Genomic DNA, 72089 nt, shown 5'->3' with positions numbered 1-72089 from the left:
GATCAAGGTTGTTAATTTGCCTGAAATGACCTTGTGGATTGCTTTCTTTCAAGTTATGCGTCTTTGACATATAACCTGGCCAATGACCTGTTGTGCAGTATGTTATGGTGGTACTTAAAGGATCAGTGCCAATGGCATTTGGTGGAACTGAGCAGCCTGCAGCATATGGTGAACTTGTCTCCATTGGTGGCCTTAATCCTGATACCAACAAGAAATTGAGTGCTGCCATTGCCTCAATCCTCGAGACCAAGTTGTCTGTTCCCAAGGATCGTTTCTTCCTCAAATTCTATGACACCAAGGCAAGTTGTCTTAATTGTCTTGTTCATCTTAGTGGACTGACCATCATGCACTCATATCTTATTACTGCATTGTTCCTGCTGTTTAGGACCATCCAATTCAAGAACATGCACAGTGTTTGCATGCTTTACACCAGTGCTAGCCAATAGAACATGTAAACATTTCACCATCTAAAGTTATCTTAAGAGCTCTAAGCTCACATTTCCCTTATTTTTGTTCCTCCACTTTTCATATTGCTATTTCCCAAAATTTCATGTTTCATAGTTAAGAGGCAGGGGAGCAAAGAATTTGCAGTCTGAAGTACTGCCTTACTTCACTAACTAATACTTCGTATATCATCATATTGCATATTTATTGAATGCACTTTTTTCCCTAACTTTTGCAGGGTTCCTTTTTTGGCTGGAATGGTTCGACCTTCTAAATGCATGTATGGTTGAAGGATATTGCCTACATCTACAACTCCCCTTCCATTTGAAGCCGTATCATGGAATTATTTCTGTATCTACCTGTTAGAAGGATACTATCTAGCCCTGTGGCTTAGTTAATGAAGACAATGTAATTAACCTTACCTTTGTATCAGAACATCTATTATGGAGTTGCGTATGCTACTCTGTAGTATTTTAACTCTTTTAAGTCCTATAACGATGGAGGCGTACTCATTTCTCTTCTTCCCAGGAACCATGCTGTAAAACTGTTTACTCCAATTTCCAAGGACTAGTACTACTAGTCGATGACATAAACACGATGTTTTTTAGATAGTGTGCTGGCTAAACAAAATAGGCAAAAGCTAATGAGCGCTCCCGGGGCGTTAGATAGGAGAATTAAAGTGCAAATATTAGAGTAAAATTAACATTAATTACACTGAACGGCGCGTGATTTTGTCATAAATTCCTAACTTAATACCATTTCAACCAATATAATTTATCCTTATCTAATGCCCCGAAGCTTTCGTTAGTAAGATCCAACAAATTATATGAGTTGAATTTTACATTTAAATGATCTTGCACAGCAGCTTAAAGAAAACCAGTCCTAGATAAGTGTCACTGACGATTTTGTGTGTTGGCCTTTAGAGATTTTGGTGCTAAAGAAGGGCTGTAGACTGTAGGTGGGAGGTGCCTCATGTAGAGCATGTAGTGTGTGCTTTAGGGCTGGCTAGGCCTGTGTCATGGCCCAATCCGCTGGCTGGTTATGGGTCATGCATAAATAACTGCATATTTGCAGCTGGTCTAAATTACACTTGCCATCAGGTTTTTTTTTTTAAAAAAAAAAAAATTACACTTGTCATAAGCTAAAGTTATACTTCCTCTGTTTTTTTTTTTTTTTTTCAGTTGACATGTTTTTAACGACTAATATCTCTAATTATCAAAATTGTAAAATTATAAAAAGTGGATATTGATTCATTGAAATGATTCAACCAAGATCCCACATAAATATGTTTTATCGTACCCATAAACCATAAAAACGAGTCAAAGTGTGTTATGTGAATAGTGTAAAAGTCAAAAGGTGTCAACTAAAAAAACGGAGGAAGTATTTATTATTTTGGACATGTTTTTTCAACTTATTTCAGGTAATTATTACTTATTCGTTAATAAATTCACATCAGAACTTTTCACTACGAAGTATCAATTACTAATTGCTAAATATCATTAATTGCGTATTACAAAAAATTATGAAAATTATATATTTGAAAAGTTTATAATGAAACGAATCTAACATGATTATTTTGATAATGTTTTTTTTTTTTTTAAGATAAGTATTAAAATGCGGTCTAAATGTAGTCAATTTATTAAATCAAATCAGGTATAAAATTTCAAATCAGACATGTTCAGACCTTTGAAACTTAGACAAGATCTCCTTGTTTCAGTTGAAGAGAACAAACCCTTGAAGAAGAAAAAGCTAAAGTTTACTTGTTTTAGCAAACTTTGTCTGTTTTGAGTTGTGGTGTGTTGTTCTTCCGTGATTTGTCATGCATTTCTAAACTAATACAATTAGTACTAATTTAGAAAATATAATTAATGCTTATTTGTAAGCCTTAGGTCTACATATAACATTATCCTTAATTTTAATCAATTATTTTAAAAAAAAATTTCGATTGTATAATAAAAATTGTATTAAACCTAATATGATTGGAGGAACTACAAAAACAATACTAATTTTTTTTTTTTTAGGAACAATACTAAAATAATCTAAAGAAATAAATGAAAATTACTCTTTTTTTTTTTTTTTTTTTTTTTTTTGAGGTCAATGAAAATTACTCTTAATTAAACCCAAACTCTAAAACGCGTATATCAAATTTTCGTCGGTGCATCGGTAATCCATCCATTCATCAACTGCCATCTCAACATCAAACCTCCACCCTTAACCTCCAAGTTTCCTTTCCTCTCCCTTTTCCCCCAGATCTCTCTCCCACCCTCCACGAAATTACCAATTCACCCACCAAAATATAACCCCAAATCAACCCCACTTTCATCCATTTACTTTCTCTCTATTCCCCCACAATTTTCTCTCTCTTAAAAAAACTCAACGAACAATGGCAACCTCAGCACCACCAATCCTCCCAATCTCCACCCCACAATCCACCCCCGCCACCATCTCCACCACCAACACGGCCGTGCAATCCTCCGACCCACCCATCGCCACCCCCGCATTCCGCTCCTTCATCACCCGCCTCTCCGACCAAGTCAAAGACGGCTACTCCCAAGGTCGCCCTTGGACCGAACTCGTCGACCGCTCCGCCTTCTCCAAACCCGAGTCCCTCGCCGAAGCCACCACCCGAATCCGCAAAAACTACTCCTACTTCCGCGTCAACTACCTCGCCTTCCTCGCTCTCATCGTCGGCTTCTCCCTCGTTACTCACCCTTTCTCTCTCCTCACCCTCGGTTTCCTCCTCGCCGCTTGGTCCTTCGCTTACCTCTTCAAGCCCGCCGATCGTCCCCTCGTCATCCTCGGTCGCACCTACTCTGATCGTGAGACGCTTGGGATTCTTGTGATTATGAGTATTGTGTTGATCTTCTTGACGAATGTTGGATCTGTGTTGATGTATGCGTTTGTTCTTGGTGCGGCGGTTGTTTGTGTTCATGGTGCTTTTAGGGCGCCGGAAGATTTGTTCCTTGATGATCAAGATTCTGGTGCTGAAACTACTGGGTTTTTGTCTTTCCTTGGTGCGACTACTAGGAATGCTGCGTTTGCCGCTGCTCCTGCTGTTGCCGCTTCCCGTGTTTGATCTGGGTTCTAATCGGATTGAATTTGGGTAATTTCTTGATCGTCTTTGGGAATTTCAGATCAGATCAATTTTATCTTTTATGTTTTTTTGTTTGTTTTTATAATTGAGATCTTAGAATAGGGAAATTTTCCTTAATTTGTATCAATCAAATTACGGATCTGTTATAGTAGTACATATGAATTTTTTTGTTGGATGTTCATATTACCTGGTTGAGTAATTTGTTGAATGATATTCTTACTTTTAGTTGTTTACTAATTTTGATTTTATTCATTTCATAAAATTATTGATTTCCATTGCAATGATTACATGTGTGAATTGTTAATTGTGAAGAATATAGAAACATATTCGAGATTTCGAGTTAGAGGAGAGAATTGGGATAAATTGCACTAGGAATTTGGAATCTCAAGTTTGTATTTTTATTAATCAAATTGAAGGTGCAGTTTTCTCCTCTGCAGTGAATGAAACATATGAAAGTGAGCAATGAGATTGGACAATGTAGGATCAGAATGCCTCTATCTAGTTCTTGATCATGTCCTCGTCTCAGGGTGCTTTAGAGAGGCATAGAGCCAATAGAGGTAGTGATAATGCTGTTTGTAGAAAGGTAGTTTGCCTTGGTTTTGGGTGTAGGATGCATTGCGGTGTTATAGTGTCGGTTGGATGATTTCCGGCTGCTATTGGGTGTTTTTATGAGGCATAGGGATGTTTGTGTGAGGCATAGGGGTGTTGTAATGTTGATGTCTTTTGATAGAGGGTTGTTGAGCGCAGTTTGTAAGACAATGCTATGATATTGGTTGGATGAATTCTGGCTGCTATTGGGGTGCTTTCGTAAGGAATAGGGGTTTAATATTGATGTTGTTTGATAAAAGGATGTTGCCTTGTTGAGCCTAGGTTGTAGTATGATATTCTAATGTTGGTTGGATGATTTCTGGACATTCTGGCTTCTATTGCGGCCCTTTATTAAGGCAAAAGGGGTAACGCTGATGTTAGTTTAAGGTTGATGCTTTGTTGGGTACTCAGGGTCTCAGGGTGTAGTAGGATGTTATGATGTGGGTTGGATCATTTTTCTGGCTGCTATTTAGGTGCTTTAGTGAGGAGGCATTGGTTGGATCATTTCTAGTTGCAACTGATGCTAGGTTCTAATGTTCTATATGCTAGGTAGCTTGCTTTACATTAAGTCTTTCCTTCCTGCTTCAGGTTTCTGTGCTCTTTAACCTTACATCCAGGTCTTATCAAGTAGCATTTTCTTGGCAAGTCGTTAGCTAGAGTTGTATAGTCAAAACAGGTCATGTTAGTAACATGTTGAAGCCAACTGAACTGATGTGGGTGAGTGCTACTGGTAATTGGAATTTGCCGCTTGGTATGTATCAATGGTTAGTACAGAATTGTAAATATTGTAGTAGATAACTTAGCAGGTAAGATCTTTGTTGATGTACCTAAAGCCAGCCGTTTGAATTCTATTTACAACACTATTCTTATTGTGATTTGTGAATCTCATTTGAACATTAAGAATCTCATTTGAGGAGTGATTTCGGTTATTTCTTTGACGAATTCTGATGCGTGTCATGTAATTGGGTACTTTTCTGACCAATTATGGTACCAGCGTCGTCTTCCATGAGATTGGGAACCATCCGACGAATTTGGGAAGGTACTTTTCCGACCATGTAATTGGGAACCAGCGTCGTCTTCCATGAGATTGTGGTGCTTAGTGAAGATTTTGCGGTGAGAAATTGTGCGGAGAACAGTAGCGGTGTTCCAGGAACCTCGAAGACGTTTCGTCTTCAGAACTGACTTCAGCTATGGTGCCTTTCTTGAAGATATCTTCGTATTCAGATTCGGGTTCCGCCATTGATGAAGGCTTCAAGTTATGAGAGAAAATAAGAGTGATGATTCAGGGGTTACTTGCCACCGTCACTAACGGGCAATTTCCATCCGTAAATATAATCCGTACAAATTTCGTCAATGAGGCTGATTGCCTCGTCTGGCTCATACTCTCTCAGTCTCTATTTTTTTTTTAGTGCATTAGTTTGACTTTTTACATACTAGTATTTTATTTTCACCAATGTACTAATACTTAATGTTAATATAAATCAATGTTTTGCATTGGCTAACATACCTAGTCAAATTGAGCATTTCAAGAATATAAAGCAAAGAGAGTACAACTTCTCAAACAACTAACTCGTAATGAAACATTGAACCAATTTCAAGGAACAGAGATTGTAGCAATAGTTAAGCTACATCAATATGTTAATTTTTTAGCCTACTTGTGCATTAGATTAAGATAAGTAATCACATTAGTTTTTTAAAGCACCAATACAATGTTACCACCAATCAATTTAATAAAAGGTACTATATGTGTAATTTCAAATACATTGCACAAATGGTTTAGGTGCCCCATTTTTTACTTTTAAAATTAGGTTACTACCAAAATATGTGCAACAATTAAAGTTATAAAATAATTAGTTGAAGGCTTAAAGCCAATTGAAGCAGTAAAATCTACCGTTAATTGTATCGAGGCAAGCGCCATTAAGCCTTGACTAGATTCTTATAATTTGAATATTAGCATCTATCCAAAAAGTTGGTCATGAGTGCATGTTTTAAGCAGATTTTACTGAAATTACTTTTGTTTCTCATATGTTTTTACTACAAGTACATCTTAGGCGTCGTGTTTACTTTTAAAAATAGCATCCCTTTTTGTTCCTTTTTGCTAGTGCTGGCCATTATTCCATTAAGCTAGATACTCCTATAGTCCTATTCTTAGGAATAATGGTTCGTTTTATCGAGGTCATTTATCTCATGAAGTTTGATGATAATCTGATATGATATCCATATGCCTTGTTTTAGCTCCAAGGAGCCTAGTAAAGTTTCTTAGACTGTAAATTTTTTAAATATAACCTTGTATTCTTCTGCAGTATGTTTTATAATAAAAAAAAAGTGTCTCAAATTCCTAATTTTTTATTTATTTTATTTTATTTTATGAGTAGACGCAATTATTGATAAGGGGAGATAAAAAAAATTAAAAAATTAAAAATAAAAAAATAATAAAAAAAAAAAGCAAATGAGGTTGCAAGTGAAAAATAATCAATTAAGGCATGCGAAAGTCTTTTAGAGACGTTAATACTCCGTAAATTTTATTTATAAACATTAAATATACTTCTTAAATATAGAATAGTATAAATTTAGGAATTCATGACAAAAAATACACGTAAATTAGTGTAATTAATTCTAAAGCTTTCTAAAGGAATGCATTTAGCATTTTTTTTTCTTTTCTTAGTATACGGAACAATTTTTTTAGTGATGGAGGGAGTAGCTAATATGCCAAATTCCTAAACATATTCAACAATTCTTTTATGGTTATTTTGAGATTCGTCATCAATAATTGGTTATTTTCACATTTTCTTTTATAGATATATTTCATAATTTACGCTTCTTTGTTATTGTTATAATTAAGTTGCGTATTTAATACATTTAAGAAGTAAAAATTTAACAAATAATGACGTTAAGAGAAGTATTGGTACAAACTTTCTCAAAAAAGGAAAATTATTACTCCGTACTTAGCTTTTAAGACACATTTGAAATGGATAATACTGTAATAGACTAAGGAAATTTCCATCCTCAAATCGTCTCTAAAAATTCTAATATGTGGATAAATAAATCCAACACAATCTGATAATTTTAAAAGAATAGCTAGACCTTTCAACAATTTCAGAAACTTTTAAAAAATGATTATAAAAAAAAGTAAAAAAAAAATTAAAAAAAAAATCAAATTACTGAATTGGTATAACTCAATAATTAATCGGCCTCAAGTTGTTAATTATAGTCCTGACTCCTGACCCATTCACAAAGAGCCGTTATCAAGTGATACCATTCTCCCGTGACCTCCCAAACTTAACCCCACGACAAATTTTCAACGCATCAACCCGTTAAAAACTGTCTCTCCTGAACCCCCCTAACATTTCATCATTTTTTATATTTCTTTCTACAATTCTTAAAAAAAAAAAAAACCCCAACAAAACTAGCCGTTGTAATCTACTCAAAATCCTCCATATCACTCCCCCTTCATACTCCTCACTTCTCCCATGAAACCTTTCTACTGTCTCTTTCTCTGTCTTTCCCTCTCTTCTCTTCTCTTCTAACAACTTAAAGAGAAGACAACAAAACAATTCGATCTTATTAGTCACTTTTTATTCATATATATTCATACATTCATCTTTTTAAAACAAAATTGTTTTCATATAAAACTGCATTTTTGTTGCATTTTGATTAATGGGTGATTTTTATTTTATACGAAAACATAAGGGGGTAGCCTTAAATTTTCTTAAACTCTCATTACTATACTCAATTTTTCATCTACTATGCATTTCACCCAATTTTGTAACAGGACAACAAAATGATGGTGTAACTATCACACTTTCTGATTTTCAAGCACTACAAGCGTTTAAGCGTGAGCTCATCGATCTTCGCGGTGCGCTTAAGAGCTGGAATGGTACTAGAAATGGAGCCTGCTCCGGTAGCTGGGCCGGCATCAAGTGTGTCAAGGGACAAGTGGTAGCAATACAACTTCCATTCAAGGTTTTAGGAGGAAGAATTTCTAACAAAATTGGTCAATTTAAAGAGCTTAGAAAGCTTAGTCTTCATGATAATCTTATTGGGGGTACTATCCCTTCATCTATTGGGTCTCTTCCTAATCTTAGAGGTCTTTATTTGTTCAACAATCGATTTTCTGGGGTAATCCCACCTTCAATTGGGAACTCTCCTCAAATTCAAGCTATTGATCTTAGTAATAATTTGCTTGTTGGGTCTATTCCTGTTAATCTTGTTAATTCTCCTAGGATTCATAGGGTTAATTTGAGTTTTAATTCGATTTCGGGTTCGATTCCTCGAGGTTTTGCTCTTTCTTCTTCTTTGGTTTATCTTGCCCTTCAGAGTAATAATCTTTCTGGGTCAATCCCAATTTCTTGGAGTACCCAAAATTTAAGGTCACTAACCCTTGATCATAATTCTTTCAATGGGAGTATCCCACATTCTTTGGGTAAGTTGAGTAGTCTTGAGGAATTATCTTTGAGTTATAACAAGTTTAATGGTAGTTTTCCTAAGGAATTGGTTGGTTTGAAGAATTTGTCATCTCTTAATCTCAAGAAAAACCATCTTACAGGAGATATTCCTCTTGCAATTGGTAATCTTTCTAGGATTAGTCTTCTTGATTTGTCAGAGAACAACTTCACAGGAGAAATTCCTGCATCACTAGAAAATCTTTCCAATTTGACCTCTTTTAATGTCTCTTACAACTCTTTCTCCGGCCAAGTTCCAGACCGCCTTTCGAAACGATTTAATTCATCTTCATTTGTAGGGAACATTCAGTTGTGTGGGTTTAGTCCTTCAACTCCATGTATTGCAGCAACACCAGCTGAAACCCCATCAATGAGCCCATTATCTAGTGAAAAACCAAAGCACCATCATAGAAGATTGAGCACAAAGGATATAATCTTAATTATTGTTGGAGCACTTCTTGCAATATTGTTTGTACTTTGCTGTGTTTTGCTGTTTTGTTTGTTCAGGAAAAGAGCAGGTGCTAAAGCTAGGAATGGCAAGTCTGCTGGAGTTGAGAAGGGTTTTGCTGCAGGTGCTGCAGGAGCAAGTGCTGAAACCGGACCGAATGGCGGTAAATTGGTGTTGTTTGATGGACCATTTGTGTTTACAGCTGATGATTTGTTGTGTGCAACTGCGGAAATCATGGGGAAGAGTCCTTACGGAACCGTGTACAAGGCCACACTCGAGGATGGTAATCAAGTCGCGGTTAAGAGGCTTAGGGAGAAGCTTGCAAAGACTCCGAAAGAGTTTGAGATTGAGGTTGCTGCACTTGGAAGGATTCGCCACCCGAATCTTCTTCCCCTTAGGGCCTATTACTTGGGACCTAAAGGAGAGAAGTTGCTAGTTTTTGACTACATGTCTAAGGGTAGTCTGTCTTCCTTTCTTCATGGTAAGCAGCAAGTCTAATACTTGTATATATTTTTCATGCCTTCTGATTTGAAGTATGTTATAATGCTAGGAAATCTTGTAAGTTGTAACTAAAGATTATTTTTTATATGATTAAGTTGATAGTATATAAGGTTAATTTATCATAGGCTAATACTTCAGTGTGAACTTTACTTTTCATGTTAAAACTTAATTTTGGTGATCAAGCTCCCTAGATTAAGGTGATGGTATATAAGGTTGATCTTTTTTAGTCTAACACTTGGTGAACTTTACTTTTTATGTTGAAACTTAATTTTGGTGATCAAGTTTCGTAGATTGTGATCTTGAACATAAAATTTGGGATTTTTTTGCAGCTCGAGGACCTGAAACAACAATCGATTGGCCAACGAGGATGAAGATCGCGATAGGAGTAACACGTGGACTGAACTATATTCATAGCCAAGAGAGCTTAGTTCATGGAAGCCTCACAGCAACTGATGTATACCTAGATGAGCAAAACAACCCCAGAATATCTGATTATGGGATTCACAGGCTGATGACAGACTCTGCAAACACCAATGTGATTGCCACAGCCGGTTCAGCAGGCTACCGTGCACCTGAGCTTCCGAAGACTAAGAAGGCGACTACAAAAACCGACATCTACAGTCTAGGGGTGATCATATTAGAGCTCTTGACAGGAAAGTCTCCTAATGAGTCAGTGGACGGTTTAGATTTGCCGCAGTGGGTAGCATCAACTGTCAAGGAAGAGTGGACTAATGAGGTTTTTGATTTGGAGCTGATGAGGGATGTTTCAACTACAGGGGATGAAATGCTTAACACATTGAAATTAGCCTTGCACTTGGTTGATCCTTCACCTGATGCGAGGCCGGATGTTCAGCAGGTTCTTCAGCAGTTAGAGGAGATTAATCCTAAGCTCATTGCTGAAACTCCTGAGGAATCTGCAGAGAAAAGCCATCACTGATCTGAATTCTGAAAGTTGGGTTTTTTGAACTATATAAATACTTGTGATATATTGTATACATTTTCTGTTTAGTATATAGGCCTTCTGTTTTAGGATTAATAGTTGTATTTGTTATAGATATGGCATTTTTTATTCTTTGAACATGGGTAATAAGGTCGAAACACACTGCAAGATATGCTGTAAGATATTTAGTATACACAAAATCAATGAATTTGAGGTATTTCAGGTAAATATTCTCTATGTTTTAGTAGTTCCTGTTTTAGTACTTGTATTATTATGATTATGTAAAAAGACAATCAATGAAGAGGTACTTAAAATGAATTGTTCAACTTATATGCTGGCAACATTGCAAATTTATTCGCTAAAACCAGTGCTTATGCGAGCAGTGTTAGCACAGGCAGTATCTGGAAAAGGTTTGAAGATACAATCAATCAATGAATTGCTTACTGTAAACACTGTAAAAAGTTGAAAATGTGCTAATTTACTATTATTCCGTATTAGGAACAAAAATTTCACTTGCTGGTGAACTTTGGTAGTTTGGTGAGGGAATGGTCGCAAACGCACATACCTGTAGAAGTTTATAGGTACTACGCAGCGGAAAAACATGAATCATATTCAATCTAGTACCAATCCCAAGAATCACATGCATAACACACAAGACACATAATCATACCTTTGACGCGTGAATTCCACGAAGCTATTCGACAGGCAAATCAGAGAGAGAATAGAGCCCCAAGCGTTGCTCCTCTACTTAGTCCACGAGATTCGAACGAGCCGTCCACCAATACTAGATTGGTCGAGTGATTGAGGAGAACCACGATCACCACCTTTATGGACAACCGACCACCGCACGAACCACCACCACCGCGACACACCACCGGCGCCTAGGAGGAGGAGACAGCCGTGTGAGAGAGATGACTTTGAGAGGTTTGGGTTTCGTGTTTGCTAATTAGGGTTTGATCACACTGATCAGTTAATTGCTTACTTGCTGCAAACCTAGGCACCTAGTCTATTTATAATCTCATTATAATTAGACTAGGGCACGAAGCCCAAAACTCCCTTGTCCACTCCATATGGCCGGCCACCTAGAGTGATGAGGCCCATGATGGGTCTCGTCCTCTATTGCTCGATCTAGCCCCTTTGTGCGTGTGACCTTATAGGATCCGTCCAATTGGGCTTTGGGCTATTTTACTAGTCCAAAGATCGTTAGTACCTCTAACTATGGCAAAACGACGACCCAAATGTACGAACTTAATTATCTCCATAATTTGATCAATTTATATATCTAGCAATTGCACACGACGAAGACATAACTCCTTCAATCTCCCACTTGTCTGAGACAAGGGTGCAATATTCAAATTCCTTAAGTCAATATATGTGTCGATTTGATAATATGATTGCATCACATGTCGAGATCATATTAATCTACAAATCGTTTCTTGAAATCTGAGTTAGAATTACAAAACCAAATGATTACTGTGTAATACATTTGAACGCGGCCACGTATTTTCTGAATTCTCCCTCTTCAAGCGGCCATGACACATTTCCTAATTTAATAGGTAGACTCTATCCAATCTTGTGGTAACATGACTCCCACTCAACTTTTGAAATAACCGGGAAACACCCTTTATAATCTCCAGTTACGGCTAGACGTTTGAGTGTACCACAGTCACAACATCCATTGAATGAAATCAATGTTCCACTCATGTCAAAGGAATCCACTAATATATACGGAAGCTCTATACTTGAACTTCAAAGTAGGTCAATAGTTCGATCATGCATCATTCATGCATATCCAAGTGATTGACCGAGCATCACTATGCCCTTATAGCCCATGAAACTGCGCTATCCAATCAATCTTACATGCTAGTCCATTTATTGAAATCATTTATGTCCACTTTAATGATCTCGAACTAGGAACTTTAAATAATATATGAATTTTGTTCACCTGTGGGGTTTCAATTCACCAGGTCATCAACCTGATGAGCCCATCAATTCATAATTATTTTGGACATTTTATTTAATTTCCAAAACCATAATTAAATAAGAGAAATAATAATTTCTATTTTAAACATAATTCTGCAAATTGATGCATTTCTTATGTAATATGTTTTCTCAAAACATATACAACTTAAATTACATAACTTGCTTCAATCCTAAGACTTTAATATGACTCTCATATCTTAGTCCATGGAAGGGGTTTAGTGATTTCTCACTCATAATAAAACTTTGCAGAACACGACCTTCCGCTGGTCAATGATCTCATAATTGAGGTGATATCTCATATCCTTTTGGATTTGTGATGTGACTCTGGCTCCTTTGTTTTGGGAAAAGGTGACTTGTTAGTCACATGACATTTTAATCCAAACTTCCTCTGTAACTATACACATATTCTGACAATGAGTATGCAACAGTGCTCTGCTTTGAACTCTTCAAGCTCACTGTCCTTTTCATCCAGACACAAATATGCATTTAGATCACCATCTAGAATCATCTTGCCTGTTTGGAAACTTGCATTCGTGTAACCTTTTGACAACTTGCTTAAATTACCATTTAACATAATAGCTAGAAGAATTCCTTTTAGTGCTTCTCAAGCACTCAAGGACTTTTCTTGGTAATTCTCCGTATGCTTATTCTGAATTTGCTTGAATTCTGCTACACATGCACAAGTCATATGCAACATCTTGCTTTGTACATTTCATGGCATGTATAATGAACTTTTTGCAAAAGCATAAGGTACACTAACCATACAACTCAACTCTATTAGCTTTTGAAGGCACTGAGTCTTACTGAGTGTATTACCATGAAACATGGGAAGATATCCTATCTTAGAGTCTTGCTTCATGAACTTGTCAAGATCCTTATCAACATAAGTCTCTCGATTCATTCCATTCGTCAAGATTCACTTCATGGATATTAATTCCCAATATGTACTCAACATCTCCTAAGTCTATCATATTGAAACAATCTTTCTAATCATTGCTTGACTCATTCAAGCATTGATATATCATTTCATATGAACTGTATGTCAACTACATACTAGACTAAAAAACCAATTGCTCCCACTAAACTTCTTGTCTCTACAAGAATTCTTTCGTTCTACTAAGGAAATCAAACTGTTTGATTGCCTAATCAAAACGAATGTTCCAACTCCCTGATGCTTACTTCCATCCATAAATGAATTTCTGAAGTTTGCAAAACTTTCTAGGAATTTCTGGATTTCAAAATTCTTAGGATGTATCATATACATTCTCACCATCAAGAACATTTCATGAAAGTGATTTTGATATCCATAACTAGAATAATCCGAATAGGCTTATCCAACTAATAGGTTTGACCCTATTTGTAAGACTATTATGGACTAACACATCTTTACAAACATAGAGTCCATACTGGATTTCATGGCTTTAAGCCATTTCCTGAGTTGGCATTTATCCAAAGTTTGCTTGTAGGCCATGAATTCTAACCGTTCTAATAAGAAAGTTTTAGAATCCACCTTTTCTCAGAATTTCAACAAACTGTTTGTTGTGATCCCAAGTAACCTACGATAGGTATGAGCGACAATAGAATTATTCTCTTCAACTCTTTGAAGTCTTTCATTCTAGTGGGACGATAGAAGCCTCGCTAGTTGAATTAGCTTGCTTCGACACATGTTTTATCAAATTAGCTGATTTCATATGCCTTCGTCTCTGATGTAGTGTTATCCACATCCATTTGTTGCTCGTCTCGAATCTCATCGAGATCTAACTTTACTCCCACTTGGCTTTGTAGGAAGACATTCTTTCTATAAAGACACTATCGCGAGCAACAAACACTTTGTTTCCGCGCGATTGTAGGAATAATACCTCTTAGTTTCCATGAGAAAACCCATGAAGAACTACTTTTCTGATTTAGGGTGTATTATGTTATCTTTGTAAACATTTTACATTGATTTCATAACCCTTAATCCTTTTTAGAAAAGATAACTTTTGGAACATTTCCAAATCATAACTCTTATGACATCTTTTCTTCTGCTTTGGTTAAGTTTCTTGTTTAGTATATTCGCAATTGTTGTTGTAATAATGCATATCCTCAAAACGATATTTGTAAATCATTAAATCTTAGATCGAACAATGGAAAGCAAAGTTTGATTCCTTCTTCATAAACACATAATGTAATTGAAATGTTTCTGGATTGTGAATTAATTCAACAATTCCCTTTAGATGATCATTCCTTTTGAGTTAAACATTTATCACAACAATCATATTGTGGTGTTAAATTGTATATCTCAAACTGATTTTACATTTCATTTTTGGAATTTTTGAACTTTTCAATGTTTCCAAGCTTTACTTCATTAAGTAATTATCAACATATTTACTTAAATCGTCAGTAAAAGTGATGAAATAGTTAAATCTCTTTGCTAATTTTAAACTTATTGGTTTACATACATAATATGTATGAGTACCAAAAGGTCATTTTAGCTTCTTTTACCCTTTCTACTAAAAGGCAACTTGGTCATTTTAACTTTTGTCAAGCATGACTTCTAATTCTCAAGTGATTCATAATCATATAAGAATGAGAGTCCATCCAAAACTTTGGATGTGCAAATGGTTTATGTGACCCAACCTTACTTTGTTATAAGTAAGTGTACCTTGAATCATCTAAATTTACTTTTGTGATCTACTTATATCAATGTCATAAAACAAGATTAACTCATATCTAGCAAAATGAAAACAATTTATTACCTTGGTCATGGATCAACACTTGTCCAAGCCAAGTAAACCAAATTCAGTATTCAAAACAAGAAAACCGAAATATTGTCTCATCAAAACTGGAAATTGTTCTAAAATCATGATAACTAATCAAAATTTAAAACTATGAAGCTATCTCTGGTCACTCAAATACTTCTAGTGCACCTTCAAGCTCCATTTCCATGCTAGCTTCACTTGTTTGCAGTTCCTGCGCAACATCATTATGTTAAGCACTGCAACTTGGTATCTCATACCTAAGTGAAATTTAAAATGTTTATAACATTATACCTGAGGTTGATGCTCCATTCTTCTTGAGGAAGTCATGGTATTTCTGGCAATTTCGCTTCCAATGCCCCTTCTTCTTGCAGTAAAAGCATTCACTTTCACTTGCAGCCTTGGGCTTTGGAGTCGTCTTAGGCTTTTCAGGAGCCTTGGCAACTTGCTTGCCCTTGCTCTTGGCACTAGCCTTTTGCCCCTTCTTCTTGAACCCCTTTCCCTTTTGAATCATAAGAACTTCCTTCTTAGGTTCCTTAGGGATTTATTTCTCAGCACTAACCAGCATTGCATGCAATTGATTCATAGTCTTTGCAGTCGCAGTCATGTTAAAATTCATGATAAACTGGTTGAAACTTTCTGGTAGTGAATGGAGAATGATGTCTGTTGCCAAATCATCACTGTATGGATGCCCCAGTTTTTCCATACTTTGAATTAGGCCGATCATTTTGAAAACATGATCATGAACTGTGGCTCCCTTCTCCATCCTACAATCCAGAATCTCACGATGAAGCTCATACCTTTCAACTCTAGCTTGTTTCTTAAACAAAGTTTTGAGTTCTTGCATGATTGAGTAGGCATCCTGGTCCTCAAAACGCTTTTGAAGACTAGGCTCCATGGTAGCAATCATTAAGCAAGTGATAGGTATAGCTCTGTCATGAGCTTCCTTGTGCTTCTTGATCTCTGCCGCAGTTGGATTTTCTGGCAGAGGTCCTGGTAATGGGGTATCAATGATATCCTCTTTACCCTCATATTTCAGAACAAGTCTTAGCATTCTTTCCCAAGTGGAAAAGTTCTCCCCTGTCAACCTATCTTTCTCAAGGAATGGTCAAAGGTTGTAAACGTTGTTGTCATTGTGGTTACGGCTACCCATCTATGTCAAAATAAGGCAAAGTTTAACAATTATGTTTAATTTAAAATTAAAGTACCATAAACGCATTCATTTGGTAACTTTAAAACACTTTATTCAATAATTAATTGATCCCAATTGAATTTTAAGTGATTCCAAGATCCTTTATTTGTGCAATAATTGACCGGACTGAGGCCCTACCATCAATCATTACATTTTCAAGGTGAGTAAACTCTTTACTGATTACAACTCTTGTAACTCTTGGTTGAATAATTAATCATCACATGCTTAATTATTACCCTTAGCTTCAAGGTTCTAAACTCTTTAGGTAACCTTGTTGAGTATAACCAATTGAAAGTGTAAAACGTGATTTACCCCCAATCCCCTAAGATATAATATGACACCCAGCTGAGGCATGACCCATCATAAAATATCAAAGGTTTCATCGGGTTTTTAATTGGAAAAGCTATCTCAATATTATTGGGACCTAGATTTATTATGTTGTGATTATTTAGTGAACTCTAGCGCATCATCAATCAACATAAATAAAATCTAACATGCATAATCTACTAATGCAATAAATCATGACATAGTATGGCCCCTTAGTCCTAATAAAACTAGAAATGAAAAGGCTTCCACTTGAATCATCATGGATCTCCATCCACCTTGCTCCTTTGGGCCTTCACTTCATAGGCTTCTTTGGACTAACACTATTTAAATAACTATTCTATTTACTTTAAATAAAAGTTACAAAAATACTTAACGGTACGCAGACCGTATTTAGATTACAAAAATACATCACGATGCGCAAATCGTATTTAAGAATCTATGGGCCATACTAGTCTATATATAGCAACATAATATCATATATTATAAAAGTGCCATATAATAAATCACTCAACATGCTTGTCTAAACTACAACATCGAATGTTCATAATAAAGTCAACGCATTTCCTAAAATATCTCATATTTTAATCATAATTAGATAATATCATATATTATTCATGACCGTTTATAAATATCATATATTTAATTTAGTCATGAGATAGAATCAAATCATATTTTAATCTAGAAAGATAAATCATATTTAATCTTTCATGATTATCCTAACAAATTTAGCAGATTCTATCCTAATTATTGGCCAATCAAATAATTTTAAAATCAATTATATCCTAATCTAATTATGGGATAATCACATTATTTAAATCAATTATTATCCTTTTGGAATATGCTCAGAATATCCTAGTCAATCTTATCCAAAATTAACCACATTAATTAGGATAATTACCAATTTAACAACTTTAAATATGGATAATATCAAATATAACAACTCTTGAATATTTGATTTTATCCTAAAATAAAAGATTTTATCCAAATAAAACCTATTTTATCTTTTAAAATAAAAGATCATATTTTCAAAATATTTTATCTTATCCAAAATAAAACTGATTTTATCCCAAAATAATTCATAATTATCTTGAAATAATTTTTAAAATAAGATAAATTTTTTTTTTTTTTTTTTTGAAAAACCCGTGACTGACGGTTGCTGGCCACCGTGGTTGGCTAGCCGGGGCTAGCCACCGTGGCTGGCTGCTTTGCAGCAGCCACTGCCGCAAGGCAGCAACAACCGGCAGCAGCGTGCAACGCTTGCACAGCTGCTGCCTCAGCCACCAAGACCGCCGCCCTCCCCTTCCCCTCCCTCTTGAACCGCCACCTGGTCGGCAGCCGCCGTGGCTGCGCCACCCAGCCGCGGCTGCCGGCCACCTAAAACAGTTTTTTTTTTTTTTTTTTTTGTGTGTTTTAATTTAATTAAAATAACACTTATTAAAATTAAATTAAATCAGTCCAAAAGATTAAAATTAAATTACATTCAACTTTAAAATTAGGGTTCTTCATAAAATTAATCTCAATTTAATTCTAACTTTTAAAATTAAATTGATGATCATACACAAAAGACTTTTATGCATAAATCAATCCGATTAAAATTATGAATCATAAAATAAATCGAATTAAATCAAAATCAAGAACAAAAATCATATTTTAAGGCTAGGATTTTCGAAAAATTCGAAAAATTAGGGTGAGGGGGTTCGAAAATTTCGAACATATTAGGGCTAAAATTCGGTCTCTTCATGGCTATTTTGAGCATAATTAAATCATATTTAATCGATTCCAAAAGTTTAATCACATTAAATATAATAATTGAACCATAATTAGATTAATTTCTCCCTCTTAATTGATTATAAAATTAACGTGGACATCAAATAATCGTATTATTATGATCTAGCGCGTTCATGCAAGAGGCTAACTGATACCACTGTAGGAGTTTATAGGTACTACACAGCGGAAAAACATGAATCATATTCAATCTAGTACCAATCCCAAGAATCACATGCATAACACACAAGACACATAATCATACCTTTGACGCGTGAATTCCACGAAGCTATTCGACAGGCAAATCAGAGAGAGAATAGAGCCCCAAGCGTTGCTCCTCTACTTAGTCCACGAGATTCGAACGAGCCGTCCACCAATACTAGATTGGTCGAGTGATTGAGGAGAACCACGATCACCACCTTTATGGACAACCGACCACCGCACGAACCACCACCACCGCGACACACCACCGGCGCCTAGGAGGAGGAGACAGCCGTGTGAGAGAGATGACTTTGAGAGGTTTGGGTTTCGTGTTTGCTAATTAGGGTTTGATCACACTGATCAGTTAATTGCTTACTTGCTGCAAACCTAGGCACCTAGTCTATTTATAATCTCATTATAATTAGACTAGGGCACGAAGCCCAAAACTCCCTTGTCCACTCCATATGGCCGGCCACCTAGAGTGATGAGGCCCATGATGGGTCTCGTCCTCTATTGCTCGATCTAGCCCCTTTGTGCGTGTGACCTTATAGGATCCGTCCAATTGGGCTTTGGGCTATTTTAATTTACTAGTCCAAAGATTGTTAGTACCTCTAGTTATGACAAAACGACGACCCAAATGTACGAACTTAATTATCTTCATAATTTGATCCATTTATATATCTAGCAATTGCACACGACGAAGACATAACTCTTCAATACCCTCATCAGAAACATCATACAGTATAACAAAATTCCAGACCAATGCTAATTATGCTATTAAGGTAGATAATACTTGTGAGCTTATCAGCAGAAATTACACGTAGTATATACATACATAGGTTTGGTTTGCATTTAAAATCCGAGATAAAACCAAATTCTGTTAACATGATGAAGTATTAGGGGACTTGGGCTAAACTAATTATAGGATCATCTGATAACATATTTGCTGTCATGCTCATGAATGTAATCAACATATTTTGTTTTACTTCAAATCTATAGCTAGTTACTTTTATCAAGCTTAAGAAGTGCTAATCAAGTTAGCATTCGGTGATCCTATTAGATTAGGGAGCATAGTTTGAGTTTAATGCTAAAAACCTTACCGAATTTCACTTCCTTGCATCATGTTGCCAAATAAATGTTTTTACTAGATGCAGCCTGTGTGATGCACGATTTGTTTGAATTTTTTAAAATAATTTTTTTATACATATATTTATGTGCTAAAATTAGTTATATATTTAGATAAAATTCCTGCTATCAAAAGATAATATTTTATATTTAATTAATTTAAAGTGGGAAATCTCATTCGCCAATTTTGCTTACGTGTCATTTAAATTATTTAATTCTAAAATAAATTAATAATCTCGTATTTAATTGGCTACCACTAAAATTTTTATTATCCTATATGGTGCGATGCAAAAATTAAATATTACGTGGCTCTCTAAAAACTCGGGAAAAAAACTCCCCTTTATATATAAACTAGATGAAGCCCGTGCGATGCACGGTTTGTTTGATTTTTTAAAATATTTTTTTTTTGTATTAATGTGCTAAAATTTGTTATATATTTAGATAAAATTCCTAATATCAAAAGATAATATATAATATTTAATTAGTTTAAACTTAAAAATTTTATTCGTCAATTTTGCTTACGTGGCATTTGAATTATTTAATTATAAAAGAAATATAATAATCTCTTATTTGATTGGCTACAACAAAAATTTATAATCCTATGTGACGCTCTAAGAAAATTAGATCCTAAGTGGCTCTCTAAAAACTCGATAAAAAACTCCCCTTTATATATATATATATATATATATATATATATATATATATATATATATATATATATATATATATATATATATATATATATATATATATATATATATATATATATATATATATATATATTAGACTAGGGGAAGACTCTCGTGAGAATTTTTCTTATATGAGAATTTTTCTTATGTGAGAACACTCTTTATGTTCTAAATTTTTACTCGTATGTTCTAAATTTTAAATTTGATGTTCTAAACTTTTTTTAGGTGTTCTAAATTAAATCAAATGTTCTAATTTATTACTCACATGTTCTAAACCATAAATTAGTTAAGCTTGATGTCATAAATTTTAAATAACTTGTTCCAAACTTTTAACTTTTATGTTCTAAATTTTAAAACGTGTGTTCTAAGATTTTTAATTATATGTTCCAGATTTTCTAAGATTTTTTAATTATATGTTCCAGATTTTAAAGCGTATGTTCTTTTTTTTTATTCGTATGTTCTAAATTCTTTACTCACACTTTCTATATTCAATATTAGTTTGTTCTAAATTTTTATTCACATGTTCATAATCTTAAATCAAGTGTTCTAAATGTTACTCATATGTTTAAATTTCATAAAGCAAATTTTATAAATTTTTAATCACTTGTTCTAATTCTTAAATCAAATGTTCTAAACATATTACTCACACAAATGTTCTAAATTATTACTCATATGTTCAAAATTTTAATTTGAGTCACATGTTCTAAATTTTAATTCGTATGTTCTAAATTTTTACCCACATGTTCTAAATTTTAAATCAGTTCTCATATAAGTATATATATATATATATATATATATATATATATATATATATATATATATATATATATATATATATATCTAAATTTTTACCCACATGTTCTAAATTTTAAATCAGTTCTCATATAAGATTGTTGTCATGTGAGTATGTGACACATAACACTTGCAAAAAGTTGGAATACTAACTGGACTCCGTATCATTCTAGTTTTGTTCACTTCACTTTAAGAAAAATGTTCAGTAAAAATAATTTCTTTTTAGAAAAATTACATTCAATAAAAGTAGTTTCATTATAGTAAAAATAGTAATTTTAAAGAAGATATACTGTAGGGAATCAGTAAAATTAATTTTTATTCGTTAAAATTAATTTAAGTTCTCAAAAAAATAATTTCTATTCGCTAAAAATAAGTTCATTTCAACAAAAATAAGGTAAAGTGAACAATATCTTAGTTGTTACTCCCTCCGCCCCCTTTTGTTTGTCATTTTGAAGAAAAATCACGGGAATTAAGGTGGAGAATGTGAGGTAATAAAAGTATATGAGAAAGTGAAATTCCCAACCAATAAAAAAATAACAGTGCATGGAAAAGAGACATTTCCAATTAAAAAAATAATTAAAGTAAATGGGAAAGAGAAATTGAGAGATTCAAGAGGGTAATTAAATTAGTCAAAAGTTGGCACAATTTTTATGACAAATGTTAGGGTTAAATAGGAAGTAACATAATGAAGATAAAAAACATGAGGGGTATAAAAGTCTTTTTATATATCTTAATAATTATAAAGATACGAAATGTGACAAAAATGAAAAAAGTGACATATAAAAAGAGATAGAGAGAGTATTTTGTGAGGCATAACACTTGAGAAGAAGTTCAAATATTAGAAGTGTTAAAACTGTTAATGCATATTGATATGCATATCATATACTACAAAAAATAGTAAACACGCGTGGAAGAGAAAGAAAGGAAGAGAAAGAAGGGAAGAGAGAGGTAGGTGGTATGGACCCCACCTAATTTCGAGGAATTCTTGGACTCTAACTGTTAGAAATAACTCTAACAGCACACATTGATATTTCATATGATACCAATAACAAATCATATCGATACCAACAAAACATTTTTACGTTCGTTGGTATTACTGAATAAGGTGGTTGGTATCATGGTGATACTATGTAAAGTATAATGAAATACCAACATGTGTTATGACATTATATTTTTCAAGTGCGGTAAAAAGTGAATGGACGATTATATCATTGTTAGAGTCATTTATGACTCTAATAGTTATAGTCCAAGGATTCCTCCCTATTTTTCTATTAGACTGTCATTCACATGGAAATAAAGAGAAAAAGTGAAAATTGCACAACTGAAATTTAGTACTCTCCCGTATAAAAATAATCACAATACTTTGATCGACACATATGCCAATGCACAACATTGACCGTTAATATTTGTAATTTTAATTTTATTAAGAAGTATTAATATTAAAATTACAAATATTAATGGTCAAAGTTATGCATTGGCATATGTGTCGATCAAATATTAAAAGTAAATGTAATGAAAATATAGTTAAAGACTAATCCAAAAATATTTTACATGACAACACATATTTTTTAATATATTGGTAAAAATGTAATCAAAGTAAGATGAATAGTGTAAAAGTCAAAGTGTTGTGATTAGTACGTAACGGAGGAAGAAAAAAACATTATTATCAAATTAAACATTACCTGTCTTAGGTGCAGCTGGCTACACCGTGTGGCCGCTTGTAAAAGAACAAATCATAACACTGATGGAGTAACCCCTTAATATGATAATATTGCCTGAGTAACTACTGTAACATTGACCAAGTAACCCATGTAACATTGACCAAGTAACCCATATAACACTAACGAAGTAACCCATATGATAGCTGGCCGTATGCCTAGCCACATATAAAAATTTGTGAATAAACAAAGACGGAGTACAAACTAATAACCAGAGATATCGCTCGAGCTACACACTAGTTGCCTAGTTGGAATACTCCCTCCGTTCCGCTTAATCGTAATGTTAAGGTTGACTCAAAGTTTAAGAAAATTGTAAACTAGACTTGCTTATTCATTTATAATATAAAATATTATTAGTAAAAGAGATAAATAATATTCCGTAAAAAGTGTAACTGGGGTCGGTAGGAAAGAGAAATAATAAATTATTTGTGAAAGGGGGATTAGTGGGAGAGAGAAATTATAAAATAATGGTGGGTCATTTTTAAATACTACTATAAAAGCGTTGCAATTAATATAAAACGGACGTAAAAGAACGTGTTGCATTTAATACTAAATGAAGGAGTGAATAGTTGGAATACTATAAAGTTATGATATGATACGATTTGATTGTTGTCTTCTTCCCTTCCCATCCATCTTAATTTAATAAGAGTTGTTTATATCATTTTCCTTTGAACACCCAAAAATACTACGGAATACCGGTTGCGAATTAGTCCACTCTCAGAGACGGGGCAAATATTAACAAAACCATTCCCAACAATTTCAAAATGGCCCCGATCCCACGACCCGGCGGAGAAAACAAACATCACCCTGTCTCTGACCCATTCCCACTCCCCAATTTCACCACCTCTCTTGCTCTCTCCTCCTCCTCTTCCTCTTCCTCGTCCGCCATGGATGACCTTCCATTGCAGAAGGTAACCATCTCAGGCCCAACCCTTTCTTCCCTCATCAACCGCTTCGCTTCTTCCCCATCAAACACTCAAGGCCTTCTCTTCGGCAAATTCTCTCTCCACACTTCTTCTCTCTCCGACGACTCCCCTTCTCCTTCTCTCTCTCCTTCCTCTCTCATCGCTACCATTACTGGGTTCATCTCCTCCGGCAACTCCTCCGGTGACTTATCTTCTCTCCTCCGTCGTACCCACCACCGCCACGTCATCGGGTGGTTCTCCGGTCGCCGGAGATCGCCGCTTCGTCCTTCGCTTCACGAGTTCGCTGTCTCGCAATCTATATCTTCTGAATCTCCTCGAGTTTTTCTCCTCCTAACGACGCCGTTTAATGACCCCCAATTGCTAATTCATACTCATGAGTATAGGGTTTATCATTTTAATCGATTGGAGAATTCCTTCGAAACGACGCCGTTGGATGTGGTTAACATTGGGCCTGCGTTTCGAGGGCAGTATGGTGCGTTTTCCCCCAATTCGGAGCTTCCCTTTTTGCCCTGCAATTTTCAAGGTGGGTCCCCCATGAAGGATGATGAGAATATGAATTTGAAGGAGATGAAGAGGGTTGCTAAGGATCAGAAGGATTTGGAAGCGTACGCCGTGGCCGGGTACGAGTTGGGGAGTTTGAGTAGGTTGGTGGGATCAGATGCTGTGAGTTATGTGAGTGGAGTTGAGGAATTGTATGAGAAGATGCTTGCTAAGCTTGATTGCTTGGCTGCTCAAGTTGAAGGGTCTTCTTCTAAAGTTCTTGAGATGGTAAGCTTTGTGAAATATCTTATGGTGTTGATTTCTTGATTGTATTGTTGATTATGCTTTTCGATTTTGAAATCGTGCTGAAGGTAGTTGCATTTGAATGATTTAAACTTGAGATAAATTAATTGAAATTGAAGTATTGTTAACCGTTGTTGGTTTGGCATGTACTAGGATCATGTTAAATGCAGGAAATTTTGAGAAATGTGGATTTACATGTTGTCAATAACATGCAAATGTTGTTTCAGACATTGGAATCAGAATTATTTAATTTGAACGAATGTAAGTTTTTTAAAGGCTGAGTGTTTTAGAATTTTTGTAGTAGGTGTTCTTTAAAATGGCTTCGTGTATGTATTGACCAAGTAAGGTGAGAGATACATCTTTTTGTTCAAGCTAGGATATGCAGCAGTAAAATGATCCAAGATAGGATCTTTGTCATTTCTCATTTCTGTGATTGATTTTCTGAATGACTGCTATTATATTCTTTGCTGCCTTATATATGACAGCCCCAAATACTAAACTAGGGATTTGGTTTATAGCACCACTAGGAAGTTTACAGCTCATAGCAAAACAAACAAAATACTGCTAGCCTATATCAGCACTAACAGACAAACAACATTCTACCTACTACAGCATATATTACCCTATATTACTGCTCTCTATTTCATCATATCATAATATGGATGTCTTACACATAATTTATTGAATGCAATGGAAACTGAATATGAAAATGGACTTAAATTTTAGACCATGGATTTAACTCTGCTGTGTAATTGGAAGCCAAGAAACTTATTAACTCCTCTTATCTGTTTGTATAGGAAATTCATAACATGAAGTTGCGGCACAGAGTTGCTGGCCTTGAATGATTGGGAATTGTGGATATAATTGGGCATTTTTTGTTCTGGTACCAGGTAATGCTTTTAAAATTTCTTCTAACTTCCTTATCATTGCTTATTAACCTGACATAAGTTGATTTTCCCACAATCTTACGCTTAGAGTCTTATGCGATGCTAGCAGTTTGAGTTCTATGGTAATATAATCACATGTTTTTGAGTTTTGTGTTGCATGTGGTGCTATCTATGTTTTGGTAATTTATACAATAACAATTGATTGATAGTATAGGAGGGTATGAGAATTCCTCTTTTGACTGCAGATGCCCTTCTAAGAGGAATAGTTTTAATGCTAGTATCATAGCTAAAAATTCCAGGGGTGCTCTTTGTGACAACTCTATATATCTAAGTATCTTTCAATCATTCAATTAGTTTCGAAGAAAAGTAGTCATAGCCAAAGTTGATCTGCATTATAGGGCTGTTATGGAGACATGACAACATTTATTTCAAGCTGTAGACTCTTAATAAAAAAATTAAGTTTGGTGGTTTTGAATTTGGGTCTGGCATTTTTCTTTTTTTGATAGTATCATGACCAAATAAACATTGGAGTTGTAATAGTGATCTAGTAGGCCTGAAGTATTAGCTATTTTTGCTTTTGAGACTTTATAAATTGTTTCTATGGCTCTATACCTCTTCATAAACTGGTTGTTAGGGATCCAATCAAACCAGGCCCGAGGATGATATGTTTGAACACACATTTCAGAGAGAGCTTGATCTGCTCCTTCATTTTATATGGATGGGAATGTAAAAACCATCTATGTTGAGTTCTAATCAGTCTAACCTAATTCACTCTCATCCTCTTTTGAAGCTCGCAGAAGGCGAAGTATATCAGCAAATTGGTAATAATGACCCAAGATAACAATTTAGGTAGTGAATCAGACTTTAATTGAAAGAGACATTAAACTATAGGGTCTTGGTTTATGGAAATTACGCAGAGGAAATTATCAGGGGTGTTTGGTTTGGGATGTTCATTTAAGGTCAGAAATAAATTGAATTGATTCACTGTGGTATTATTTATTCGACCATTTTTGTGATTTCTTTTACCTTCTTTTCCACTTCCCCACCCCCAACCCCCTTAGGTATTTTCATTTTCTCTCCCCACCCTATTACCCCTTCTATCTCTTTCCTCTCAAATCCTAAAACACCATTAGCTGCCCTTCTTTTTCTAGACTTTGTTGTGTTCCCTCTGACCATCTCCAACCACTATTCATAGTTGATTTTCTGTGTTGTATTTGACAGTCAAAGGGGATAGGTGAGTTGTTCATTTCATTTCCAAAACAGATACCAGGGTCATTTTTATTTTCCTTTCCTCTTGTTTTCCTTATTTGGATAATTGGATTCCAGTCTGTGTACCCTGCCTGATTTCCAGAATCAAAATCCTGTCAACCATCAATAGTTGGAATCACTTTTGAAAGGTTTACCTTGATGAATGTGTTAGATAGTCCCTTGCATAATAGTTCTCCCTTATTGTCATTTTTTTGAGATATTCTAACCATATATTACAAAGAACATGGATCATGGGGATTAGATTATGGGAACTTTTGGGGAATTAGTATTTCGGAAAAGTGCTGGTTATTCTCTTATTCATTCCTTAAAATACCTTGTACCTCAGATCCATCTTTTTGTGTGGTAGCTGCTTTATCATATATTTTGCATTGTGGGCACATTTGTTGCATGGGTTTTGGAATTTTAGGTGATGCAATGTTAATTACTTCAGTCATTAATAAATTATATGCTTCAGCTATTTTCATACTCTTAATTTAAGATTGTAGTAAAACATGATGTGTGAGGAAGCTTGGTGTCTATTCTCTATAAGTCTAGGTCCTCTGTTCTTGTTGTACTTATACTACCCATTGTTGCCTGTGTTAACATTTAATGATATAGACAGTGTACAAATAAACCATGAGGGGTCTTAGAAGTTGTGGATTGTTGGAATGTCATTTTTTTTAGCAAGGGAGAAAATGAGAAATAGAAGGGTGATGGCTTTTTGTATATCTACTGATATTTGCTTGGAGGTTTACCTACATTTAAGAGACAGCCTTTCATTAAGGAATTAAAGAATGTTGCAGATAGGGGTGAGCAAAACCAGTACCAGTCTAAATTAAGGAACCGGTCCCAGAAGCAGTTTGTACTGGGTTCAAAATTTTGGAACTTGTTGGGTCCACAGTTTTTAGAATTGGAATCGGAACCGTCAAGAATCGGCTCTAAAACTGGGTATCCGGTTCTCTTATTTAAAATGAAAATCAGCTTTTTTTGTTTAACAAAAATGACAATAATTAAAATAAAAATCAAACCTGAACAACTTCTTTCTACTGATTGCAAAATGCCGACTTAATGTGTTTCAAAATGTATAAGCAAAAGGGTCGAGTTAGAAACTTCACTGCCTCTAAACACACTTACTAACTGATCCAATTAAACTAATTAAGCAAAAGAATAAACTCACAACTTAATCATAATTAACATAAACTCCAATAGATTCAAGGTTTCCATCACGAAAACTGCCATGAAATCCAGCAAAATGATTATTTGGTCATAATTGATATGTAAAATTTTGTATGTGGGACCCTTCTTAGGATAACAAATTCCGAATGGCCCGTACTTTTTCTTTTTGGAATGTTTTGATATTGATGTCACTTGATTTTATTCTTCGCAACAAACACCACCTTCATAGGAACCTGACAAACCTGTGATGTCTTGAACAAGCCTAATTTCACCTACATTTTCTCATCAAATTAAAACAAAAAATTTGTATGTGAAAAAAAGTTGAATTATTACATGACTTAATGTTACAAACTGACTTGTTGCTCCTGATTTTATGTTACAAATCAATTTCAAACCGACAGCCAACTTAATGTAACAAACTGATTTCAAACCAACTAGGGATTTTCTCTAACGACGTATACAACATCTTCAACATCACTAAATCCTTATTTCTTCTTTCCTGCTTCTATGGCTTTTACCTTTTTAGCACCACGAATCTTCATCCTTTCCTCGAGTTGTAAATCAAACCAAATCCAGTTGATTTACCTCCTCCAAAATTAGTATGGATCTTGAACACAAATATTGAATGGAGGCCGTTCACATCATACATCCTAGCTATTTTTTCCTTGAACCCCGCCTTGCAGACATTGGCGTGACCAGGAATTGTAATTGGCGTGAATTAGTTCATGACTATAGCATAAAGAAAAGGACTAAGAGTTGAACCTTGATAAACTCCAATTGTAATTGGGAACTCTTCGGTCTTCCCAACGGTGGTCCGCACACTTGTGCTAACTCCCTCATACATGTCCTTAATGATGTTAATATATATTTGTGAAACACCTTTCCTTGTTAAAGCCTACCAAAGAATCCCCCTTGGTACCTTATTATAAGCCTTCACTAAATCAATAAAACCATATGTAAATCCTTTTCTTATCCCAATATATCTCCATTAGCTGTCTTATATGATGGGTTGCCTCCACGGTCAGTTGTTCTTCCCGGCATAAATCCAAATTGGTTTTTCGAGATCTTGACAGTTCTCATTATGGCCGAACATATTATACAAAAATTGAAGAAAATTAAGAAGGAAAATGATAGATCTTAACATAAAATTAGCAAACAAGATTCACATTATACATAAAATCATATTTCGCACATATATTAGCTCGAAATTGCAATAAATCAAACCAAAATCTAAAAAAAAAAAAAAGAGTGTGAGAGCTTGACTTATCTTCAAAGTAAAAAGATTCATCTTCATGAACAATATTTTCTCCCTTTTTTTCATCTCGTTCATCAATTTTATTGCACAAGTAAATAAATGAGGGAAAAAAGTGAGTTTTATATCTAAATTTTGAAAAGGAAAAGAAAAAAAGTATAGGATTCTTGAAGAAAATTCTCCAAATTGGAGTTAAGAACAAATGAAGTATATTGTGGAGTATCGAAAATGAAGAGAAAGAATTTGAGGGGGTAGGGTGATGTGTGACAACTGGCTTGGGGATTGAAAGTGATTTTTTTTTTTAATGGTTTTTTTAAAGATACAACTTTAAAGGATTATATATATATATATATATATATATATATATATATATATATATATATATATATATATATATATGGTTTTTTTAAAGATACAACTTTATAGAATTAGATTGGCCTTTATTTATTTATTTTTTATTTTTTTAACATGGGCTCATATATTGTATTTGTAAAAAAGTAAAGACCGTTTTTGTAACCAGTTCCAAAATCTAAGGTCTGGTTTGGAACGAGAACCAAATCCGAGAGAACCAATTCTAGGTTTGGAATTGTTGGGTCCAAAACGGTTCCATCTCCAAAATTGGATACTCGCGATATTTTGCTCACCCCTAGTTGCAGATAGAAAGCAAGGGGTCATAGTCTCATCGAGGTTATTAAGGAGGGTTGGAATGTGAAGTTTGGAAATCTCATTAAACACTTTATGAGCAAAATGGCTCCAACTATAAAGGTAAGGCTTTTTTTATCCTTGGATCCTTACCCCCTTTCTTTATTAATCATTTTTTTTTTAAAAAAATAAATAAAGTTGAAATCAGTATTTTGGTGGGATATAAATTAGTGTCTTTGAACATTGAGAGAATTCATTGTCTTTGCCCGTGTTAAGTGTCGTGGATTTCACTTGACAATGAGTGATTTCAGGCTTGCCAATGCATTACTTTGCCTATTAACATCTTTAATTATACTTCTGTAAAATTTATAAAAAAAATTGATACATGAAAAGTAGATTTCGAGACGAACCACACTAGTTCCCACATGACTATGTTTTTCCTTACAGATAAATCACAAAAAATGGTCAAAAAAGATTATATGAATAGTGTAAAAGTCCTTATGGTGCAATAAAAGAAAAAACGGAGGAAGTATAAAAAGTCTTAGTGAGTGTTTTGTTTTTTTGTTTTTTTGTTTTTTTTTTTTCAGTTTTCTTTTTTGAATTTATTTTGCGACCATGATGGGCGCTGAATGTGGCAAATAGGAGGATTTAGCTTCTCATTTGTATTTTGTAGGTGTAAATACCGATTCTGTCTGACATTCACCAGAATGTCTTAATCTGCCTGATTACAGTTTTGAGTATAGCCTTCTGCTACTTGCATTGTTCCACCAAATAGGGATGACTTAGGCCCAAGATAATTTGTTTACTTAATGAACATGTTTTCCAAATCTCTTTAAAGTTTCTTTATACCGTCTTCTGCTGAGACTGACATTCTGTTGCTGGCTTGCTACCTTTTACTGTTGCCTGTTGGAGTTATCAACATTACCTTGCATTTTTTGTCAAATTAGTTCCACTTTGTTCATGTTCCAGAACAGGGAGTTTTTGATGTACTGCTTTTAACTGTAGTAACAGAATTCTGTAACATTCTGCAGAAATAGATTCCCATGCCCAGTTCTGATGTGACATCTGGAGCTGGAGTCCACATATGAAAAAACCATTAGAGTAGACCGCAATTTGGAAACTTTGCGAAGAACTACCATTTAAATGACGAGTTTTGAGAACAACTACCATTTAAAACTTTTTTCTGAAAAAACTACCACAAAAAACATAAAATGTTTGATTAGCACTACCTTATCAAGTTTTGCGGCTAGAATCTCCTGCTGTGGGGCCCACCATTAGTATTTCCCTTCTAAAATTATTTTTCTCTCCTCTATTTATAACTTCTAATCTTCGTTTCTCCCTTTTTGCTAATGTTAAAAAAAAATTAAAACCCTAATCTCCTCATGGTTGAAGTCAATTAATTGCTGTGAATACATAAAATAAAAAAGAGTAATGAACCCTAGATTAGATAATAAAGAACAACTGTCTCAAATCCCCTATTTCAGAAACCCCCAATTTCAATTTTTTTACCATTAACCCTAATTTGAAAATTCATTTTAGAAATTATGTCAATTACAAGGCAAATTAGATATACATTATCTCAATCGAGTTCGCCAAAAAATTTTTCTTCTTCGCTCACCCTGAATTGATTGAAATGAAGAGATTAGGGCCCCATAACCGGAGATTTTAGTCGAAAACCTTGTAGTGTTACACAAGCTTTTTATGTTTTTGTGGTAGTTTTTTCAAAAAAAAAAAAAATTTTAAATGGTAGTTGTTCTCAAAACTCGTCATTTATATGGTAGTTCTTCGCAAAGTTCCATTGCAGTTTCTTAAAGCTGAGCTTTTGTCCTATTTAGCTGATTTTAAGGGAATTTGAGGTCCAAGAGGGTAGAAAGGATTAGAGAGATTGAAGGTATATGCAAGGGAAGATATAATTAGTCAAGTGAGCAAGAATTTGTAGATATTGGCCCTGTTTGGCAATTGGCTGTTTTAGTTGGCTGGTTTGACTGACTGTTTAGATTGGCTTTTGAGTTGGCTGTTTGACTAGAGTTGTAGTGTTTGGTAAATTGGTTGCTGGGTCTAGCTGTTGTTAAACTATATCAACACTAATGAACTAATATAGTACTTTAATATTAATTAAAATAATAAATTATTGGTAATTATAATTGTAAATTAATTATTAATTAGTTACAATAAGTTTACAATAATTTAATAATAATTAGTTATAATTTAAATTAATTAATTATTGGTTATAAATTACTAATAATTCTATATTACTCCATTTTAATACTAATTATTAAAAACTAATTATTGAATGATAATAATTAATTATTAATTATTAAATACTAATTATTAAATACTAATAATTTATGTTTCAAAAAAATATTAATTATTATTAATTATTAATTATTAATTATTAGTAATTATTAATTATTAATTAGTAATTATTAATTATTAATTATCAAAAGTTAATTATATGTCAACAAGCCATAAGCCAAAAGCTGCTCCAACTAGCTTTTGGCTTTTGGCTTTAAAGCCAGTTTTTCAGCCAGTTAAAAAAGCCACTAACCAAACATGTTTTTTGGCTGTTTGACCAATTTGAAGAAGCCAAAAGCCAAAAACCAGCTGAAAAGCTGGAACCCAAACACCCCTATTGAATTTAAATGTAAGTGAAGTTAACGAAATAAGCATCAAGAGGGTAGGCCAAACTAGATTATTTGCAGTCATCAATCTCCATATGATCATTCATACATGTATCATAATCCCAAAGTTAAACATATAAACTTTGTATTTGATACTTGGAAAATGCCAAAAGTGATTGTAAGTTGCTACGGACTTCCTGATAAGGGAACATCCTTCTCTCTCTCTCTCTCTCTTTTTTTTTTTTTTTTTTTTTTTTTTTGAGTAACATCCTTCCGGATTGGGAACTCATTGTTTGCTGTAGAATTGAATTAAGTGTGCTGCAATGATGGGTTGCTGAAACTATTGAAGTAAGTTGGTATTCAGGATTTCAGGCTGCCTTTTCCACTCTATGCTGGAAACTTGTAGTCATCATTGCTTAGAGTAGCAGTATATCATGAGTGGATTCTCCGTAGTCCAAACCACACTTATAACCTGCATGTATGCACCTGTACTGCACTAGAAGCTAATTGTTAGTTAACAGTCCCAACTTAAGGAAGTAAATACGTAGTATTTTTGCATTTGTTTGGTTTGCAATTTCGCAGGAACCACTTTCAACAAAATGGAGGATATCGTTTACCTAGTCTCCCCTTAGCTAATTGAAACTTCCATTGGGATTTGAGAATTCCTTTTATATGCTACCCGAACAAGTCTTGCAATTAATAATTCCTACATATAACCAAGTTACAGCCAGTACCTTTTTTGTCTATCCCCCCTCCCCTTCCCCCCTTTTCCCCTAATAGGTTTGAATGGTCATTGGAAATCAGGACATTGTTCTTTATGCTTAATGTGAGTGTAGCATTGGGATGTTTAAAAAGATATATCGGTCAAAGTACGTCTTTCAAGCTGTTAAGATGATGTGCCTTATCTTTTATGCTAGATGAATCATGGATACGTGGCAATTTGTGTTTTGGCAGCAGCCATCATGGCTGCCTTGTGCCGTTCAGTAATTATTGAGATCTGCATTTGATTTCTTCACCCTTATTTCAGTTGAAGGACAACCATGTTGTAAATGAAACGTCAGCATTCTACCAATGCTTGTGCAGATGCATTCTAGCAGTACTTTGATTGGCCGAAAGTAATGGCAGATACTTTGTAGTTGCAATTGGATTGAAAAGAGCATTGATATTTTGTGGGTATACAAGTGGAAGATTACATTTTGGTTTGGTCAATTGTACAGTTGACGAGCTCAGATACATCCACTTCTTGGGGTCTGCTTTTGTAGGTTATCCATTTGCTAAATATGAACTGAGATGCAACTTGTTATATATGCTTTTAATGTCTATTATACTGTTCTGCTAATGTATGCAGTACATCACTTTAGTGGGTTAACCTCCTATGTCCTATCCATTCAAAAAATTAATTGCCGTATTTAAGATGGCCACATCTTCCTTCGTAACTAATGCTCCTCGTCGTCTTTGGTTTCAGGAATAATATAGATTATTTATTAGAATGTGTGTGGATGCAGAACAGCCTGCTCGGAATTCCGGGCAGTGGTGGTATTCAGGAATCAGGACGTGAGATCAAGTTCTAGCTATCGTTGTTCATGTTCAATGTGGCCTTCTATAAACATCGCTAATTCAACACTTAAGTTTATCATGATCTAATCGCTAAAGGTTGCTGATGTTACAAAATCAGATACAAACTTTGAAATTAAAGAGAACAGTTGAACAATAGTAAGCCGGGTGTTATAACCCCTTCATGTAATAGGACCAGTTATGTGGTAAAAAAACCTCTCCAACTCAGAGAAGGGTAAAAACCCAACACATTTCAATCCTTTGCATTACCAAACCTTATTACCAAGTTTAATCTATTGATCCTAAAAAGTGAAACTTTGGTCAACTCCTCTACTCAATCGCGGGAAGCAGCCCCAAAAAAACTCTTAAGCATGAAAAAAACCGTAATTGAACGTTGCTCCTCATGGTATGAGCTCAATTTTGCCTGTGTTGTTGCCTTCTAGTGTAGACCATCAAGATTGGTATTAGGCCTTAAAAAATCTGAAGAACTGATAAAATCAATTCCTAAAGGTCCACTCAAAGGCTGCTGTATCTTGTAGCTCGGCATTACATCTGATGACTTGCTTTGTTGAAACAAAAAGTCGCTGAAAAATAATCCCTGCTGACCAAACTCATACTCATCTTCTTGCTTCAGCCCATAATTACCACCCCCAAACCCATCTAGTGGCTCCATCACCCAGTCATGGGTGTAATCAAACCCTAAATTCAAGTAACTCCCGTTACTCGAATTTGATCCCATCGCAGATTCTTCTTTAGCTCCACCACCATCTGTCACTTGGGAGACACAAGGCGACTTGAGCTCTTCATTGAATCCTTTGTAATGCTCTGACCCTTCAGTAGACTCGGAAGCTGTTGATTGCATATTTGAGCCGTACAAAACTTGATCTTCATGCTCTTCACTCTGAAGAGGAAAGTTGAGGATTGCTGAAGGGCCATACATAGCCTTGGCTGCTTCATCGTAAGCCAAGGCTGCCTCTACGGCGGTAGAGAAAGTACCAAGCCACAACCTTCTACTACGCTTACTTAGTTGATTGTTACCATATCCTGTAGATTTGTTATTGATGGGTTCACGAATTTCTGCTACCCATTTGCCCCAAGTCCTCTGTCTTACTCCTCTGAATGTACACCCCAAATTTTCAGGACCGCCTTTCCCCGGCATACACCCTTTTCTTGACCCTCTTGCTGGACCCTTTCGGGTGCTCTTCTTCAGTTCTTCTACGGTTGAACCAAAATGTTGATTTTGGATTTTCCATTTTTCTATAATCTCTGCTACAGAGTTGTAGCCATTGCGCCGTCTTCGTGCATTCATATATGTCCTGTAAGCACCCATATAGAACAACCAATTCACATATCTTAAAAGGCAAATCATACTGATGAAAAATGAAACTCTTTAAGAAAATTTTCCATGAAATCTGCTCAAGGGTTTCGTATGAAGCATACTTATACCATTATACTAGTATTTGCGGATAAAGGAAAATGAAGATTCAGTTTAATACGTAATACAAATACTATGTTACTCTAACAATACGCAAAGTAATACTCTATCCTATACAGCAAGCATTAGCTCAAATCCAAGCACAAAACTTATTAAGCTACATATTTTTCCTAAGCACCAACTTAGTGCAACAACTTTGAGCAAATAAAATTTCTATATCTACGTATACTATCGTGGAGATGGGAAAAAACTTTGCGTGAGGAGTTCCCCCGTATGATAAGAAAAAAAAAAAAAAAACAGATTGGATCCAAATTGAAGTTGTATGGGACGAGATTCACTAGAGGGTATCCACCTAACAATAGTAAATTTAAGATTGAATCCAACTACTAACAGATCCAAAAAAAAAAAAAAAATATTTAACAGGGTCAAAATACATTAATGTGATAAATTCTTTTTACATGTTCTAGTGGGGTCAGGGGTCAAGGAACCTTACTTGCTTACATGCATTCGCCACTAACCCCTACAGAACTAGTATGTGATCAGGTTCACCTACTTAATCGCAAAAGAAAAGGGGAGAAAATTTAGATTTGATCCTAATTGAATTATAACAGGATCATATTCACGGAAAAGGACCATTTGACCTTGAATGGTACTTTTTTTGCATTAAAGAATTGAACAATTCACATATTGTTGCTAAATTACCAAATTTAGTCTTCTCTAACCTATGTCCAAACCCTTGACAATCTTTATAAGAAGATAGCTAAATAGCATGTCATGTTAATATTGTAATTTGAACTAAACAACATGGATATATAGCAATATACTTAAAAAAAACAAGAAGATATATAACAGAAAATTGGGGTGCATATATAAGATGATAAACTGACCTTTCAGAAAGTTGGGACTCCATTTGTAGCTGATAAGAATTGAAATGGTGGAAAAATCTGAAATTTCCCTGTTTTTCTAAATCTTCCTTTAAATTGAAAATAATTAATTTAAATTACTCACAAGAAATTAGAAATATTATTTATGCAAAGAAATGTCCCTAGAATAGCAAGCAAAAGGCAGCAGGAAAAGGGTGAAATGCAATAAGATATTTATAGAAATAGTGTAGGGGCAAAAATGTCATAAAAGTATAAGATTTTAACAACCTCTGAAAAATCTGGTATGATTCGTGGCATGTTTGTAGGATTAATCGGACACTATAACGTATCCCTGTTTCGACACCTCACCACCCTCACGTGTTCATTTCTTCACTGAGTCCTTCTGTTGGACTAGAATCCTCTTTAGTCAGAATCTTGTTGTGAAAGGCCAAGCCGTCTTTTTTCGGTTTTAGTACTCGTATGAATGAATGAATAATGAAAGAATTAAGTGATCAAATCTCAAATGACAATACACCAATTAGGATGTGTGTGTGTGTGTGTGTGAGTTTAAGGTGTTGATGAGTGTAGGATGCCTGAGCATTTCTCAGTCTCTAATAATTAAAGTAATCGATGATTTTATTAACATCATTGGTATAAGATATATTTAGATGGTATCAATCATCAATTACATTATACTAAAGGCGAAACTTAGAGAACACTTGACAAAATATTATAAAAAGTTTTCCCTCCAAAACCACTTACTAAAAAAAACTTATTGTAATTAAATTATGACTTTTAGTTTGTATAAAATCTAAAATAAATGTCCTTACAAAACAAATTGCCCATTATAACTATTATATGTTTAATTAATTTCTTAAACAATATTTCATACTTTTTACTACTAAGTGTATTTATAATATTTATATCCATTATTTTAGGTAAAATTTATTGTCATTAGAATTATTTAACAACCGTGCATTTGCACGGGGTTTAATCTAGTTATTAATACCAGCAAGGCACCAAAGAGATCTAATGATATGAACAAACCAGTTTTCTTTTATCGGTATTAATGAAAAAGTATTTTGATATCATAGTAATATCATGTAAACAAAAATCAATGCTAACAAAGCGTTATTAGAGTCTATCATAACTAATTATAAGAGGAAAATAATTTCTTGTAGGGTGCTTTCTCGTAATCGAACAATGGACTTGGTCATATTAGGGTTGGATTAGGGTTGGAGAGTTTTGGATTCCGGTATGATTTGGGTTAGGATGTCGTTTGGTATTGGGTAGATGTTGTTTGTTACAAAGTTTGTCATCAGCCTAACACTCATCTTTTGTGCCCGGGGGGGGGGGGTATATTTTTAATTAGATTCTTCATGTTCTTAATGAAACGAGTTAAGAAAAAAGTTGTGTCATGTCAATCTTTTACAAACAAGACCAATGCACAACCTGGTTTGTGTGCAGTAAGCCAGTAATGTGTCTACGAGTTTCCTTGACAGTTTTTAGACATTTTGTTAATTAGTTAAAAATTAGGCTGGTGCGGATTGGAACGATGTACTCGTGTTATGTTTATGTAAAATGTCAAAAATGATAATTATGTACGGCTCACGACTCATCGACACATTTTTTTGTCGTGTCGGACTTTCGACAAAGTCATGCCAAAGCGGACCAATTTCATGTAAGGATTAAGAATATGTATGTTGCCTAAGTCCCGACTCATGCCTTAATTGTTTAACAGATTCTAAAATGTCAATTTTGTTTCTATTCCTAGTAAAATAAATTAAACAAGTAAAAATCAAGCGTGAAATGTACGAACAAGGGCACAAGGTGATTTAATATAATGGGTATTTGAGTCATGATAAATACTTCGTAATTTAAATGGAATATAATTCCTATGTTTTCTTTTAGGAAAAATGAAATCTAATAATCCCACCTTTATGTAGGAGTTTATAGGTACTAATTGCGAAAAAACATGAATCATATTCATACAGTACCTAATCTAAAGATCTAATGCACAACACATAAAGAACAAGTAATTATACCTTTGAAGCGTGATTCCACGTGCGATCGAGCAAGAACAATGGGAGATAAAAAACCTCAAGCGTGATTCCTCTACTTGGTCCACGGTCACGGATTAAGACCTCCACTAATGCTAGTTAGTTGCAATTGAACCCTTTAATTGACCTTCTACGGAGAAGAGCGAGCAACAAATCAGCCATGAACCACCACGAACACCACACGCGCCACCTAGGGGTGGACGGCCGTACGGATGAAGAGGGGAGTGAGGGTCGTGAGTTAGAGAGAGGATTAGGGTTTTGTGATTGGTTGCCTTGATGTCAAAATCTACTGTAAGTTGATTATGGCTGCTTTTTTGCAACCATAGGCATGGGTCTTATTTATAGATCTCATCTCTAAATAAGAGCCCATGTCAAAAGCCCAAAACCTAATTCTGATCTAATTATGCTAGCCCAACCCATTTCGTGATTAGTTAATTGCTCATGAGGCCCATTAATGGACCTTTAATTTGCTTAACCCAATACCCTTGTGTGTGACCTGATAGGATCTATTCTAGCGGGCTTTGGACCATTTGACTAGTCCAAAGATCATCGCTCATAGTCTAGCAACAGATGATGAAGACCCAAGAGAACGAACTTATTATCTCCATAATAGTGATCCTTGATATATCTAGTAATTGCACTTATCGAATACACAATTCCTTCAATCTCTCACTTTTCTGAGACAAGTGCGCAATATTCATTTTCCTTAAGTCAATGTGTGTCGATTTGATAATATGATTGCATCTCATGTCGGGATCATATTAATCTACAAATCTTTTCTTGAAAAACTGAGTTAGATTCACAAAACAAATGATTAATATGTAATCCATTTGAGCACGACCATGCATTTTTCTGAATTCTCCCTCTTCAAGGGGCCAAGACATATTCCTAATTAAATAGGTAGACTCAATCCAATCTTGTGGCAACCAGAGCTCCCACTCAACTTCTGAAATAACCGGGAAACACCCTTTATAATCTCTAGTTACGGGCACACGTTTGAGTGCACCACAGCCATAACATCCATTGAATGAAATCAATGTTCCACTCATGTCAAAGGAATCCACTAATATATCCGAAAGCTCTATACTTGAACTTCAAAGTAGGTCTATAGTTCGATCATGCATCATTCATGCATATCCATGTGATTAACCGAGCATCACTACGCTCCTTTAGCCCATGAAACTGTGCTATCCAATCAATCTTACATGCTAGTCCATTAATAGAAATCATTTATGTCCATTTTAATGATTCCGAACTAGGAACTTTAAAAATGTATGAATTTAGTTCACCTGTGGGGTTTCATTCACCAGGTCATCAACCTGATGAGCCCATCAATTCATAATTATTTTGGACATTTTATTTAATATCAAAACCATAATTAAATAAGATTGAAACTTTGTTTCAATTGATAAATATAATTCTACAAGTTAATGTATTATTTATGTGACATGTTTTCTCAAAACATACACAACTTAAATTACATAACTTGCTTCAATCCAAGAACCTTAGTATGACTCTCATACCTTGGTCATGTAAGGGGTTTAGTAAGTAGAGTTCATGAGACATTCTCATAAACATAAATTTGCAATTTCTAAATTTATAATAATATTCACCTCCATACACTAAGAATTTTCCTTTGCCCCCTTCGCAAGGAACTTAGGAATTTCTAATTTGTATTCCAACATCACATTGGATTTCGATTGAAATCACTTGTTCTTAAAACACGTGAATCAAATAGACGAGTATAGTCCACGACATGCATGATGCATCCTTTGCAAAATGCATAAGGAGTATCACTCAAAACCTTAATTTCAGCAACCTTTCTCAAAGCATTAAATCATTAATCAATGTGCCATGTTACGGGATTGAAACTCCTTTCAATATAATGTTGAATCTTATAAGAATCTTATCAATATGAGCTTATTAACCAAGCTCAACCATCCTTCGAAACCTATCTCTATAGATCTTGAAACCCTAATGTACTCATCATCCTCTCCAAGGTTTTTCATACAAAATGCATTAACCATCACTTGACTATTCAAGCAACGAATAATTGCTCTTTGTACTAAACCAAGAAGATTTCATAGCTCCCACTAAACATCTTGTATATACAAGACCTTTTCTTCATTTTACGAGAACATCAAATGATTTGATTAAATCACAAAATTAAGAACACTACTCCATGATGCCATGCATCCCTAGGATTATTGGATCTTCAAATTTTTGATTGTATCATATACATACAAATCTTATTTCATGAACAATTTCAAGAAAGCGTTTTGAAATCCATCTACCAAATCTTATAAGGTAGAAATCATTAGAGTATATTTAATAGATCTTTGCAACATGACTAATGTAAAGGTTTCATCGTAATCATAGTCATACTATGAATTTGTTGAATCCTCTAACAAGTCTTTACTTTAGTTAGAAAACGTTTTTCTTTCTTGTCTTTTTGCTTACAATGGGTTTCACCCAATTAGGCAAATTAATCAAGTGTCATACACTATCTTACAGACTTAGAATCTACGGAAATTTCACCAAATACCACTGAGTTTAAACAAAATTCACCAAATACCATCAACTTTTTTCAAATTCACCAATTACCACTCACTTTATACAAAATGTCACAAAATGCCAAATTTGTTAACAGACGTTAGCATGTCGTTTGTGTTAGTTTACTAAATTACCCTTACTTCTTTAATGATGCCATTTAAAGCATTGACTCTCCCAAAAAAGCACAGTACAGTTCGAAAAACTTGACCCTTGGCTTCATCTTCTCCATTCTCGCACTCTCTGTAATTCATTACACTTAAACCCTTAAAATTGATAAAAAAAATCTTCAATCTTTTGAAGATTTTAGGCGTTATTGGTGGAGAAAAGTACTCGAGCGCTTCAGATTGAACCAGAATCGCAAGATCGCGTCGATGGCTGAAGTTTTTTGTTGATTGTGACTGAAATTCCAACCAACTCAGGAAGCGGGGTACATTTCTCTTACATAAGGTAAAATGTTGTTATTCTATCTTCATTTTGAGTTCTGATTATGTTTTTTTTTTTTTTTTTTTTTTTTTTTTTTTTTCTTTTTTGTTTTTTTTTTGCGAAATTGATTTAGGGTTAGGGTTTTTTCAGAAAGTGTGTATTTGCATGTGATGGTGGGTATATTTCGCGAAATTGCTATAGTGTTAGTTTTGCTTTGCTGTGATTTAATGCGAATTGTTGTATGTGATTATTTTGTTTCGTAGGATGAGTGCATTGTGGCTGTTAGCTCGTTATAGGAGTGATGCTTTTGTTTTTAGGGTGGATGACACTGTTAAGACTAATTTGATGGAGTTATTTGAGTACATGTTAGAGGACTCAGTTAAGCACAATGTTTACCTTCCTAAATCATTCACCATGTTTGTTAATAAACCTAGAACTAACTGTAGGCTAGAGTTGGTGGATGATGGGGCTATGTTGAAAATGTGGGAATGGAATGAAGGGAAAGAGGAGATTGAGTTTTTCATTGAGGAAATAGATGAACCATCATAGGTTTTAAAGTCTGCTGAAGCTAATTTGGCAAAAAGGTTACAAGAAAAGGTTGATAGGTTTAGGAGAGAGGCAAAGAAAGAAGAAGCTGAGAGACAACTTAGAGAACAGGAGCAATTCACTGTAGCTGTAGAAGTTCCTGTATTGGATGCAGAGGACAGTAGGGTTAATTATGTTAGAATCTTTAACACTCCAGCCTCTGATGAGATCTTCCCTGGAGCATCACAACCTGAGCCATCACAAAAAGAATCACCCCCCACATAAACAACCTACACCAACATCAACTGAAAAAACCAAAGAACCTACTCCAACTCCAACAAAAAAAACTCCTAAGAGAAAGAAAGTGACACCTAGGAAGAAAAAGAACAAGTCTACCCAGCCTACACAACAACCTTCTTCACCTAGGGATCCTACACCACCACCTACAGATCCTGACCAAGAACAATATCAACCACCAACACCAACCCCTATTCACTCACCAAATAACCCTATACCAAATCCACCAAGCACTCCAGTTAGACATCCTACACCACCAATACCTTCTCCAACTAGGGAATCTACCCCATCTCATCAACCTTCAGTTTAACTCAGGGAACCTACCCCATCTCATCAACCTTCACATCCACCCAGGACTGATGGGAGTGGGTCAAGCAAAGGGAAGACAAGAATTAAATCAAGTGAGTGGAGGGTGCCTAGGAGTACAACCAATAAGTATGGTACATTTGTAGGGAAAAAGAAAGGGGGGAGTGGTGCTGGATCAGGGAGGGTGGTGGGTACTAGGAATAAGAAACCAGTGACTGTTTGTGAGAGTGATGAATCTTCTGATAGGATGGGTTCAGAAGATAGTGAAGATGAGGATTATGTGGCATCAGACACAGAAGATGAAGTGGATATGCAATTGGACCATGATGATGAATTCATTGTGGAAGAGGAAGACCTTGCTGATAATATTCCATCCAAGACATTTGAGGATTATCTTGATGGCAGCCATGTGTTAGACAAAATGTATAAGAATGACAAAATATGGTCTCATTTACCATTTAGGTCTATTCACCTTGAGCCATGGCTAAATTTTTAGAGCAAAACACAGTTCCTTGAGGTGTTTAGGGACTATTGCATACAAGAGGGCTTTGCTGTCTCAGTTGACTATGCTGACAGTCAAAGATACACATCAAGTTGTCTGATTAATACCTGTACATGGAGGATTCATGCCTCAGTTCTGACTGATAAAGTCAGTTGGGCTATCAAGAAGCTGGAAGGGGAGCACACCACTTGTGGGAGGCTTGAAGAAAATCTCATGGTGTCATCAGCATGGCTATGAAGACACTTGATGCAGGACTTGGAAGCAAATCTTGACATTCCAGTGGATTCATTGCAAAGAGTTTGCATGGAAAGATACAAGATTAATGTGAAGCTCAGGTTATTCTACAAAGTCAAGGCCTTAGCCAGGGTGCAAATTCATGGGGGTTTTGCTGAATCATATGCACTTTTACCCAAGTATGTTGAGATGATTAAAGCAACTAATCCAGGATCCCATGCACTAATTACCTGGATTGACAATGGTAATGAAGGATCTAGATTCAAGTCATGTTTTATCTCATTTGTAGCTCAGGTGAAGGGTTTCTTGGGCGAATGTAGACCCATAATAGGCATTGATGGTGCACATCTTAGTGGCTATTATAAGGGCATAATGCTGACTGCAGTAGGAATTGATGACAACAATGAGATATTTGTCATTGCATATGGGAGAGCTGGGCCTATTTCTTCAGGAATCTCAAAATTTTGTTTCAGCAACATGGATGTGAAAAAGATGACTGGACATTTATTAGTGACAGAATGAGGGTAAGCAACTAGAAATCCTTTTGTCCTGTTTTTTGTTTACATGTTACAAGGAAAAACTAACTACTTAATATGTTTTTTTTGGAAGGGTGTTGACTCAGCTATGTTTGAGGTTTTTCCAAGAGCAACAAGGAGAATTTGCTGCCAGCATCTTTACTCAAACTGCAAGAACAAAGGCTGGAGTGAGACTGCCTTTCACAACTTGTTCTGGGTTGTGCCAATGCCTACAATGAGTATGTCTTTGAAAAGGCAATGTCCAAAATAAAGAAGTATAATGTAGAAGCAGAGCAGTACCTTAGAGCTATCGAGGAGCAATGGTCAGTCCATACATTTGACAAAAGGGTTTGTTGTGATCATAACACAACTAACTTTGTGGAATCATTCAATTCATGCACACAACCACACAGAGATATGCCTGTTTTGACATTATTGGAAGGTAAATTTCCTCTCCTCTGCTTTGATTTCCTCAACATAGCATGTTGTAGCTTGTTATTAATTATGGTGTTTGGCTTTTGTGTTGATGTGTGGTGTAAACTAGCTGTGAGAAACTGGTGTATGAAGAGGATTGGAGCTAGATTTGACAAAGCTATTGACATGGAGCCTACTCAACTAACAGAGTATGCAAAAAGGTATTATAGAGTCAAGGAGTGAAGACTCTAGGTTCTGTCATGTGACAACTTGTGGGGGTGAAGAGTTTGAAGTCAGGGATGGGCATGTGAAGTTCCTTGTCACACTTGAGACTATGACATGTGGATGTGGGAAAAGACAAGGTTCTGGGATACCTTGCAAACATGGTCTGAGGGTGATTTACAACCAGAGACTACAAACAACTGATTTTGTGTCTGCATATTTCAAGGGGGCAGCATATAAAATGACTTATGGAGACCATATCCATCCTACAGTCAAGAGAAGTGCAGGGAGACCAACAAAACAGAGAAGGAGGGGCCCTAATGAAGCTAGGAAGGGAAAAAGATATAAGAACAACAAGTGCAGCCTATGCAAGGAATTGGGACATAATGCATTAACCTGCAACGCAAGGAAAGAAGCTGCAAAAAAGAAACAACAAGCTGACAGCGGATCTGAGCAACCTAACACAAGGGGGAAGAAGAGAAAGGCTGACACACAAGCTCCTTGAAGTTCACTACTGCTGCTTTTTTTGAAAGTCTTTGCGTAACAGTTTATTTTTTTGGACAACTAATTATGTTAAACATTGTTTGGTTGTTAGGCATACATCTGATCTGTTTTTGCACAACAAACTTATATAAGAACAAATGAGAGCAATTGATGGTGCATATAGCACTAGTTTTTTTGTGTACAAGAAAAACTTATTTAAACGCTACAAATACAATGATTAAAAACATAATTACTCCTACTTTTATTGCTCCATTTACTAGTTTTTTCTATTGTACTAGTCTTCTCTTCATTTATTTCAAATCTTGCTTCAACATAGTCTCATCTCTATGAAATTGTGCATCAACGCTTTGCCGACTTTGACATTCATAAGACGAAACAACATTTTGCTCAATATGACCCTTGCACCATCTAAATTTATTGCAAACATCACACTTGTAATACAATCTTTGAGGATTTTTTGCCGAATCGGAGCTCCTAATTGCAAATTTCCTTCCACATGAGCACACTTTGTTTGACACTCTCACATACGAAGATTCATAGCAAGAAGATGAAGAATTAGAGTGTGTGGACATCTTTGCAAACTAAATAAGGTGTGGTTGTGCTTTAAACCTCTGTAGGATGTTTCTTTTAAACACATACTAGCCGTCAAAATGGCAACGACTAATTTTTTCAAAAAAAAATATAGCCGTTATTACATTTGGGTATATGGTGAAATAAATTTTATCAGAGTGGTATATAGTGAATTAAAGTTTATAAACAATGGTATATGGTGAATTAGTAAACTAACACAAACGACATGCTAACGTCTGTTAACAAATTTGGCATTTTGTGACATGTTGTATAAAGTGAGTGGTAATTGGTGAATTTGAAAAAAGTTGATGGTATTTGGTGAATTTTGTTTAAACTCAGTGGTATTTGGTGAAATTTTCGTAGAATCTATTTCAGATTTCATGGTTTTAAACCACTTGGAGTCATAACTTGTCAAATCACCTTTATTACTTGCATAATCATCATGTTCCAAAATAAATATTTTAAAACTCTTGGTCAATATGAAATCATATTTCTTTGGCTAAGTTTTACATATGCTAGTCATCATTGTGGGTTTTATGCAACAATTGAAACTCATTCAACAACTTTGTTTATTTTTCAATGAGAAACGACAATAGAGGATTTGCACTTGGAATGTACTACCTTCGACACGTGGTTATTATTCCCATTACACTTAATGAGACCACGTGTTTTCATTTGTAACATGAGGTGAATCATGCTCATATAGTTGCTTTAATTCAAATACTTCTCGAATTTCTTCAAGATTTTCGAATTAGCTTTTCTTGAACTGCTTTCAAGGCTCTCGAACTTTTCAAGATTCTTATACTCCCACTTGCCTTTTTGAGGAGGTACTTTTAGCATAGGGTGAATCAATCATGGTTTGAACCACGTTTGTTTGTTGCTTTTCCCGAACTCTTTCGAGATTTATACTACTCCCACTTGACCTTTTGGAACAATTTCCATAAGGGCACCTACTTGAGCAACAAACATTTTGTGCTAAGTATGGTTTGTGTAGTATTATCCCGTGCTCTATATAGGAATCAAACGTGCATCAGACGATTTAATACAACTTGTGTTCCTTGTTTTGTAGAAAGACTTAATAAGAACTTTTCTTATCCATATCACATTTGAAACCTTTGCTACATTTTGATTTGACCTAAGTAGTTTTTTGTTTAGTTTTGTAGCTTATCTTAAAAGTATATCCCTTGAACAATGGTTGGAAGATAGGTAATTTACATCCATTATCAAAATGTATCTCATATAGATTGATATCTCCTTTCATAAACACTTCACAAGGTTTTTCTTTCGGAGTTTGTTGTAAAAGGATTTCACAACTCTTGGATGTTTATCAATGTCTTGGCTTAAATTCTCATTATTACGATCATATCACAATATTTTGAATGTGTTGCCAAGTACATGTCTTGACTTAAATTTTCACAATTACAATCATATTGTAATGTAATCATTATCTTGTCAAGTTGATAGTGAACTTCATACTAAACATTTTGAACTTTTCAAAATCTTCACTTCCATGCTTCAACTAAGCACAACTATTGATCATATCACAAGTGAAGTTTCATTTTCCGTCTCTAGCCTTTGAACCCTTTGGTTTTTGTACATCGATATGTATTCGACCTTGAGTTCACATCATCATTTCTCTAAATGGTGACTTTGTCAAAACTTTCAAATTAGAATGATATTTACATAAATCAATAGATTCATAATCTAATGATTTTGAAAGTCCATCCCTTTGGATCTTCCGCATGCAATGTTCATTTTTCATTCGAATTAATTGACATATTAGAGACAATTTATATATAGAAATGGTTTAATTATTTCTATCATATAGAACTTTGATCCTATTTAGCAATTCAAAACATATTATGATTCAATGAAGCATAGAATAACATTTATTCCACGTTTTTGAATCTCCGATGCTTAGTCATTACTAATATAATATTGAATGGTGTTTTGATTTGGCAAGAATGAATAATATTTATTTAATTATAGCCAATAACAAGGTAAGGTGAAATATAGGTTCTACTTGTAAAGTTGCAACTTTTGCTTCCAGACTTGTAGATTCTTCTAGTGAAGTAGCAACATTTTCTTCTAAACTTGTAGATTTATTCCTCCTTTAGCTAACTTCTTCCTTTAGTTCAGCCACATTGTGCAATGAGTGATCTAAACAAGACATCGTATGTCCAAAAAGTAGCAATGTGCTAAATCAATTTCTATAATATACTTCTTAAATTGGAACTTTTCCATTCTTTTACCTTCCAACTATTTGAGGTAGTTTCTAATCAATTGGAATTGGTCCATTTAATTTGAAATATTTGTTGTTCATAACAACTTTTAGCATGTAAGTAGTTCTAGGTTTGAGAAGTAGTAACTTGTTTGCATTTCTTGGCCTATAACTTCTTAATGCAATCCTAATATATTCCTAAACCTTTCCCATTTGAACCATTTAGAACATTTCTCTTAGGTTCAAAATGATGCTTTGCTTAACTTGTTTAAGCACTTTTCATAATTTTGCTAAGTATATTCAATCATTATTCATATTAAAGTTTAATCAACTATTTAAATCTTTATATAAAATGGATGAAGAATAACGTCATTTGATCAACTTTTATTCATAAAGATTTCCTATCATTTTCTTATATCCAATCATATTGAAGATAAGAGATTTTATTGGACTTCTATACTTGTCGTTTAGAGGGTTTGTACCTCCGATCCCATCTCATCATATCCTTAGTACACTTTTCAAAATGATGAAGATGTGTTGGCATTTTACTCAAACATTTTGAATAAAACCAACCTTAGACATGTGACATGGTTTTTCTAAAACTTGCCTTTTAGAACCATCTTAGCAAAATTGGAATATAGGTTTATAGATTATCTTTTAACCTTTCGAGAACGTTTCTCAGCTATATTTTCAATCAAGGAGATCTTATATATAACAATTAAATCAGAACGACATGTTACTTATAAGTAAACACAAAATTCAATTATGTTTAATATAAATTTAAAGTGCCATAAGCGAATTAAATTGGCAACTTTAAAACATTTATTCAATTTTAATTGATTCATATTGAATAAAATGATTCCAAGACCCTTTATTTGTGCAATAAATGACCGGACTTTGGCCCTACCATCAAGTATTACATTTTCAAGGTGAGTAAACTCTTTACTGATTACAACTCTTTGTAATTCTTAGTTGAATAATTACCCATCACATGTTTAATTATTACTCTTAGCTTCAAAGTTCTAAACTCTTCAGGTAACAGCTTGTTGAGTATAACCAATCAAAATTGTAAAATTTGTCTTACCCCCACTCCCCAAAGATATAATATGACACCCTGCTTTGGCATAACCCATCATAAATATCGAAGGTTTCATCGGGTTTTTGATTGGAAAAGCTACCTCAATATTACCGGGACCTAGATTTATTATGTTGTTATTATTTTAGTGAACTCTAGCGCATCATCAAGCAACATAAATAAAATCTAACATGCATAATTAAAAAACATGACATAGTATGACCCCTTAATCCTAAACTAATAAAGCAAAAAGCTCCTACTTGAACCTTCATGGATCTTATCCACCTTGCTCCTTTGGGCCTTCACTCCATTAGCTTCTTGGATTAACTGCAACCTGTAATTTTACTCTATTTTATCTACTACTTAAATAAAATGAAATAAAATTACAAAAATACTTTATCGGTACGTAGACCGTACTAAGATTACAAAAATACATCACGATGCGCAGATCGTATTTAGTAATCTAGTGGGCCATACTAGTCATAATATAGCACTAAACATCATATATTATAAAATTGCCACATAATAAATCACTCATCATGCTTTCCTAAACTACAACATCGAATGTTCACAATTAAGGAAACATGACATCTAAATATCTCATATTTTAATTAATGCAATTAGATAATATCATATATTATTCATGATTATCAATAAAATATCGTATATTTTAAATTAGTCATTGAAGGAGTTATGTCTTCGTCGTGTGCAATTACTAGATATATAATTGGATCAAATTATGGAGATAATTAAGTCCGGAAATTTGGGTCGTCGTTTTGCCATAGCTAGAGGTACTAACGATCTTTGGACTAGTAAAATAGCCCAAAGCCCAATTGGACGGATCTTATAAGGTCACACAAAGGGGCTAGATCGAGAATTAGAGGACGAGGCCCATCATGGGCCTCATCACTCTAGGTGGCCGACCATGTATGGGATTAAGAGGGCTTTTGGGCTTCGTGCCCTAGTCTAATTATAATGGGATTATAAATAGACTAGGTTCCTAGGGTTTGTATGTAAGCAATTAACTGATCATTTTGATCAAACCCTAATTAGAAAACACAAAACCTTACCCCTCTCATACTCCTCTCTCACACGGCTCTCTCCTCCTCCTCGGCGCACGGTGGTGTCTTGTGGTGGTGGTGGTTCGTGCGGGGGTCGGTTGTTCAAAAAGGTGGTGATCGCGGTTTTCCTCAATCACTCAACCAATCTAGTATTGGTAGACGACTCGTTCGAATCTCGTGGACTAAGTAGAGGAGCAACACTTGGGGCTCTATTCTCTCCCTAATTTGCCTGTCGAATAGCTACGTGGAATTCACGCTTCAAAGGTATGATTATGTGTCTTGTGTGTTATGCATGTGATTCTTGGGATTAGGTGCTTAATTGAATATGATTCATATTATCTCCACTGCGTAGTACCTATAAACTCCTACAGTCATGAGATAGAATCAAATCTTATTTTAATCTTAAAAGATAAATCATATTTATCCTCAAAGATTATCCTAACAAATTTAGGAAATTCTATCCTAATTACTAGCCAATCACAAAATTTTAAATCAATTACATCCTAAAATAATTATGGGATAATATTATTATTTAATAAATTATTATCCATATAGAATCTTTTGTTCAAAATCTTAACAAACTTATCCAAAATCAACAACTTTAATTAAGGATAATTATCAAAATAACAACTTTTGAAATTAGATAATTGTAGACACCCAAATGTGTCTCCCCAAAACCAAACCCAGTAATGAATACCTTTCACGTCATTTGATTATCGAACAAAGCGAAAGAGTGAAAAGTCTAGTGATGAGGATGTTTTTATTAAAATATATCTTCTTTCTGTTTTTGAAAATATTTCTTTTCTTACCCTATTTTTGAAAAACATACATTCCATTTAGTTTGGTACATGATAAGGGTCCAATAATAGTGTAGTTGGATAGGGATTGAAAAAACCTTTCCAACGACATATTATAAGCCCAATTCCGATGAATAATGAGGAAGTTATGGTCAAAATACTAAATTGGGCCCAGTTTGGTTTTTATATGCGGCCCAATGATTTAGAGGAGGGTCTATTATTAATTATCATTCCAAAAGCTATTAGGATTAATTATAGTCTTCTAGAATACTCTAGAAGGTTCTTTTAAATCCTAATGGAGTTAGGATTGATAATTATGTTTTTAAGAGTTTGAAATTGAATAAAACTACTCCTTTTTAGAATCCTTGTTTTGTACAAAGTAAAATATATTCAGATTTTATTTTTGTGCCTAATAATATTTATCCAGATTTTATATGGTTGGATATATCTTGAAATTATCTTTCCAATGATATATTATAATATTAAATCCGAGCTATAACGAAAAAGATATGAATGAGATATGAAACTCTATCCAAAATTGACACCCTTCCACTATTTTGGCCATATCTTTTTATCTACAAAAGATTTTAATCTGATTATAATTGGGTTGGAAAGTACACTTCAAGTGCTTTCCAAAGACATATAATATTCCTTATTTGGACTTCTAGATCAAAAGATATGATAAAAACAAAATCCGCAAAAACTGTTGTCCATCGAGTTTTATTTCGATTCGAATTTGTATTCTTTTCTTATTCTTCGACCCTCTTTTTTCTCTATAAATAGAGGTCATATCTCCCCTTTTTCAATAACAACTCTCATCAAGAATTTCTTGATTCTCTCTCTCTCTCTTTCTAGCCTAACCTTTTACAAACAAAATTCCTCATACATTAGCACTAGACACACCTAGCCAAGTTCAAAGTTGCCTTTGCCCTACACGTGAAAGGTTTGATATTTCTGAGGGTTTGGTCCCAAATCTAGTCTAAACTTTCTTAATTCTCTATTTCAATTATTTAATTTAATTCTTTGATTTTATGTTTTCCTTGAAGTTACTAACGTATGTATTTTGTTTTAAGAAAGAGATACGAGACATCCAAGTAAGTGCTTTAATTGATCTATTGATATTTGGATATAGAAATCATGTCTAGGTTGTTATTATGATTCCTAGTGTCATGTTAGGGCGTTTTGATCTTCCTAGTATCATGTTTAGGGTAACAACTATAATTTTAATATCAAATATAAATCAATTATGATTTCTATGATGCTTCCTAAGCTTTTTTCTTTCCTAATAGCATGTTAGTATCATGTTAGGGTTAAAGCTTTGATTTTTATTGTTTAGTGACATGCTAGGGTTTTTTTTATTAATATTGTTAGTATCATGCCTAGGATCTTGCTATTATGCTTTATTGTTAACATGATTATTTCACTAGGCGAAAATATCAATTGGCCACCGGTTCAAAACCCCCCTATGCCACCGGTTTTGAACCGGTGGTCATTTGGGGGGTGGCAATAAACTGAAGCTTTTGCCACCGGTTCAAAACCGGTGGCAAAATCAAGTATTGCCACCGGTTAACCGGTGGCAATAGTCGTTCCCGCAATTTTTTTTTTTTTGTATTAACAACTATTGCCACCGGTTAACCGGTGGCAATAATACCCTAAAAAAACAAAAAAAAAAAAAATTTTTTTTTTTGCATTTTTTTCACTTAAAATGTTGCAGAAACATATATATATGAATAATATACATGAAACACACATATATTCATCAATAACCAGTATATAATAACTACAAATAAATTTCTCATAAAACAGTTCCAAATAACTAAGATAATCAGATTTACAAACTAAAATTCCAATATTAAATTAAAATATAATTACAACATTAAAATCTAAAAAACCCCATACAACATCTAATTCACTATTCTTGCATCTTGGTTCTTCGATTTAAGATCTTGATCAATATACCTGCATCAATTAAAACAAAAAAATAAATCGATTAAAATAAGCTGTGAAAAAAAAAATAATAACCAAAACACTGCATGTAACCATTAATTGATTAAAATCAGTTTAAAACCCACATAAACAAAAACAAAAACCCAGAAATTAAACAAAAACCCAGGAAAAAAAAATTAAACAAAAATAAAATTAAATCCCTGAAATAGATTTTCGCGAACTCAGAAAAGAGAGAAAAAAAAAAAAACAAGAATTAAACCCAGAAGATGAAATTAAAATCGAATTTTCTGTCAAATTTCATTTTAAACTAAATGTCACAAATTTTTTTTTAAGTACTATCTCACACCAGTCACCACCTTAACCCACCAACAGCACCACCTTAACCCACCATCCGCACCACCTTAACCTTCACCCGAACACCCACCTTCACCCACCAGACCCACCCACCAACTGAACCCACGTGTAATAAACAAAAACTCAGAAAAAATAACCAAGAAAAAAAAAAAGAAAAAACAAACCCAGAAAAAAAATAAACAAAATTCCCAGAAATTAGTAAAAACCCAAGCTCAAAATCGAAAAAAAAAAAACAGAATAAAATCGAATAGAACTTAGAAGGAGATCGACTTAAAATCGATTAAAATCAATTAAAATCGATGAAAACACTCAAAAAATCCAAAATCGACTAATTAACAATTAATTAAACCCAACAAAATCCAAAAATCGATTAATTAAACACAAAATTAAACCTAACCTCGTGCATGTCTTCGTTGTTGTTGTTGCGGTGGTGGTTGAAATGATCGAGAAGGAGACGAGAAGGAGATCGAGAAGGAGATTGAGAAGGAGATCGATGATCGAAATGAAAGAAAGAGAAGGAGATCGGATGAGGGAGAGAGCAGGAAAGGGAAGAAGAGGGACGACGACGGTGGTGGTTGAGACGATAGAGCAGGAAAGAGAAGAAGAGGAGAGGAGAGAGAGAATGAGGGAGGCTGATGAGTGAGTAAGGTTTGGGTTTGGGTTTTTATATGGGGCGCTTTTTTTTTTTTTTTTTTTAATTTAATTGGATATTGCCACCGGTTCAAAACCGGTGGCCTTTTAATTATTGCCACGGGTTTGGTTTGAACCGGTGGCAAAACCGGTTTGGCTCATCCCGCCCATTAATTAAGCCACCGGTTTTAAAAAACCGGTGGCCAATTAGCGGTGCATTTTTCAATTTTTCTACTAGTGTTTTAATTATTATTAGGAAAAATTAGAAATAATAATCCCAACTTTCATCAATTTTTGTAGAATAATCCCAACTTTGGATTATACTAGAATAATCCGAACTTTAGGGGGTGTTCTTTTTCTTCAATCCCAAAAACCGGTGACCGGTTGAATAGGTTTTTTTTTTTTTTTTAAAAGTGACACATGTCACATGTTAATTGGTTTAAAAAATTAAAATTAAAAAAAAAATTAAAAACAAACAAAATATATTTCAAAAAAAAAAAAAACAAAATAAATATATAAAAAACACCCAGCCTCAAACTCCCAACTCCGGCAACCCCTCAATGCCGGAAGCTGCCCCAACTCCGACAACCCCTCATCTTCTCTCTACTCTCAAATTCTCAATTGCCCACAGCCACTAAACCCGGCCATCTGCGCCGCTGCTCGGACACTTCCTCGAAACCCCTACCCCGAACTCTTTGTTTTCGTTGGTGGGTTTTTGGGGTTTTAACTTTAGGGGCTGCGATTAAGGGTTACGGTGGTTGCGTGGGGTCGGTTTGGGTGATTTCGCTGGTTGCGTGGGGTCACGGCCAAACGAAATCCGGTCACGAAACTCACTTGAAACCATTCCCTTAATCTGGAAATCACCTAAATCACCCCTAAATTTGCGAAACTCCTTCGGTGGCTGCGTTTTGGGGCTTCAATTCCTACGAACTTAGGGTTTCGGTGGTTGCGTGGGGGAAAAGGAATGGGTTTCGGGAATGGGGAGAAACAGCGACGCAAGGGGTGGGGGATAGGCGGCAGTTTGGAGAGGGGAGGGGTGGTGGTCTGGCTATGGTGGTGGGGGAAGGGGAAGGGGACGGTGGGGGAGGGAGGTTGGCTGGGTTTTTTCAAATTTTTGGTTTTTTTTTTTTTTTTTTTTTTTTTTTTTTTTTTTTGTTTTTTTTTAAAAATTTTTTTAAAAAATTTTTGGACCAATCCAAGCTTGCCACGTGTCAAATGACCTAATATAATAGGTCATTGACTTTTGTTGACCGGTTAGGGATTGAAGAAAAAGAACACCCCCTAAAGTTTGGATTATTCCAGTATAATCCAAAGTTGGGATTATTCTACAAAAATTGATGAAAGTTGGGATTATTATTTCTAATTTTTCCTTATTATTATTATTATTATTATGTTGCTTGATTTTATTGTTATTGCTTGATCACACCTTTTATGCATGTTTAAAGGGAATTTGTACTTGTAATCACGCTTAATAAGTTATTTAATAATCTTGTTTAGGGTTAATTTGATTATAATTCAAGTGATCGCCAATAATAGATTTATTTGTGCATCAAATTCAACCAACATAGATAAACAAGTTTAGGGTTAATCCTATTGATTGCATGTTAGTCAGAAAGTGCACATGAATACGATCAGAATAAAGTAGAGGCCTATTATTAGGGCAGGTTCAATCTCTTTTAGGTTGGATTTGTACCTTCATCCCCGAACTACCAGTCATGGTTCCAGACCTATTGGAGTTAACGATCTCCTGGATCGTTAAGGGGTGTAACCTTCACCTCGTGAACAGTTTACAAGTTCCTAAAACTTGTTGGCGACTCTTTTGCTCTAGCTTCCTTCCCTTTGGACGCCACCGTACTTTAGTGTATGATCACAGTGGGTTCAAGTTTGGGATAATTCTTGAAATATTCCCTACAATAATATCTTACAAAATAAAATATGATTTTAATTTTGAATTTTAAAGAAAACTTTTTTTTTTTTTTTGAAAAATAGAAGCTAAACCGTGGCTGAGCTAGCTGCCAGCTAGGTTATTGCCGCTGCGCAACCAAGCTCATAGCCCGGCCAAAACAACAGCCCTGCCATCAAGACCAGGCCGAAGCCCAGCCTCAACAACACCTGTTGCCGCAGCCAGGCCACAAGCCCAGCCACGCCACAAGCCCAGCCACGCTGCTAGTAGGCAGCAGCTAGGACGTGCAACACTTGCATCTTCTAGCCACCACCGATCCCAAAAACGCTGAGCTGCTTCTCCGTGACTGAGCAATCCGCCCAACCACACGCAACTTCAGCCGCAGCCAGGTCGAAGCCGCAGCCAGTCGCACAACCAGGAAGAATGCCCAGCCACGCCACCAGCCCCAACAGTAGTTTCGTGCTGCACCTCCTTTAGCTCGGCCATCCCTGCTGCCCTTTGCCCTATCTGACCACCAGAGCAGCCACTGTGGCCCACCAGCAGGTGGTTCTGCCACTCAGCCATGGCTGCTCCCACTCAACCTTTAATTATTTTTTTTGAATGAAATTAAATTTACAACTTTTGCAAAATTAATTTTGTGATTAAATTAAATTAAACATAAACATTTTATGCCTTACTCAAAATTAATCAAAATCTTTATTTCAATTAATTTGGGGCTTTCATAAAATTCAATCCTTAAATCGCATAAAACATTTTTACATGATTAATTAATCACACCAAACATTTTAAGTATGAAAAATTAAATAAAAATTGTATGAAAATAACACATTTAAATTCGAAAAATTAGGGTTCATAACACCAAAATTTCGAAAATTAATTAAGGCTTTAAATTTTAAATAATTCGGCTAGGGCATAGAGTGAAAATTGAGCAATAAAATCATATTTAACGATTCTATATGTTAAATCACATTTAAAATAATATATGACCCATAATTAAATTATTCATCCAGTTAATTGAATTAAAATTTGTGGACATCAAAGATTCACTGTCAATGTGCGTAAATGCAATAGGCTAACTGATACCACTGTAGGAGTTTACAGGTACTAATTGCGGAAAAACATAAATCATTTTCATGCAGTACCTAATCCCAAGATCTAATGCACAACACATAAAGAACAAGTAATTATACCTTTGAAGCGTGATTCCACGTGCGATCGAGCAAGAACAATGGAAGATAAAGAACCTCAAGCGTGATTCCTCTACTTGGTCCACGGGCACGGATTAAGACCTCCACTAATGCTAGTTAGTTGCAATTGAACCCTTTAATTGACCTTCTACGGAGAAGAGCGAGCAACAAATCAGCCATGAACCACCACGAACACCACACGCGCCACCTAGGGGTGGACGACCGTACGGATGAAAGAGGGGAGTGAGGGCCGTGAGTTAGAGAGAGGATTAGGGTTTTGGGATTGGTTGCCTGGCCTTGATGTCAAAATCTACTGTAAGTTGATTATGACTGCTATTTTTGCAACCCTAGGCATGGGTCTTATTTATAGATCTCATCTCTAAATAAGAGTCCATGTCAAAAGCCCAAAACCTAATTCTAATCTAACTATGCTAGCCCAACCCATTTCATGATTAGTTAATTGCTTAACCCATTTCATGAGGCCCATTAATAGGCCTCTAATTTGCTTAACCCAATACCCTTGTGTGTGACCTTATAGGATCCATTCTAGGGGGCTTTGGACTATTTGACTAGTCCAAAGATCATCGCTCATAGTCTAGCAACAGATGATGACGACCCAAGAGAACGAACTTATTATCTCCATAATAGTGATCCTTGATATATTTAGTAATTGCACTTATCGAAGACACAATTCCTTCACTTTAGTCGGTCTTTTATAAACAATCCCACCTTTTAAAATTTCAGAAACAATCCCACCTTTGACAAGGATCTTCCACTTACGATCCCTTTGACCTACAACATGTTAAATAGATTAATTCTTTTTTTTTTTTCTTAGTATTTCTCCTTGGCCACCAGTCCACCACCAACACCACCCCTGCACCCTCACGCAATGCACCAGCTGCTCACCTCCTCCCACTTCACTACCGACAGCAATTGCACCACTGCAACCAACATCAACAACAACCCACAACAACCTAACTACATGCAAAACACCACCCTTAGGCCCGAAAAAATGGAGAACGGTTGCGACACCATATCAATAGCTCCACCCGCTTCTCCTCAGCTGCAGATTCCTCCGTTCAACTCCTCTATTTGTCGATCTTAGGCAGCTTCAATAATGCTTCCACCTCCGACATCCTCCTTCGCCTCTTTCACGAACTCGATTCTCTTTCCTCTATTGATGAAACCTCCGATTTTCTCTCCTCCATTGCGCTGAAACCTCCAATTCTTTCTCCTCCGTTGCGTCCTTCGATTCTTCTTCCTCCGATGAATTTCAGTATTACCTTTGCTTTGTAGGGCCAAGTATTTCTCATTTGTTCTTCGATCGATGGAGCAAAAAAAATGAAATCACCTTCTCTTTGCTACGATAATGATGTGGAGGGGTGGGGATGGGGGCCACTCAGGCAATAAGGGTGGCAATGATGGTGGTTTCTGGCGCCTTGGAGGGGTATGTTGGGTTGCAGGGCTAGGGTTGGGGCGTGGCTGGGGCTGGGGTTGGGTCGTGGCGGGGTTGTAGTTTTGGGGTTTTTGATTAATATTGATTTTTTAATTATTAAAATTTAGAATAAACCAATCAAAATCCGACACGTGTGTTATAACCTAAAAAAACCGGTTACAAAAACAATCCAACCGGTCAGGGATTATGGTGGAAGATAGGGGTTAAAGGTAGGATTATTTCTGGAATTTCAAAGGGTGGGATTGTTTATAGAAGACCGACTAAAGGTGGGATTATTAGATTCCATTTTTCCTATTGGTTATTCCCCACCTAAGAATTTCACAAATCCCATTGGTATACTAGTAAGTTTAAAATTCTCAAATATATACTTGAATTCATAGCAATTTCCCAAATGTGACATTTACATGGTATATTCCATTAATTCAGGGAATATTCCATCATTTTTTTTAAAAAAAGAAAAAAAACAAAAAAAAATTAAATGAAAAAACCCAGCAACACCACCACTGCACCAGCCACCACACGCCAATACACCACCACTATACCAACCACCACACGCCATACACCACCCTTTCACAGCCAACCACCATACACCACATCACCCACTGCATCACAACACCACCACACAACATCTATTAGGCTTGTACCACGAACCCAGCCACATAGATTCGCACCACAAACCACACCCACATCCTCGCACATACCCATGACCCCCACAACCTCGCACCCACAACACCTTCGCACCAGCCACCACACACCAACACAACCTCCATAATTCGAACTACCACTACCCAAAATCAAACCCTAATTCGACCCCAAATCGAATTTGGGGAGTTGCGGCAGTTTGGTTGGGGAGATGTCGACACCTAGGGGTAGTTGTGGATGGGTCAAGATTGTGGTTGGGTTGGAGGGGCGGGGGGTGGCGGGGTGGTTTTTGGTGGGGCATTTGGCTGGTTTTTTTTTTTTTTTTTTCTTTTAACACTGATCATTTGCAAAGTTTGTATGTATGTAGTGGGGTGGTTTTACAAGTTTAAACCGTGTTAGTCTATCTCGAATCATTCTTTATTCCATATTATAAGCTCTAATGGTGAAAAGAGATAAAGAGAAAGAAAATTATGAGGGTTGCGGCCTCATAGATAACTTTTTGATGCGATGTCTATAACGACCAAGGAACAAACGACCTTTGAATGCCTATAGTCTATATACAAATGTGTATTGAATGCAAAGTGTTTGATGTATTTTAATACTTTTGTGAGATGTTTTGTGAGAGTGAATGCAGATAGAGGGGGGGGGGGGGGGGGAGAGAGAGTGCTTGAAGTTTAGAATGCAAAAGTGTGTGAAATGCCTCAGACTAGGTGAGTATTTATAGTCAAACAGTCACGTGAGGGGCACAGGCTTGGGCGCTTATGCGCCCAAATGAGCGCTTATGTGCCCAAGGCCTAATTACCTTTTTTTTAGCTCGATTTGCCTCGCTTTTCTTACACAATCCAATCTTAATTGATTGATATGAAATATGTGATTATGTTCGTGATTTTGATACTTTCCCGTAATACGTAATTCAATGCTTGCTTAAGAAGAATTCACATATATATATATACGTCTAGATTCGTTCGCCTTTCCTTGTACCCGGATTCATTTATTGTTTTTTATTGAATTAAATTCTTATTTGGTTTTTATCGAAAATTATTTTATAAAAATTTTTTATTAAAAATTCTGAATAATTTTATATTTTATGATTTTTAAATTTTTTTTATGGAAAGCTAAACGTCGTCCTCATTTTACATACTAACGCCCACATTTTGACTTAAACGGACTATTTTTCCCCTTTTCTTTCTCACTCTCATCCATGAAGCAGCTACTCTATTTTCTCCATTAAAAATGGCTTTGGAACTTTCCCCTAAAATTGGTAATACACGCATTACATTGGACACACAATCAGCCCAATACACTAATTTTATCTATATGATGACTAATATTTGCAAACAACTTATTTTGCTTATTTTTCACATATACTAGTATATAATTGTAAGGAATCTTTAAATAACCATAAATTTGAAAATAGTAGTAATTTAATTGGGATTAAATTTACCACCTCTTCACAGAGACGTTTAATGGAGACATGAGTAGAGCTGTCAATTCGGGTAAACGGGTTGGGTTTGAGTCGGGTTAGTGTGAGTCGGGTCATCTCGGGTTGGGTCAATACGGGTTAATGTCATAACATATGCGGGTCGGGTTCGGGTTGGGTCATGCTTGAGTCGGGTCACGTCGGGTCATACATCTTATCGGGTTTGGGTCGGGTTAGTAAAAGGTCGGGTTACATTCGGGTCGGGTGAAAAATAGGTCGGGTTAAATTCAGGTCTTTACGGGTTTAAACGAGTTAGGGTCGTTCTCGGGTTCGAGTCGGGTTCGGTTCAAGTCAATTATTTACGGGTTATGATCAGGTTGGGTCATTCTCGGGTTCAAGTTGGGTTCGGTTCAAGTCAATAAATTGCGGGTTATGATCAAGTCGGGTCATTTCTAAGTCGGGTCATTCTCGGGTTTGAGTCGGGCTCGATTCAAGTCAATAATTTGCAGAAAACATGTTTCGTCCCTGAAATTCGTCCCTAAAAACATGTTGTGAAACTAACCTCTTAAAATTCAAAGTGAATTATTGAAGGAATAGAGTTAGGATTCAATTTCCGTTCCAATACCAACATGAGATAACGACCTATACATATTGATTCAATAACAAGTCGGGTTGAATTTGGGTCGGGTCAATAACAAGTCGGGTTGATTCGGGTCGGGTTTGTAACAGGTCGGGTTGAAATCCGAGTCGGGTTTGTAACAAGTCAGGTTAAATTCGGGTCGGGTTAGGAATAGGTCGGGTTAAATTCGGGTCGGGTTAGGAACACGTCGGGTTGAATTCGGGTTTTGACGGGTTAAAACGGGTTTGGATCAATTTCGGTTCAGGTCGGGTTTGATTTAGGTCAATAATTTACGGGTTACATTCGGGTCGGGTCGTCTCTATGTCGGTTAATGTTCGGGTTCGGGTCTCAAATACTCGGGTCAAATCGGGTCTAGGGTTGGTTTCAGGTTGGGTTCGGGTCACCATTTTTTTCGGGTATAGACAGGTCGGTTAATAGGTCGCATTAGGGTCGGTATTTCGGGTCGGGTCAGCTTTTGACAGCTCTAGACATGAGGCAGCGAAAATCAGAGAAAGAAGGTGGTCAGAAACACCTAAAGATATCGTAACCCGCAGGTGGAAACGCCTGATTTTTTCGTTCCCACCATCGGGTTACGAGATCTCTAGGTGTTTTGTTGGAAATGCCTGAAATTTTCGTAACCCGTAGGTGGGAACGAAAAATTCAGGTGTTTCCACCTACGGAATACGATTTATTTAGGCGTTTCTCTAATTTTATTTGTAAAAAAAAAAAACCAGTGATGGTGGTGCACTGGTGCCGCGATGGTGGGTCTGATGGCAGGTGGTGGTTGTGGTGGTGGTAGCCTGGTAGGTGAGAGGAGATGGTGATAGCAAGGGGGAGATTTTTTTTGAAAGACGAACTGGAATAGCAAGGCATGGGGAAATGGTAGTTTGCAATGGCGGAGAAAGCTTGGAAGTTGCATCAATGGAGGACAGCTCATAAGCCACTTAATTTATCTTTTTTTTTTTTTATTTGAAGATCATAACCCATTTTTTTTAAAGGAGAAAAGATCATAGACCACTTAATTTCATGGAGAATTAAGAGTAGTTGCCTATCGGATGAGAGTGAGAACGAGAGGGGGGCATAATGGTGCGTTTAAGATAAATTGTGGGCATTAGTATGTAAAATAAGGGCGACGTTTAAAAACTTTTTTTATTTATGAAAATGTCTTTATTATTTTTGAAAATTGTTTAATTAAAAAAAAGCTAAATAATTATGAAAAAATGTTATAAAATTGCAGAAAAACTCCAGAAAATTCTAGAAATTGTTTTAAAAAAAAAAGAAAGAGAAAAAGAAAAGAAAAATATTTAAAGCTAAAGGAAATATTTTTAGGGGCATTCCAGACTCGAAAAGTGTCGTTTGGCTAAAAATAGGCATGGATTAGAAGCACTCAAAAGTGTTAAGAGTTCCATTAAGCCGGATCTTGCGCATCGAGGTTGTTTATATCATGGACCTTATTGGGTTAGGGACAAATGTAGGTATCTACAGTCGGCATATTAGAAACCTGAATCTGCATACCAACTACAATCAGTGGGGGGATAATGATCCTACCATGCCCTATGTTTCAAGTACACTGAGGTAATCCAATGAATGCATAAATTAATCACATTTGCCCTTATCTTTAACTAGTTTTGTGCCCGTGCGATGCCCGGGTTGTTTATTCAATTTAAAGATAAAATTTTTAATCTATATGTCAAATTTTAAAATATACAATTGATACAAAATTAGTTTATTGATGTGCTTTTGTGACGATTTACTATCTAGTAGGCATATAATGATTAATACTAATATTGGTGAAAATGTTCGATTTAATAATTTAAAAAAATAAACAAATAATAAATTAAATAAGATAAATGTTCAAAGCCCATTGGGTTGACCCGAACCCAAAACTTTGGGCAAAGAACATTTCTTGACTCGTAACCTAAAGTGACCCAATCCGAGATGACTTATGACTCAACCCTAATTGACAGGTCTATGTAGTAATAAAATTCTATTAGTTGTGAAGTATATTATTTTAACCTATTAGTATATATTATAAATAGATGTTTTACACTTTAAACTAATTCCTTCACTCCAAAAAAATATAATGTCATAAAAAAATTTAATTTATATGATAATTTTTAAGAATTATATATAATCTAATAATTTTTTTGAATAAAACTATAATTCAATTTGTATCTCTGAAATATTGGTCTTTTATCGAAAATAAAATTCTAAACTTTAAATCTAATATATATATATAAAGGGGAGTTTTTTTTCCCGAGTTTTTAGAGAGCCACATAGGATCTAATTTTCACAGCGCGCCATGTAGGATTATAAATGTTAATAGTAGCCTATTAAATAAGAGATTATTAATTTATTTTAGAATGAAATAATTTAAATGCCATGTAAGCAAAATTGGCGAATGAGATTTTTAAGTTTAAATTAATTAAATATTATATATTATCTTCTAATATTAGGAATTTTATCTTAATATATAACAAAATTTAGGCTCATAAATACAAAAAAAAAAAACATTATTTAAAAAATCTATATATATTTTTTTATCTTATGAAGTTTATTTAAATCGCTCCAACGTGAAGCGACACTTAGCGAAAAGTTGGAACGTCAAGTGTCGCAACGTCGTGACCTGGCTAAAAGTTTAGCTTTATATATTTTATTATATATGATAATTTTTAAGAATTATAATCTAATAATTTTTTTGAATAAAATTATAATTCAATTTGTATCTCTGAAATATTGGTCTTTTATCGAAAATAAAATTCTAAACTTTAAATTTTATCCTAAAATTCTATATATTTTTTTTTTATCTTATGAAGTTTATTTAAATCGCTCCAACGTGGCGCGACACTTGGCGAAAAGTTGGAACGCCAAGTGTCGCAACGTCGTGACCTGGCTAAAAGTTTAGCTTTATATATTAGTTATATGATTACCACTAATCATTCACTAATCAAGGTCAGTGAATTAAAGAAAAAACTAATGAAATGCAAATGTTTAGAACCTTGACTTTTTATAAACTGAAAATGCAAATGTTCATACATGATACTATGATAATATCAGATGGAAAAGTAATTTCAGAGCAACAATGCTAACCTTATAATACTAGCCTAACTAGCATACAGTGGCGTATCCAGGAATTCCGAACCGTGGGTTCGAAATCTTTAAAAAAAAAAAACCGATGATCATATATTAGTTAAATATTCAATACATAAGTTAAAAATTTGCGACTCAATATCCGCATCATCAATAGGAGACAAAATATCTTCTTCTATTGGAGGATTCCTTGAATTAGGTGAAGAACTAGTAGAGGGCAGTAAGAATCAAACCTAGGACTTATAAGGAACTCACTGCTCTTACTTTCAGCTTTTAACCAATGCGCCAAACTTACTCAACATGTTATTTACCTCACAAAAACTCTTTTAACCCTGTTTTTTTTTTTCCAAAAAAATATATGGGTTCAATGAACCCCCTTGAACCCCCCTAGATCCGCCCATGCTAGCATAGTACCCGTGCGATGCACGGTTTATAAAGTATAATATAAATTTCATTGAAAAATATAAATTTGTTCAATGAATAAAAATGAACTCACTTATATTAACAAATAAATTATAAATTGTTGTACTCACAATAATGGTCGAATACGAAAAATTAAGGAATATGATTTGAGTAGTATAGTAAGGCCTCATTCACTTCACCTTATTTTTGCTAAACTGAAATAATTTTTACTAAACTGAAATTATATTTGCTTAACTTAAATTATTTTTACTGAACTGATTTTTTTTTTTTTTTTTTTTTTTTACTGATTCTATGTTATATTTTCTTCTTAAAGGTCTGAAATTATTTTTACTGAATTGAACATATTTTTACCGAATTGAAATTAATTTTACTGAATTGAAATTATTTTTGCTGAACATAAATTATTTTTACTGAATATTATTTTTTTAAGGTAAAGTGAACATGGCCTAATTTATATCATTCACAATTTTTAGTCATATGCGGCCTGCTGTACCGTGCAACAGGAGTTACTCGAGTTACTCGGTCAGAGGTTACTCATGTTGTCGGGGTTACTCAAGTTACTCGGTCAGAGGTTACTCATGTTGTCGGGGTTACTCAAGTTACTCGGTCAGGGGTTACTTGAGTTACCCCTCGAGAATCCATGACCGAGCCCCTGACTGAGTAACCCCTTGAGTAATCCATATGATCGAGTCCCGGTCCTGACCGAGCAACCCCTAACTAAGTAACCCCTGACTAAACCTACATCAAGTAACCCCCGATCGAATTATTGGAGTAACCCCTGGCCAAACTCCTTAAATAACCCCTAACCGAGTAACTCGAGTAACCCCTGACCGAGTAACCCATGACCGAGTAATCCCTAACCGAGTAACTTGAGTAACCCTTGACCGAGTAACTCGAATAACCCCTGACCGAGTAACTCGAGTAACACATGACCGAGTAATCCCTAACCGAGTAACTCAAGTAACCCTTGACTGATGAGTAACTTGAGTAACCCCCGACTGAGTAACCCCTCACATAACCGTTGACCGAGTAAACTCCTCGAGTAACCTCTGTCCGAACCCCTCAAGTAATCCCTGATCGAGTAACTCAGCTCGAGTAACCTCTGACTGAATAACTCGGGTAACCCCATAACAAAATAACTCTGGTAACCCCTGCCGCACGGTGTGACCTGCTGCATCAAGAAACAACTATATGTCATTCACATTTCTTTATTTTATCCCCTTTTATTATTTAATTAATAATCTATTATAAACTTTCTAATAAATTGTTTTCCTTATTGATAGGTATAGGTTCTAAAACAAAAGTTTCAATCTTGAAATAAAAAAAGTAATCGTGGTTGTATTATATGAATTTTTTTTCCATTTTTGAACCAAATGTTCATAAAACCCATGGTAATCAAGTTTTTTTAATATATAAAAATAGCTCTTACAAGTATTTGTTACCTTATAATTTAAATTAATATGAATAAATAATACTCGGATTTATAGGCTTACTCATTTTCTATCACCTTTGGGGAGGGAAAAAAAACTAAAATTATTCTTTTTATACCTGTAGGGAATATTTATTCTTTTTATACCTTTAGGGAATATTTCAAACACCCAACTTTGAGCCCTACTGGATCATGCATTTAAGCATGGTGGCGTCCAAAGGGAAAGAAGCTAGAGCAAAAGAGTCGCCAACAAGTTATAGGAACTTGTAAACCGTTCATGAAGTGAAGGTTGCACCCCTTCATGATCACAAAGATCGCTAACTCCATAATGGTCTGGAACCATGACTGGATCTTCGGGGATGAAGGTACGAATTCAACCTAAAAGAGATTGAACCTGCCCTAAAACAGGCCTTAACTTTGTTCTTCTCATATTCATGTGCGCTTTTCGATCAACATACAATTATCATTTTAATCCTAAACATGTTTAATCTATGTTGGTTGATTATTAATGCACAAATAAATCTATTATTGGCGATCACTTGAATTAAAATCATATTAAGCCTAAACTAATTTATTAATTATCTTATTAAGCGTGATATAAAGTACGAATCCCCTTTAAACGTGCAAGAGAGGGCATGATCAAGCAATAACAATAATATCAAGCAACATAATAATTATAATTAAAATAACAATATCATCATAATGTTCTCATCAAAGCACAATAATATTAGCAAGATCCTAGGCATGATACTAACATGATTAATAACAAACCCTAGCATGTCACTAAATAATAAAAATTAAAGATTTGGCCCTAAAATGATACTAACATGATATAAGAAATAGGAAGCAACCTAAACATGATACGAGAAACATACATGATATTAGAAATATTAGTTAATACCCTAAACATGATACTAGAAATCATAAAGACATCCTAACATGATACTAGGAATAAAATTATAAACATGATTTCTATAAGAATAGAGCAATTGGATTACTCACTTTGTTGCCTCGTATTTCTTTCTGCCAAAAAAATACACACGTTAGTGTAGACACCCATTTGTGTCTCCCCAAAACCAAACCCGGTGATGAGTGCCTTTCACGTCGAATCATAATCGAATGAAACGAAAGTGTGGAAAGGTCTAGTGTTGCGGAAAGTTTTATTTCTCTTCTCTTCTCCCTGTTTTTGAAAACTTTATTTTAAGAAAACAGCCAATCCAGTTTGTTTGGTCCATGATATGGGTCCAATAGTGGTGTAGTTGGATAGGGCTTGCAAAGACCTTTCCAACGATATATTATAAGCCCAATTCCGATGAATATTGAGGAAATTATGGCCAATTTACTAAACTGGGCCCGGTTTGAGCTTTATGTACGGCCCAATGATCTAGGGGAGGGCCTAATATGATTTATCATTCCTAATGCAATTAGGAATGGTTTTAGTCTTCTAGAACATTCTAGAAGGTCTTATCATTCTTAATTCAATTAGGACTCTTCAGAGTTTTAATTAGATCAAATAGCATTTTCGACTGAAATTATATTATTTTATCTTCCAGTACGGTAAGTTTATCAGATTTTCGAAAACGCGTTGAAAGCCGATTTGGCGTCCAACCCCAGGCCTTGGCGCCTGGAACCAGGATTAGCGCCAGGCGCCAATAAGCCAGGTCTGGCGCCAGCCACTGGTCCTGGCGCCAATAAGCCAGGTCTGGCGCCAAGGTGGTTTTGTGGTCTTCAGACTCTGTTTTGATAAATTATCTTTTTTGGATGATTTTCTCTATAAATATCGTATCAAAAACTCCGTTTTGATGGACGGATTATCAATATTCATTCACCAAGAATCTTCAATTCTCTTCTTAAAAAATCATTCTCTTCTTTCTTTTCTAAAACTTTGTTTTCTCGAATACAAAATTCCGCATTCGCAAGATCTTGATACGCCTAGCCATATTCGAAGTTGCCTTCGCCCTAGACGTGAAAGGTTTTAATTTCTGAGGGTTTGGTCCTAAATCTCTATTTCAATTATTTAATTTAATTGCTTTGATTATTATTTTCCTTGAAGTTACTAACGTGTGTATTTTGTTATTAGAAAGAGGTACGAGGCATCCAAGTAAGTACTTTAATTGTTTTATTGATATTGTGATGTAGGTATCATGTTTATATTGTTATTATGATATTCCTAGTATCATGTCTAGGTTAATTTAATATTAAATATGATTGCTATGATGCTTTTTATTCTCTTTCTAATATTTATTCATGTTAGTATCATGTTAGGGTTAAATATTTGATTTTTATCGCTCAGTGACATGCTAGGGTTTGTTATTAATCTTGTTAGTATCATGCCTAGGATCTTGATATGCTTTAACATGATTATAATTATGATTGATATTATTATTATTAATGATGTTGATTATTTATTATGTTGCTTGACACATATTATTTTATATTGTTATTGCTTGATCACCTTTATTGCGTGCTTAAAGGGAATTGGTACTTGCAATCACGCTTAATAAGATAATTAATAATCTTGTTTAGGGTTAATGTGATTATAATTCAAGTGATCGCCAATAATAGTTTATTTGTGCATTAATATTCAACCAACATAGATTAAACAGGTTTAGGGTTAATCCTATTGATTGTATGTTAATCAGAAATCGCACATGAATACGAGCAGAATAAAGTAGAGGCCTATTATTAGGGCAGGTTCAATCTCTTTTAGGTTGGATTTGTACCATCATCCCCGAACCCTTATTTGGTTCATGACCTTATGGAGTTGACGATCTCTTGGATCGTTAAGGGGTGTAACCTTCACCTCGTGAACGGTTTACAAGTTCCTTAAAAACTTGTTGGCGACTCTTTTGCTCTATCTTCTTCCCTTTTGGACGCCACCGTACTTTAGTGTATGATCATAGTGGGGTTCAAGCTAGTGGGATTTTAAAGGCTTGAAATTATTCCCTACAGTTTTTGGCGACTCCGCTGGGGAGGATTTCTATCTTAATTCCTGAATTTGTTTCGGCAATGATTTAGAATGAGTGGATGAGACTCGAAAAGTTCTAAGTATTTCATGTGCGTAATTCTAATTAACATTGTGGCATATGCATAAAAAGGTTCTCATTGGAAAGACCATCCGTAATGAGTCAAAAACATAAAGATTTTACACGTAGGAAATTTGAGAAATGTCTTTCACAGCTAGGACTGAAATAACACCGCGCGAAACAGGATGATTTTATTGAGCACAGAAAGCTGCTGAGGCATGTGGGAAGTAGCGTCAGGGGCCAGGGCTTGGCACCAAACTTTTAGCCGTAGCGCCAGACGCCAGTATTGGCGCTAGGCGCTACAGTTAAAAGTTGGCGCCAGTCTCTGTTTGCTGGCGCCAATTTCCCCTAATACCGAGCCAGAAGTATGCGTTCTAATTTCGACTGGTTTTTCGTATTGTTTGCTCGATCCTACTTCCTGATTGAATTTTTTCTCATTTTTCTGAAACCCATATGTGTTCTACATATGGACATAACCCTCTGGGAATTCATGCTCTATCTACCCGATTGAACGCTCCTGGCAACAAAGGGTACATCTGAGAGGTTGAATTCACCAAACCATGGAAGTGAGTTTTTTTCTAAAAACTCGCGGTGTCCTATCCACACGCGTTAACCCTTCACGGTTAGGCTTCTACGCGGTGCATCTGGACAATTAACCATGGACCCTATTTGACTAAACCATATCCCGAACTTTAGAGAACTAGAGCCATGGTTAGGTTGCGAACTCATTGCATCATATTGTGCCTACTTGACTAATTGTGCATTATTTGTTGTGCATATATATCCTATGCTCCTCTTAACCGTTTGTTGATTTGTGTTGAGATTATAATTGATGACTTAAAGAACTTTGCCTAATTAATTAATTAATTAATTTGAATCAACAAAATTTTTTCTTTTAATCGGAATTGACCTAGTACGACTTTAGGCATACCTCAGTTGACTAATAATACCGAAAACAGTCCCAGACCGAGGCTCCAATATTGGTGCCAAAATCTGAGCTGTAGCGCCACTGTATGGTGTGTAGCGCCAGACATTTACTAAAAAGTCTGGCGCCAACCACCATATTGTGACGCCAGTCCTGTCGCTTGGCCGACAGTTCGGATTATTTGTCGAGTCATCACCTAATGTCTAATTAATCAGTTTCCTGTTTAATTCGGTTAATTTTGCTGACAATAATGCTTAATTGAATCAATGTTCGAGTTTAGGCACTAAGTCCCATGGTCTTACACAAGAGTCTTAACATGTCACCTACACTCACTAGTCTTAGCACACACTTTGAGTATACATCACCATGGCCATGTCTTAGGTTCATGCATGAGTCTGTCTCTTCCGTCATTTGAGTTGAGGGGGTACATTCTACTCCTAATTCTTTATATCCCTCCGTCTAACTCTTCTTCACATTCTTCCATCTTTCTTCACCTCCTCCATCCATTGCATGTTGAATAAAGTTTGAGTCAAATAATTAACAATAAATATCCCCAAATTCCTTTCCTACAGTACTTGGTCGAGGAGAGAAGGGCGATTAATCAAGGACAACCTCTTTATTCAAGTCTCACTTTTTGATAAACCGATTCGTCAAAAGAGGAAGGCTAAGAAGATAATGGCAACTCAAGAAGAAGTCAATGATCTTAAGAACCAATTGGCTACTGTGACCGAGACACTGAAGCTTCTCGCACTCAAGATCGACGATCCCGTGAAGCAACAACGGATGGACCTCATGCAAGAAAGTCTAAGCAAGCTATCTAGTGACTACAAATTTCAGGACATGAGTTCACAAGGGGTCTCGTTGGACAAGGAACTTCTTCCGCATAAGTTCAACACCGCTGACATCCCTAAATTCAAGGCAACAGATAACCCTTACTTCCATATAAGAGCTTTTGAAACTATAATGAGCATTAAGGGTATCGATAAGAAGGTTTTCCCCTCTCTGTTCCCACTATCTCTTGAAACCGTTTGCCAACAATGGTTCTTCTCCCTTGACAAGGAGAAAACCTCTACCTGGGAATTGATAGCAAACGCTTTCGTTGATAGGTACAAGTGCAATATTCAAGTTGAAACCGATCATAGACAACTTGAGATGCTAAGACAAAAAGAGAATGAAGGCTTTACTTCTTTCTTTAATAAATGGAGGGAAACTTCCGCCAAGATGATTGAGGTCCCCACTGAAAAAGAATCCGTGAGGATGTTTATCAAAAATCTCCAAGAAAAGTATTCAAAGCATTTAAAATATCAACACAACTTGAATACTTTCAAGGCCGTCTATGACATAGGTATCGAGATCGAAGATGACCTCGCAAAGCAAAAAGCTACTAACAATAGCAACCACGGTGGCTTGAAAGGAAAGAAGAGCGACAATCCTTCTTCTTCCGAAAACGCCCACTCTAATAATAATGTTAGTACCTTTGACCATAATGATGTCTTAGCCGTGGACAATCAAGGATCTAAAAGGAAACCCAGGCGAGAGTTCACATCCATTGGAATGACCTACGATGCTGCTTTCGATCGTCTCTATGATCGAGGATTAATCAAACCTATTGGCCCTACCGAGGATCCAACACCAGAAAATCGATCTTCGAGATGGAATCCAAATTCCTATTGCAAGTACCATCGAGGAAACGGTCATACCACCGATGAATGCTACAGGTTTCAAAATCTCATTCAAGACCTCATAGAAGCAAACAAGGTCCCATTGCCTCTAGCTAGCGAGAAGACTGGGTGATGATGAAGCAAATGACACATGACAAGAGGCGAGCTGCAACGACAAGATTCCATGGCCTTTTTTTTTCTATTTCTTTTTTTCATTTTACCCCTTCCCCAATAAGTCTAGCATAGGCACCTTTTATTTTCTTTTAGATTAATTTTGTAGATTTTTCTTTTTTCCCTTTTTAATAAAATGAGCATTTATTTCCTTATATATGATCATTTCATTATATTGCATCAAATAAAAAAAAAGAAAAAAAAAATCCATGTCGAGCTAAACACAAGGTATACTAATGATTTGAGGCACCCCTTGTAGCCACATCATATCTCCTTTCACCTTTCAAATTTACAATCCTTTCTTCATAAACCACTTCGAGCCTTGTCTAACGATAAACCTTTATCTTTTCAACCTACATCTACCTAACCTTGGGATGGGATGGTGTGCAACTTATGCAATTCTAAAAAAATCTTGAGTGATTTCAAAAGATCAAAATAAAAATAAAAGAAAAATAAAAAAAATAAAAGTGTACAAAAGGGTAAGTGTTCCAATATCTTTGATATGAAAATATCTTCGATAAGAACACGTCTCACATTGCGTCTCTTATCGAGTG

At 35.2% G+C, this 72089-nt stretch overlaps 5 protein-coding genes and 1 pseudogene across 7 annotated transcripts in view; 5 read left to right on the top strand and 1 right to left on the bottom strand.

Annotated features, from left to right (window-relative positions):
- LOC145583673 (uncharacterized) overlaps positions 1-956 on the top strand; it is a 4516-nt gene extending 3560 nt beyond the window's left edge. The window contains exons 2-4 of one of the 2 annotated variants that reach the window (XM_081640725.1): positions 99-299; positions 386-451; positions 683-956. In XM_081640725.1, coding sequence (XP_081496851.1) covers positions 99-299; positions 386-439 — 255 coding nt within the window. In that variant the 3' untranslated portion in view covers positions 440-451; positions 683-956. The remainder of the gene's footprint in view (positions 1-98; positions 300-385; positions 452-682) is intronic. The other variant, XM_081640726.1, reaches the window with a different exon arrangement.
- A 1773-nt stretch (positions 957-2729) lies between these two features.
- Positions 2730-3775, top strand: LOC145596816 (PRA1 family protein B4 pseudogene; annotated as a pseudogene).
- Positions 3776-7479: 3704 nt separating this feature from the next.
- Positions 7480-10735, top strand: LOC145596809 (putative leucine-rich repeat receptor-like protein kinase IMK3). The gene is made up of 2 exons (XM_081653007.1): positions 7480-9497; positions 9847-10735. Exons 1-2 carry the CDS (start codon positions 7784-7786, stop codon positions 10452-10454), a joined length of 2322 nt encoding a protein of 773 aa, XP_081509133.1. The 5' UTR covers positions 7480-7783; the 3' UTR covers positions 10455-10735.
- Positions 10736-23680: 12945 nt separating this feature from the next.
- On the top strand, positions 23681-33890 carry LOC145596793 (uncharacterized). Of its 2 annotated transcripts, none has more exons than XM_081652993.1 (3): positions 23681-24680; positions 25493-25585; positions 33549-33890. In XM_081652993.1, the coding sequence occupies exons 1-2, from the start codon at positions 23751-23753 to the stop codon at positions 25538-25540; spliced, it is 978 nt and encodes a 325-aa protein (XP_081509119.1). In that variant the 5' UTR covers positions 23681-23750; the 3' UTR covers positions 25541-25585; positions 33549-33890. The 2 variants fall into 2 exon arrangements, with proteins under 2 accessions (XP_081509119.1, XP_081509123.1); XM_081652997.1 differs by having other exon boundaries at positions 33439-33890.
- Positions 33891-34063: 173 nt separating this feature from the next.
- LOC145596805 (dehydration-responsive element-binding protein 2G-like) lies at positions 34064-36590 on the bottom strand. The gene is made up of 2 exons (XM_081653002.1): positions 36398-36590; positions 34064-35391 (listed from the first exon to the last, which is right to left on the bottom strand). The coding sequence occupies exons 1-2, from the start codon at positions 36418-36420 to the stop codon at positions 34515-34517; spliced, it is 900 nt and encodes a 299-aa protein (XP_081509128.1). The 5' UTR covers positions 36421-36590; the 3' UTR covers positions 34064-34514.
- Positions 36591-44413: 7823 nt separating this feature from the next.
- On the top strand, positions 44414-44929 carry LOC145569242 (uncharacterized). The gene has a single exon (XM_081628607.1). It carries the CDS (start codon positions 44414-44416, stop codon positions 44927-44929), a length of 516 nt encoding a protein of 171 aa, XP_081484733.1.
- Positions 44930-72089: the final 27160 nt, after the last annotated feature.

This window comes from Chenopodium album, chromosome 2, assembly GCF_948465745.1.
Source record: "Chenopodium album chromosome 2, dcCheAlbu1.1, whole genome shotgun sequence".
Lineage (NCBI taxonomy): Eukaryota > Viridiplantae > Streptophyta > Magnoliopsida > Caryophyllales > Amaranthaceae > Chenopodium > Chenopodium album.
Note: the sequence above shows the minus strand (reverse complement) of the source record. Positions and strands in the feature narration are given on the sequence as shown.

Bases quoted from the DNA above. Each gene is read 5' to 3' on its own strand.
- LOC145596805 (XM_081653002.1), bottom strand. From the start codon at position 36,420: ATGGAGTCCCAACTTTCTGAAAG. The intron at 35,392-36,397 runs GTCAGTTTATCA...GGGTGCTTACAG, and splicing joins GAGTCCCAACTTTCTGAAAG to GACATATATGAATGCACGAA.
- LOC145596809 (XM_081653007.1), top strand. From the start codon at position 7,784: ATGGGTGATTTTTATTTTATACGAAAACATAAGGGGGTAGCCTTAAAT. The intron at 9,498-9,846 runs GTAAGCAGCAAG...ATTTTTTTGCAG, and splicing joins TCTGTCTTCCTTTCTTCATG to CTCGAGGACCTGAAACAACA.
- LOC145569242 (XM_081628607.1), top strand. From the start codon at position 44,414: ATGCAAAAAGGTATTATAGAGTCAAGGAGTGAAGACTCTAGGTTCTGT.
- LOC145596793 (XM_081652993.1), top strand. From the start codon at position 23,751: ATGGCCCCGATCCCACGACCCGGCGGAGAAAACAAACATCACCCTGTC. The intron at 24,681-25,492 runs GTAAGCTTTGTG...CTGTTTGTATAG, and splicing joins CTTCTAAAGTTCTTGAGATG to GAAATTCATAACATGAAGTT.